Raw genomic sequence first — 72,089 nt, 5'->3', positions numbered from 1 at the left:
AGCCCAGTATGTCAACCCATTTACAGAATCAAAGTCCAGATATTGGACCCTTTAAAATACGACCATATAGACCCTCCAAAAACAAAGATCCTACCAAGACTCTCTATTAATGGGAATCAAGTTGCCATTTATTTATCTCCTCATCAATGAAACTTTCAGAAATTCAGGGAAGAAAGAGTCAAAAATTGACAACATAAGAGACCGTGGTTGGGGAGGCTGACCTACTATCTACCCAACCAAGCTCAAGACTTAGGGCTGCAAAATGAGATAGTGGAGACACTCTGAATGTGAGCCTTGGTGCAGGAATACATAGGGAGTTGAAGATGTAGGGTTGGGAACACAAACTTGCAATAATCAGTAGGTCTAGGAATTTGGGGGCATACGTTTTTGGTCTACCACAAACACATGTAGATTGTTGAAGTTCTTACTGGTGGCAAGACATGTAGAGAATTCTGCTTATCTCTTGATTATAAATCAGAATACTTACAGGTATTTCCTTCCAATAATTTAAAAAAGAAATGTTCACGTTGTTGTAAATACCACCTTAGTGTTTTAGAGATTATAGCCTGATCCAACCCCGTGGAAATTCTTAAGCATTTCCTAAATCATGAAGTGGTATAGAATTCCTTTTTAACCTCTCCATATATTTGTTAGCGATATTTTGTTGAAGAGTCTTCAGAGAGCACACTTTGTTCTCTCAAGCACTGCTGAATCCTTGACAGGAAATAAATCTCCTCATTCTCATTCTAGAGAGTAAACCTGCTTTGATTTGAAGACTTGCTGTGTCTCAGAAGCCACTGGGGAACTTGAGAACCACAAGAGCTGCTGTGAAACCAGTATGCCTAATAAAAATTAGAAAGATGAGAGGGAGCTTGCCTGATGCAGATGCAACTTTAATAATCACAAAGGATATTTGCAGGATTTTAAAAATGTTAAGAGTCAAATTATCTTCCTCTGAATTTATGTTGGCTGGGCTTAATCAGAAATTCTGGAAACAATTTAACTTATTAGGAAAGATTGCTGCAGAAAAATGTAGTAAGACTTTTATTTTTGGCTGAAAACTTTATTAAGAAGACAAAGTCGTCGTGTGTGTTTCTTTGTATATAAGATCAAAATTTTTTTATGTAACAACCTCTAGTCCAAAGGATTAAAATAAAATGTATATTATTTTGTTTACAGATATATATGCATACTGTACATAATGCTATAATATATAGTATATTATTTTAATATATAATATCTTATCTATATACCTTTGCACTTATATTATCTATATACCTATATTATGTGTTTATATTATATTTTATATATTATATACATGGTGTTGTATCCATGCATATTATATATAATATTTATCTATATGCATACTGTGATGTAATATAAATACAGTGTGCTATTTTGCATACATTGTATATAGTATAAATATATGCACATGCATTAATAATACACAGTGTACAGATGGCAATTATGTACTTTTGTTTTTATTTATAGAATCTTTAGAAGAGTTTGTTTTGTGGGGCCATGGTATTGTAGTTTTTGTCAAGTTTAGTCTAAGGGGCAGAGGAATTTGTCTTTCTTGTAAATCCAAGAATGTTTTGTTTTCAAGGTTTTTTCATCAATTTTTATTTAATCACATTTGAACATTGTAACTGTAGTCCTTCAGACTAAATTTCTCATTGTGAATGTCTTGATGCTGAGACAGCTCTCCCTTCAATTCATAAAGCCACAGTGGACATTTCCTCAGAGGTAGTCCTAAAGAAATCAAGTCATTGGTTCTCAAAGCACGAGTAGATGATTTTGTAAATTATCTAACACAGTACCTGGGAAGCTGAGACCCCTCAAAATGGGTTTCTTGAAGGAAGGAAGGAATTATTCAAATAAATGAAAGCATCCTTGATATCACAGAACACTAATGTAGCAGTTGTAGCAGCTAAGTAAGCTTGGATACAAAAGTGAAGCCTACTCACAGTTGGTTTTCAAAGCCAATCCAAAGGGTTTAGCAATGAGAGTTTAAGGTAGGGGTAAAAAATACGTTATAAAAATGTTTTCTTTGTTTTTACGTATAATAGTAGCCTGTTTTCACACTGCTATAAAGAACTACCTGAGAATTTATAAGGAATATAAATTACCTGGGTAATTTATAAGGAAAAGAGGGTTAATGGCTCATGGTCCCTCAGGCTGTTGATGAAGCATGGTTGTGGAGGCCACAGGAAACTTAGAATCACAGCAGAAGGCAAAGGGGAACCAAGCTTGTCTTCACATGTCCAGCAGGAGAGCAAGAGAGAGCACAGGGGGAGGTGCCACAAACTTTTTAACAATAAGATATTGTGAGAACTCACTCACTATCATGAGAACAGCAAGGGAGAAATCTGCCCACCTCCCACCAGGTCGCTTTCCCAACATTGGGGATTACAATTTGACATGAGATTGGGGTGGGGACACAGAGCCAAACAATACCAGATGCTTTACACAGGATGAGAGCTGGAGTTGATGTATCCACCTGGGGTGGCGAAAGGAAAAAGGTCAAATCTGAAAGGCCTGGTAAAGAATAAATCAACAAGAACTAAAAAGCTAATATAAGAGATAAAAAGAGAAGATAAATTCAAGGAGCAATAGAGAATCCTCTTGAATGAAGAGAAAGGTAATATTGGGGTCAGCCATGCTGATTGGGTTTATTAGATTAAATGACTTGGTGTAGCAGAGATATAACTTTACACAACCTAAAAGTCAAGTTGATGACTGCAATAGGAAAAGCATATTGGTTATGTTTCTACTTCCAGTTTGGTAGTCTTGAGCAAGCTAATAGGAGATTAAATATTGGCAACTAATGGGTGTGCAGTTTCTCGAGGCTGTAATTCCAGCACATTTGGAAGCTGAGGTGGAAGGATTGCTTGATCCCAGGAGTTTGAGTCCAGCCTGCCAAAAAAGTAAGTTACCATCTCTACATTTTTTAAAACATATGAGTTGGGTATGGTGGTATGTGCCTGTAGTCCCAGCTATTCTGCACACTGAGGTGAGTGAACTGCTTAAGCCTGGGAGGTAGAGGCTGCAGTGAGCTGTGATTGCACCACTTTACTCCAGCCTGGGCAACAGAGCAATACCCTGTCTCAAAAAAAAAAAAGGTTAATAATAGCACCTACCTATCTCAGAGAGTTTATATCAGCTAGTCCATGTATATCACAGGTTGTCTTGCTCATGTCAAGCACTTAACCATTACCAACGCTTGTTGCTATTAAGTTCTGTGTGGAACATGATTCAGTGACTCTGATTCACCTTAATACATCCTGTTCTTAGAAATCCAAATGAACACATACAGTTATGGCTTTGTTTTTAGGTGTCTAAAAGAATTTTAAAATTTTCAACTTAAGTATCATTGCAATGTGTATCAAGTAGAAATGAGAGCCATGCAAATGCTAATGTCAACCCTAAAATAATTTTATAGAGCATTGGCAGAATCCAGAGGTCAGCAACACATAAAGTAGGCAAAGCCTTAGGGAAATGAACAGTCTCATTTGTCTCTTGTGACAGAAAAAATTTGGTGTCTTCTTTCTTGGACATAATTTGAAATATCTGTCAACATGAGAAGTGCATTTGCCTATTGAACCAGTGATATACACTTTATTTTTTAGATAAACACATAGCTGTGCAAAGTGACATAGTCCACATTACTCAAATAAAGGTTTTCTGTCATTTCAAGAAACTGGAATCAACCTATGATAATCATTCTAGCCAATTAATACTACGAAAGTTAAAAAAAATAAACACCTCATGAAGGCGTTTGAAAAGATGATCAGAACAGATAATTTTTGGGGCAAATAAAAGTCAAGGTACAGATCTCCCAAATTTTGAGTAAAAATGATGAATACATTATGCATGTATACATTCCGATGCATATTTAAGTATATATGTATGTTTATTTTATTGGCATTTATGTAACTATCTATCATCTGTCTGTCTGTCTATCTATCTATCTATCTATTTATCTATCTATCTAATCTATCTACCTATCTATGGTAGGTAGAGAAAGAGGCAAAATAGAGAGAGAGAAAAGGTATTAATTTATTATGGTTGCCATAACAAAATACCAGATTGAGGGCTTCAACATCAGAAATATATTTCTCACAATTGTGGAGGCTGGGAAGTCCAAGATCAACGTGTTCACTGATTTCATTCCTAATGAAAGCTTGCTTCCATTCTCATCAATTGTGCCTTCAAACTCTATCCTTATGCAGAGGAAGAGAAAAACTCTGATCTGTTTAGCCTTTTATAAGGATACTGATCTCATCCATGAGGCTTCACCCTCATGAGCTGATGACCTCCCAAAGGCCGCATCTCCCACTACCATCAACTTTAGGTTTGGGTTGAATGTCTGAATTTTGTGTAACCCAAATGTTTAGACTATAGCAGCAACATACAAAAATGTATGAAATTATCTGAGGCCAGCAGGTCTGGATGTATAAAGACATGTATATAAAATGAGACTTATTAATGCCTATTCATTTATACATTAATTTTAAAGTTTTGAAACAAGAAAGTATTGCTTTCAAAAATAAATTTTAAAATTATAATATATTTTATGAGTCAGACAGGCTTAATAATTTTTAATGCTTTATAATATTAGGTTTACAAATTCTACATTAAAATTATGGAATTACTAAAAGGAAATATTTAAAATTTAGATTTACATAATTATTATAGCCAGAAATTCAGTTGGCTATAATACTTACATAAATACAGACTTTAAAAATCAGTATTAATATAGAATATTTATATAAAAGTTGTAATGATATATAATACTTATATAAATACAGACTTTAAAAAATTACTGATTGTATATAGCTTAAACTTAAATATAGATATTAATTAATATGCCTATATAAAATATTGATGTAGTTTAAATATAAATATTAATAATTTAGCAATATTTAGACATACATAGCTTTTAGTTTTCAAATTTATATTCTTATAACTGTAATATTTAAATCTGAAAAACTGTTTCAAAGAAAAAGTAATACATGCAAGGAAAAATTTACCCAGGCATTTTCTGATTATTAGGCTTTTAGTGGATGAAATTATTGTGAACTGAGGTTTTTTAAAGTTCACTGCCTAGTATATTATTGAATGAACATTTCCAAATGCAGTTCCTAAATAAGATGTACAAAGAGATTAGTAGTTAATGGCTTCATTAAAGGAAATTTTCATGATATTTTATGAGAAGACAAATTCTACAAACAGTGTTGCCAATTATTCTTGTTGATATAATCATGTTTAAAAAGCATGGGCATTTATTTTGATGCCACATTCTTTGAATTAACAGCTAAAATATATGTTATTCTAAAATAACAGAGAAATACATCTTCATTCTGTTTAGCCATCTAGAATTAGAGTGTTTTGTTTTAGTGTTGGGCAGTATTCATTTTGCAGAATTTTTTCAAGGCATGCAATTATTATTCAACACTGGATAGTACCAATTCCACCAATGATACTATAGTATAATGTTACATTAATATACAAGAGGACATATCTTTAATGTTGAGGACGTTCGCTTTGAAATGAATACAATTCCTTCTAAATATTTGAGGAAAAGCTTTTGTTTAAAGAATGTGTTTTATAGAAATAAGCCATACTTATGGGAAAATTCATCGTTAATAAATATGAAATCCCATAGATATCCTACAGAAGAAGAATTTGTGAACACTGTCCCAAAAAGTACAGAATAGTTTTGGAAATTCAGGCACCATCTTGGACTTCTTGCCAGTCACTAGGCTTCCCACATGATAGAGACTGTCTTATCATTTAATAAGATAGATTGATTTTGCATTAGTTTTCAACTTTTTTATTAATAGTATCCTGGTCAACCAGTAACATCAGTGTCTCCTGTGAGGGGTTAAAACAAACAAAGCAGCAAAACAAACCAGTAAAATAAACAAGCAAGAAAATGTATATACCAATTTAAATGTGGGCAAAGGACTTGAAGGAACTCTTCAGAAGAAGGAATAAAAATGGTCAACATATATATGCAGTGAGGCAGGACCTAGGACACATGGAGTTAAATGCTGGAATAAGCCAGACCTTGTATGCACTTCGGTCCACGTCCTAGGCTCTACACCTAGTACATGACTAAAATTGCAAGCCTACCAACAAAAGTAAAGTTTGCTGCTAAAAGTTAACAGTGTAACATGTATGTAAGACTATTGAAAAAACAGTTTGCATACACTTTGGTAAAAATATTATAAGGAGACATGAGAATGTGGATTTTTACCTAGATTAAAAGGTTAAAGAATTGTTTTGAAGGTTTAAGCAAGTTTCAGAGAGTCAATTGTAAAGGAAATTCTTTGTGTAAACATATTGGATAAAGTTAATAGGTATCATTTAGTGTTTTTTTTTTTTTTTTTTTGGTAAATTGAGCATTAAAATAAAAGTACAATAGGTTTCTCTTAAAGTACTAACCCACTCCTTAAAAAAATTATAAAAGGTTAAAAACAGCCTATACAAATCTTATGTTATGGTCAAACTTAAAATTTGGTAAATGTGTGTGTAAGGTTTTATTTAAAAATAAATTTAACATTAATAACGCACAAATAGAAGGTTATATTATGAGGTAAAATTTGGCTTATTTTACATAAAATTATATAGGAAGTGTTGTCAAATATACAATGGTGTTTGGCTTTCTTTGGGCAACATATGTAGAAATATGTTATTGATACATGTTCCAAAGTTATGGGAGTCTCTTATAATTCTGATATATCTGGTGTACATTATTGGTAATAATTAGAATTGTTATGTTAAAATTATTGCGTGCCACAAAGGTAGCTAATACCCTTGTCAATTGTTACTTTATGGCTACCTTAAAACTTTTTGTCATCCATAAACAATTGTTGTTTTCTTCTGGTCCTCTTTAGAGGGTGTTTTATAATCAGGTATAAAGCTCTACAATGTGCCCTTGAATGCAGGTTTCTAATAAAAAGCAGGAGAGAAATTAACTACATGAACTGAACTAATAGGAAACTAGAGTAATCTTTTGACATTTTGCTTAAAATATTGCTAATCCTTTGTTTAGCACTTCAAAGTCAAAAAAACTTTTCTTTTGAGCTACTGACAGCTTTTAACAATTTAGTATACTCCCATGAATAAAATTAGGCAGATACTTGTTTCTCTCTACCTGATTTTCTCCAGAATTTGTAAACAATCTGTGAGTATTCTTAAGTTATGGCAGTGTAGATATTTACACAAGTGAAAAAAATCTGTTTTCTTTTGTAACAGGACAAAATTGAAGAAACTGGTAATTTTATCAAGGCTTTAACTGGAATGGTGTGCTTTCCTTTGAGGAATCAAACTTATTTATTGACATTAATGAATGTTAAAGGGGAGTTGTCTCAAGTATAAGTCATTTTTATTTGTGTTTGTTTGTATACTTTTTGCATGTTATATTTTGCAATAAAAGTAATTTAAAGTGAAAAGAACAACTAATACATAACACCAGGTGTTGACGTTTCTATATAAAACATCACCAGATCATAAACAAGAAACACAAATATTGTAGAAGCTTTGGTGATAATCTAATCATTTAATTCTGGAGCAGAATGCAGATTTGCGAAACATAACATCTTAGTAATCTCCTAGTGTGGCTCACTCTGCTCCTTCTATTTCCAACAAACAGAAAAAAAAAAAAATTCTCACCATATGCAACCTTTCTCTCCTCCATTTTTCCCTGTTTCTCCAAATATGAGTGGTGGAATATCAAAATTCTAAACTGAAGTTCAGATGTTTTCAGTTATGATTTCTGAATGACAGTGAAAGTTACTTGCCATATGATCTTTGACATATTTCTGAAGAGCAGTAGAGATCAGCTTATTCTTCATTAAAATAAGGTAATTGAGTAAAATTATCTTTAAGAGACTTGTATGCTTTAAAGTGTTATTGTTTCAATAAAATATAGCACCATAATTGTGTTCAGAAAAACAAGACAATATTTCCTGGATATTTTACTCATAAGTGCATCTATATTTCTAAGCAATGGCCAGAAATGAGACACATGATGTCTGAGCATAAGATTTTAAAAGTAAATACTTTCTTCAAATTATCATTTCATCATAAGATTGTAGTGATTCAAATAGTTAATTCAGCATTCAGGAAAATGGAAATAAAAAAAGTACTGTGCAGCTGCATCTCCGAGATGGGATGCGTTTGATGTTGGAAAACTAGACATATGTTAACTGTGTGAAAATACCCATTGAAGAGTTTCTCAGACAGCAGCTGTTGTATTCGAGACACAGAGTGTTTTTGCATTTTAAGTGGACCTCTTCCTATTATAAAGTAATTGAAATGCAACTAATCATGACACCCACCTTGATTGGAAGACTTCAGAAGTTAATTAAAGAGGTATCTAAAAGTACCTTTTTTTTTTTTTTTTTTTGAGAAGGAGTCTTACTCCGTAGCCCAGGCTGGAGTGCAGTGGCAGGATATCGGCCCACTGCAAGTTCCGCCTCCCGGGTTCACTCCATTCTCCTGCCTCAGCCTCCGGAGTAGCGAGGAATACAGGTGCCCGCCACCACGCACGGCTAATTTTTTTTTCTGTATTTTTTCTTTTTTTTTTTTTTTTCTTTTTAGTAGAGCAGTAGAGACAGGGTTTCACAGTGTTAGCCAGCAAGGTCTTGATCTCCTGACCTCGTGATCTGCCCGCCTCAGCTTCCCAAAGTGCTGGGATTACAGGCGTGAGCCCTTGCGCCCGGCCTCTAAAAGTATTTCTTAAACATGCCAAATATGACCTTCTAGCACAGGAATTTTCCTAGGAGAATTATTCACTGACTGGCTCCCGAAGTTAAGAAAATCCATTGTGAATTCTCCATGGAAGGCCTGCTAATTAAAATGCTGATTCCACAACTTATGGAAGCTCTGTATTTTCAACTTAGAATAGTGTCTGGTGAGCCAGCCACACTTGAATAGTGCAAAATTGTTAAGTTAAACACACACACACACACACACAACACCTCTCCAGGAACCTATGATGAGCCAAGTAGAACTGCTTCATTAATTGAACTTCTTAGTCATTTAATAAATCGGAAACAAGCCCGGGAGGTGGGGCACAAATCAATGAAGAGTGGAGATAAATGAAAAGGGGGGTGGGGTGACTAGAGTCTTGCCAGAAGGCAATGCAAAATGGTGCTGATACCCACTTTAGTCATGTGTCTTGCTGGATAACGCAGGTTTCTCTTAGAATTGGAAATAATCTGAAAATTTAGCTCCTAAACACATGGCATTTTCACAGAATACTTTACAGGAAAAAACAAAACATCAAGTAAATGAAACCCAGATTCTAAAAAATAATTGATTCAATTCAGGAAACAGTGAAGGCAAGCTTTAGGATAAGAGACTGTAAAGTAAAAATCCTTTCAAGTTGTAAAAAGAGTATAATTATTATTGAGAAGTAAAAAATTGAGAATTTAGGACAATTTCTGATAGCACTCAGTAATAATTATTCTGTGAAAATAATAATTATTCTGTGAAAATCCTACGGGTTTAGGAGCTAAATTTTCAGATTGTTTTCATTTATTAACACAACCACTAATACGTGCATCATATGATTGCAGTGATTCAATCTCTAATACGTGGTAGATAATTGATAAATATTGCTACCAACAACATTAATTTTCCACTCAGGGTACCATGTTGATTAACACCCTACTCTGAAAGTTTTCACCTCTTTAATATTGTTGCCACACTTCCAAACACAGTGATCACTTAGTCAGTTTTCAGCACTTGGAAGCTTTTTGTTTAGACATGGTAGATGCACTGTCTACTCTCTTATATGGTCACAGAGCAAAATATTTCCATGTTCTTTTAGACCCGTCATTCTTATTCTGCACAGTATGCAGGTTTTTGTATGTGTCTCACTTCTTACTAGCAAAAAACTTTACACACTTTCTAATGTTTCTTTCAAAACTCAAGAAACAGGGAAGAAAATATTAGGATGAAAGATCATATGCAAAAGAAAAATCAATTCAGATTGAAAAAGCAGAATAATATTACTAAGAATTAAGAAGAATTGCCAACAACTATAATAACACATGATGCATACAAACCTTGAGCAAAGAAAACATTCTATATAAGAAATTATGAAAGAGTTGTTCTGAGCAGATTTGGTTAAAGTCAGAGTAGTTCCAGGTTTTAAATCACCATATGTACTCATCTTAAGCAAACTGTAATAAAATAGCACTGAAAGTAGAATTGCTTTAAAATGGTTGCAGAATGTTTACTTTAAACATAAACATTTCTAAATTACATCAAGAAGTCAGTAAACTACAAGAAAAGTGTTTCCTTCTCAACAATAGATAACATATTGGTTTGTACAAACTAATCAATCACTCTCTTGGTTTGTCCGGCAAGTGAACTGACCAAAACAACATACAGGGTACTTATAATCAATGCAACAGACAATTCTCAACATTCCTTGTTTAAGGATTAGTCATGAATACATTGCTAATGCAGGTTGTCTGATTATGTCAGGGGAAAACTTCCTGTTTAATACATTTGACCAAGTCCTGACAGGTGGCCTTTAAAAGTGGGACCTATTGAGTGAAGTAGGAATTTCAGGTTAGTACAGAGAGCAGACATACTTTTCCTACTGGTAGAGATGATTCAAATTTTCTTTGATTTCAGTGCTGATTATTGAGTTTCATAATTTTCAATGTCTCTGGGCAAGTGTTCAGGCAATTGTTGTGGTGGGAATGCTCTTGTCTCTTGTTTAGATTTATTCTTAGCATTCACAGTTGCACCAAGGAAAGGTACATTTTCCTTTTAATGCAAAGCCTTCTAATTAACGGAAGGTATTGCGATGGGTGCAGGGCCTGAAAACATACCCAAGTAATAGATACCTTTTTAAAGATTGTGGATTTCTTGTAAGTCAAGTTCTCACACACTTTGATCCTCATGCATATTGAACTTTAAAGAAGTCCACTATACCAGTTTGTCTACCCATCATTATAGTTGTAATAGCACACTGAATACTTGTAATATATCAGGGACTGTTATATAACTCACCTAGTTCTTACAAATGTCACATGTAGGTAATTACTGTTTTCCTTTTTTTATTTTCTGCAGATTTAGCTCAACAAAGCAATGCAAGAGGTGTATCTGTGTCAAAATCCTACCCTCTTTCCTTTACAACTGCTTTCTTGTTATGAAATTAGGGAATGACTTTAAATTTACCTTCACTCCTTGCTCCAGCTAACTCTTCTACACTCTTTCCTCCAGAGGCATAATTATGTGAAAATGAACAGACAAAAATAAACAGTAAAAACAAGTTACCAAGAGTGGATACTTTTAGAAGATAATAGAAATAAATTCTCTACCGTGAATTCTACCTTCATAAAACAACCCTGGACCCTGAGGACCACTCATGTTCATCTTTATGCACATTCCTTTCGCAAAAAAATGGTTGCATAATTAATACTGACGATATATTTTCTCCCTGTTTTATCATCCCCCATGTCCCACTTCCTTACTTTGGCACTAGACAACTTTTTTTGGTATCCATCTCTACTTAATGATTTATTCCACAGCATTTAATGTTTAGTTTGTTTGTTTTTGAGAGAGAGTCTCGCTCTGTTGCCCAGGCTGGAGGGCAGTGGCATGATCTCAGCTCACTGCAACCTCTGCTTCCCAGGATCAATTGATTCTCCTGCCTCAGCCTCCTAAGTATCTGGGACTACAGGTGCCCACCATCATGCACAGATCATTTTTGTATTTTGGTAGAGATGGGGTTTCACCATGTATCCCAGGGTGGTTCAAACTCCTGGCCTCAAGTGATCTTCCCGTCTCAGCCTCCCAAAGTCCTTGGATTACAGGCATGAGCCATCACACCTGGCCACATTTAATATTCTGACATTTATTTATTTATTTATTCATTTATTTATTTATTTTTGAGATAAAGTCTTGCTGTCACCGAGGCTGGATTGCAGTGAAATGATCTTGGCTCACTGAAAGCTCTACCTCCCAGGTTCAAGTGATTCTTCTGCCTCAGCCTCCCAAGTAGCTGTGATTACAGGGGTCTGCCGCCACACCTATTTAATTTTTGTATTTTTAGTAGAGATGTGGTTTCACCATGTTGCACAGGTTGGCCTTAAGCTTCTGACCTCAGGTGATCCACCCACCTCGGCCCTGCAAAATGCTGGTATCACAGGCATGAGCCACCACACCCAGTTACATTTAATGTTCTGACCTCTCTTTATACAGTTGTGCTGTTTCTTGGCATTTTAATATGATAAATTTGTCTTTTAAATATTTTAATTGACAAAAAAATGCATTTACTTGTGGAGTACATCACAGTTCTTTGATATGTGTGTACATTGTGAAATTATTAAATCAAGCTAATTAGCATAGCCATCTCCTCACAGAGTTATCACTGTTTTTGGTGGGGACATTTAAAATCTACTCCTAGCAATTTTTAAGAATACAATACATAATTATTAACTATAGTCATCATACTGTACAATAGATCTTCAGAAATTATTCACCCCATCTAACTTTGTGTCATTTAACCAGTAGCCTAACTTTGCATTATTTAACCATTATGCCTGATAACTTTGTTTCCTTTAACCAGTATCTTTAATAGCTTTGTGTCCTTTAACCAATATCCTTGATAACTCTGGTTTTTTTTAACCAACACTCTTGATAACTCTGCATCCTTTTGCTAATAGCCTTGATAATTTTGTTTCATTTAACCAATACCCTTGATAACTGTGTTTCCTTTATCCAATGTCTACACATCATCTCCCCTGCTCCAACTCCGAAACCACCATTCTGTTCTCTGCTTCTGTGAGTTTTATTTTTGTTTTTAGATTCCACAAACAGGTGAGATCACAGGGCATTTGTCTCTCTGTGCTTGGCTTATCTCAATAGGAATAATGTTCTAATGTTTTCCAGTTTATTCATGTTTCTTGTTCTCTTAAAGACCCTCTGCTAAACTACAAAGGGCAGCCTCAATGATTGGAGATGTGACCAAAGAAGAAATTTTCCAAGCTGTTCTACATTTTAGAACTGTGGCTGTTTGGCAGTTTGTGTGGAAATCATCTCTGTATTTCTTTCTCATGCATTAATTAGATGAAAGTCCAGGGGAAGGTTAAGCATCGTAAAACATGGCTGTGCTGCTTGGAGCTTAAATCACTCTCATTCTCCATTTTTTCTGACAAAATTATCCTTCTTTCCTATCTCTCTTATGTTCTTTTTCACTTTTTATACTTTTACATGAAGATTCTATAACAATTTTAAAGGAATTATTGTTTCAGTGCCATTTTATTGCAATTTGTTTAAGATAGGTACATATGGTGATTTAAAGTTTGGAACTACTCTGACCCTAGCTAAGTCTGGTCAGAGAAACTCTTTCATAAGGACATTCAATATTTTTGGAATTATACATTTGAAGCAATTCATAAATGACAGGTTACTTTAAGATAATAGCCTTAAAGATATTAGCCTCTTCAGATAATAGCCTTCTGGAAATTGCATGAAAAAATATAGTATATTCTTCTCTTGGGTCAAGTTCTTGCCATGTGTTCAAAAATCTTTTTGTGTTGCTTCTTACTCTAGCCAGTGAGGTTTTAAAGGAAGTGTAAACTGTGGAAATTTGAGTATCCCAAATTGCATTATTCTCTCTCTCTCTGTCTCACTCTCTCTCTCTCTGTTTTTGTAGGATGTAAAACCATATAATCATTGATTATAAAGTGTTTATACTATTTAAATTTCCAAAATAGTAAAGCTTAATAGAAGTAATGGAAAATAGATGCAGCTGGCATTTTCACATTGTAGCGGTGCATGTAGAGAAGAAACAAAACAAAAATTGAATTAAAGTCTCATTATTCTCAAGGATCTATGTTTGTTGTTGTTGTTGTTGTTGTTTTTAAACAATCCTCTTCAGTGAAGGAAGTATCTCCCTGATTGCTTTCCCATGCTAAGGGAAAATAAAATTAGTGACTGGAAATCACAAATGAACATTCACCTTTACCTACCAACATAATTAGATTTGAAAGACAGACAATGTCTTGGGGAGCAGAATTCAAAGAGATTTACACTGTAATCAAGAACACATGACCACTTGTGTGAGAATGTTAGTAGTATAGAAAGAGTCATTATTTCAAATAGAATTTCCTTGCAACTTACATGAACTTTGCTATTATTTCATCTGGAAAGAAATATTCACTTAGAAAAGAATTTTAATAAAACAAAACATTTTTATTAGAGTTCCATAATTAAGTGTGTTCCTTGAAAATTCAGTGTGTATGAGAAGCATGCAAAACATTATTCATTGTCATCAGTGAAATGGGTTTAGCTTCCAGGCCTGAATAGTTATAAACAGATTTTTCACCTACATGTACATCTAGAGAAATTTGTGAAAAGTGTGAAGTCAAGGGACAATTCTAAGTTCAGAACTGTCCTGCATCTTGTTGTAGAGATTAGCACCTCTGTCCTCTACTGCTGAGAAGATCCCACCATTCTTTTGAAAAACACAATTGACTCCACAGATTTCTGAAATGTTAAAATATTGTATGTGATATTTGTTTTTTTAGAATGAACTACCATGACCTAAGGCATCCCCCCAAAACTAAACATATGCTATTTATACATTTCTGCTCTGCCCAGTGACAACCTGTATCTCAAACTTTTTTTTTACAGAAGATATTCAACACTTTCTGATGAAATACGCTTTGTGTTAGGTGATTTTGTCCAACTGTAGGCTAATGTAAGTGTTCTGATAAGGTAAGCTAGCCTAAGTGCTTATGTTCACTGTAGTAGGTGTAACATATATGGCTGAGGAAGTATCTCGTGCAATCATGGGAAGATGGTAGTGTATTTACAGAAATTTCTTAGATAATTTTCTTGAAAATATGTTTAGTGCTATGTTAAGGGAACACAGTGTTGGAAAGAAAAAAATAGATCTGCTTATTATTTGCCTTGGTCAAGTGTTGGTATTTACATTTTGCATTTATGAATACATGCATACACATGCCATTGTCATTGCATAATAAAAACAGAATAGTTTATTAAGAGATGCTTGAAGAATGTTATTTACAAATGGCATTTAAGCCCATTCAGACAGATCAAGCCTTCCCAAGATATTAAAGTAAAAGAGGTAATTGTCATGAAAGAGGACAAAGAAATCAAAGACCAGCTTCATTCTGTAGAGCAAAATTTTAATTTTAAACAGAAGATTTTTTTGAAGTGAGAAGGTCTACTGTGTGTATATTCTACATTTAGAAAACTATTTTAATTTCCTTCCATTTTTATAAATTTGATGCAATGATTTTAGCTTAATTTTCAATGCAGACATAATGAAAGGATTAATTATGTTGTGAAATAATCTTCTGAAAATTTATTTAAAGCAAAAGTGTCCATACAATATTTATAATAACACTATGGTAAACTATTGAGAAAAACTTTGAATTAGGACATCCTTGTACAAAAATGCTGTCATTTGTTTCAGAGTTTTTCTGTTTGCCTTAATTACCAGTTCAATTTTTCTGTTATACAGGCATGGCTGTCTATTTACCTAACTACCCTGCTTTGATTGTGTTTCCATTTAGTTTTCAAAAACTTCCTTTATAATGGATGCTGAATAATGCTTTTTGTCATATTTTGCATAAAGAACATATTTAATACTGCTTGACTTTATAAGAATAGTTACATAGAGTTGTTAAATGTGTTTTCAGCACAGAACATTTTCTGTAAGTAAGAGTCAACACAAATTGTTATTTTTATTATATTTCAGAGGTCATACTGAACTGTTATTATTTAATATGTTTGATGGGTTCAATAATGGTATTGCCTGAAATGAAGCAATATCAATTGTAAAAATATTGTTTTCACTTCATAGTCATTAAGAAATTACCCAACTACAGTAGTCAGTTATATCCAATAATCTTGGGGAGAAATTAATGCATTAATTTTACCAAATGGCATTCTTACCACTTTACAAATTTTTCAAAAATTTGCTTTTCCTATTTCTTAAGCCAGGCTTTCTCAAAACATGGCCTCTGAACTAGCAATATACAGATTGCCTTCTGTCCTGACCAGGTCTGTATACCACTTTATCATCATGACAAACATACCCAATTTGACCTACCACACCAGTTAAGTTAGATAGATGCTAAAACAAGTTTGTGCATACAAATATAGGCTTTATTAATGAGACCTGAATTATATACACTGTGGAAAATTCCACCCTCTACAATGAAATTCATTAGGAAAATGATACGAAAGTGAGGTAGGGATTTGTGAATTAGCTAAATGTAATCATTCTACAGTGTAAACATATATGAACATATCATATTGTGCCCCATAAGTATATGCAATTATTGTCAATTAAAAATAAAATAAAGAAATGTTAGGAATTACTTTTATAATAGATTCTGTCTCTAATGTTACTATATTATTCTACTGTTGCAAGTAGTAAATTGGATTGATTTGACTTTTTACTTAGTCTTTTAGATATTTAAATATAGGTTATGCTGTTCTCAAAGATTATACCACCCTGGAACTACTCCCATGAATAACCAGAATTTCACGTTACAGAATTTCACCTTTTAGATAGATTTATAGACTAGCCCTATCACCTGGCATTGCTTACAGGAATCAGGGACCTTCAGGGAATGAATTGAATATAAATTCAATAGAGAATGTGGGATTGGAACTCATTATTTCAGAATTGTAATAGTTTTTCATTTTGAGAAACCCCTTCTGGTGTGGTTTGACTCTATGTCCCGACTCAAATCTTATCTTGAATTATAATCCCCATGTGTCCAGGAAGGAATCAAGTGGGAAGAGATTGGATCACAGATGTGGTTTCCCTCATCCTATTCTCATGAAAATGAGTGAGTTCTCATAACATCTGATACTTTCAAAGTGTCACTTCCCCTTTTGGTCTTTCTGTCACTCCTGTCACTATGTAAGATGTGTCTTGCTTCCACTTTGCCTTTTGCCATGATTGTAAGTTTTCCTAGGCCTCCCTAACCATGTGGAGCTTTGAGTCAATTACATCTTTTTTCTTTATAAATTATCCAGTTTTAGGTAGGGGTAGTTCTTTATAGCAGTGTGGCAATGGACTAATACAGGTTCTTTGCTGTTTCTCTCTCATAAACACACATGAATAACCCTAAGGTTTCCTGCCCTGTAGAGATGATGGTGTGAACATCACCTCCACATTGAGTCAGCATGAGAAATGTAGTTTCTCATTGTAATGGTGACCTCAGTAAAGCTGACAGTCATTAGCACTGCTGATATTTGAAAGTAAAACATAGCTCAAGAAAATCGGACACATTTGGTTAAATATATTAATTTTCCACTCTTACACCTATGCAAATGAACGATTCTTGCAGTTATTTTTCTTACAGTTTGTTTCTGTTGTTTTGATTTTGGACTCCCAGATACTGCAAACACTTTCCAAAGTTCTGAGGTACAAATTCATTGCCATATCCACTTACTAAGTGGAATGCCATTTAATCTTGGGTTTGTCTTTCTGTATCCAATGGTTGATAGAGAAACATTTCCGAAACAGATTATATCAATGGTTTGAGTCTCTAGTAATACCTAACTGGAGCTTATCCCTAAACCATGGGTGTGCTTCATGTCTATGTTTTCACTCTTATTTATTATTGCATACCTATGAGGGGATGTCCCATCACTTAAATGTCAACCAGTAAATCACAATGAACAGCCCCATGCCCTTCATGAGACACACACCTTCTATTGTTTATTGCCCACAATTGGGGAACTACAGTGGGTTGATTATAAATATTTTATGCATTCATTTTTATGTATGAAAGATCATGTGAAACATATTTGTTTGTATTTGCAGATTATCAAACATCTCCCCCAAATAACATGCTTTAGTCTGGAATGCAGTGTTTCATGAATATTTCATTACCTTAAGTTCAGAAATTTTTTTAATGAGTTAATCAATGAACTTTAGAATAAATCATCTAGTTTTTACATAAACTGATGATGAAAATAATTCCAAATAAAGTTGGGGCTCAAACCTCTATTCTATACTTGATATTCTCATGTCTATCTTCTGAATTCCAAGGATTATTTTATAAATGGGCTTCTTCCCAAACATTATTATGGAATATTTTGGAGCCTAGAAAGTTATACTCCAAAATGTGGTGTTTTGACATGCTCAAGCTAAGAAGCTTCAAGGTCTCTCTTACCCTCCCCACACCTCTCCCTGTCTCTCCCAAAGAAGCTGAAGTTTCTTTGTCTGCCTAAGGTTCAGAGCCACCAAAGATAACAGTTATTCTTTCTACACTTCTCTACTACCTCATTATTTACTGCAGAAAACAAAAGCAAGGTGTGGCCACACCTGAGGAGATCTTTTTATAATGACTATTTCCAAAGATCAATTAAATTAACTTACCCAATTAAGTTAATCTCTGTTCCCTATTCAATGTATTCAATTATTCTCCCTAACAATCATTTATTTCCACTCCACAGAATACCTTTTCTCTCTTTCTCATAACTCCTTTGATATAGTTTGGCTGTGTCTCCACCCAAATCTTATCTTGATTAGTAGCTCCCATAATTCATACATGATGTGGGAGGGATCAGTGGCAGGTAATTGAATCATGGGAGCAGTTTCCCCCATATTGTTCTTGTGGTAGTGAAAAAGTCTCACAAGATGTAATGGTTTTATAAGGGGAAACCCCTTTTAGTTGGTTCTCATTCTCTTTGCCTGCCACCATTTGAGACCTGCCTTTCACTTTCCACCATGATTGTGAGGCCTCCCCAGCCATGTGGAACTGTGAGTCCATTAAATGTTTTACCTTTATAATTACCCAGTCTCAGGTATGTCTTTATTAGAAGCATGAGGAAGGACTAATACACCGTTCTACCAGGATCCAAGTCCTAATTGTTTCAAGACTGTGTTTAAGCTTGTGGCCCTCAGTGGGGTTTGAGATCTCCGTTCTGAAGGCACCCATGTAGACACATTAAACAAATTTGTATGTCCTGTCTCCTATTAATCAACATACCTCATGCCAGTGATTTTTAGCAAACTGTTTGGGGGACAAGAGCCTATAGCCACCCCAAAAGAACATATTCACTGTTATTTCTGGTCCCACCTTTGAGACCCAGACACTGGCCTGGATTTTATTGGAGATTTAACAAATTAAAAATGTTTACATCAAAACCAAAAATATCCCAAGGAAAGATGCTCAATGTCATTACCAATCCAGGTAGAGTAACTGAAGACAGCAGAACTGCAGGTATAGTTATTTTTATTTCCTTTGAATTGTGTATCCTCTGTGACCAAGAATATTTTTGATAGAGAAAGGACTTTATGTAAAGCACACTCATATATTGAACAATTTATCCCCAAATGTTTTTGACCACATTAATCTTCCATCATTTTCCTTTAGTCAGTGCAGAAATATTAAAAGTAGATGATATTTTATAGACTCTATCAGACATTTTTCTTTCAAGCATTCCATTTTGTTACTATAATATTTTCATACAAAGATAAAATGTAATGAGATAACAACTACTGCTGTAAACAGAAGAAAATTTAAAAATTAAAAGAAACATCTCAATCCTTTGGCTAAATTCTTCACAGAGAAATGTTAGAAACCATGTTTCTCAAATAAAATTTGCTCCATCAAAAGCAGTTTCAGTAAACACAATAGATTTAAAAAGATAATTAAACTAAAAATTAGAATACACAATCATGCACTGAAATTCCTATCTAAGTCTCTTGGGGCTAGTATGACAAAATGACATAGACTGAGTGGATTATAAACACTAAAAATCTATTGCTTACAGTTCTGGAGGCTAGAAGTCCAGGGTCAGTGTGAGAAAGATTCAGTGGCTGGTGGGGACCTGCTTCCTGGTTCATAGATGGCATTTTCTTGCTCTCTCCTTATATGGTAGAAGGGGCAAGGAAGTTTTCTAACATCCATTTTACAAGAACACTCATCCCATTCATGAGGCTCCACCCTCATCATCGTATCAACTCCTAGAAACTCCCCATCCCTATTGTCATCACCTTGTAGTTGAAAATTTTAACACAGGGATTTGGAGGCAGAGAGATATTCAGTCCATATCAGTCCCACTTAATTCATGTTCCCATTGGCTTCAGTTGTTTCAATTTCTTGGGAATGAATGATGCTTGTGTGTAGTTTATAGGCACAACTTCCTTCACTTTAGTGCTTATGAATGACTTTAGCTACCTTAGTTCTGATTTTTGGGGGTGGAGAGATATAATGCGACTGGTCAGTGTTTTGCCTTTTTTATTTTTGACATTTTTAGCTTTATTGAAGTGTAAATAAAAAATAGGAATTGCATATTGTATTAGTCATGGTTCTGCAGAGGAAAATAACTAATAGGATAAATGTATATGTAAAAGGGAGTTTGTTAAGGGGTATTGACTCACATGATGAAGACTTTACAAGGTGAACTCCCACAATAGGCTGTCTGCAAGCTGAAGAGCAAGGAAGCCAGTCTCAGTCCCAAAACCTCAACAGCAGAGAAGCTGACAGTGCAACCTTTAATCTGTGGTTGAATGTGTAAGAGTCCACAAGCTGAACAATTTGGACTCCAATGCTCTAGGGCAGGAAGCACCCAGCATGAGAGAAAGATGTACGCTGGAAGACTCAGCCATTCTAGTCCTTCCATGTTCCTCTGCCTGTTTTTATCCTAGCCACGTGGGCAGCTGATGCGATGGTGCCCACCCAGGTTGAAGGTGGGTCTCCCTCTCCCAGTCCACTGACTCAAATGTTAATCTCCTTTGGGAACACTCTCACAGACACAACCAGGAACAATACTTTGTATCATTCAAAAGAGTCCAGTTGACACTCAATATTAACCATTACACATCTTCTTATAGTACACCATGCTATGTTTTGATATATGTGAACATTGTGACATGATTACCAGCATCAAGCTAATTAACGTATCTTCTACCTCACGTACTTAGTGTGCATGTATGTTTATGTGTGTGTGCACATGTGTGCATATGTGTGTGGTGAGAATGTCTATTCTCTTAGCAAACTTCAAATATGTAATATTGTGTTTAGGCAGGTTAGGTAGTTAAGAAAGTGACCATGTCCTGGAGATGTAGCAACCATGGGGATTGTACAATCAACACAATCAGTCTCAGCATTGCTATTATAATTGTGCTCATTCAAGGAAAGCTATCTTCAGTAGGGACTTTACCCTGCAGAGAGAATGTCCACTTTGATATTACCTGTCATCAAAGTAGATAGTCCTGTCTGGGAATGATGACCCTTGGCTCATTATAATAGTAAAATACACACCCCTGGGTAGAGATATAAGATGTTAATGAGACCTGCGACCCATGAACAAGCATGTACAGCTACTGTGCATTTGTGCCCAAAGGACCACCCAGAAAATGCTTACTAGCAACACCTCTCCCACATCCTTATGAATCATTATGTAAGATTCCATAAAAGGAAGGGATCCAGTTTCAGCTTTCTACATATGGGTAGCCAATTTTCCCAGCACCATTTATTAAATACGGAATCCTTTCCCCATTTCTTGTTTTTGTCAGGTTTGTCAAAGATCAGATAGTTGTAGATATGTGGCATTATTTCTGACGGCTCTGTTCTGTTCCATTGATCTATATCTCTGTTTTGGTACCAGTACCGTGCTGTTTTGGTTACTGTGGCCTTGTAGTATAGTGGGGTGGGGGGAGGGGGGAGGGATAGCATTGGGAGATATACCTAATGCTAGATGACGAGTTGGTGGGTGCAGCGCACCAGCATGGCACATGTATACATATGTAACTTACTTGCACGTTGCGCACATGTACCATAGAGTCTAAAGTATAATAATAATAATAATAAAGGAAAAAAAAAAAGATTCCATAAAAGGATAAAAGGAGCTTCTCCAGCAATAATCAATACTGTCTCATCCTTAAAAGCAGCCCACCTGAATCCTCTCTCTCTCAGGGTGTATTACCTGTCTATTCTATATTTAATTTTCAAAACATTCTTTTTAATTTCCAATAAATTCCTCTATGGTATATCTTCTTTACTATGTGTCTCTTGTTTAAATTATTTTAAACTAAGAAGACAAAAACCAAGGTCTCACAACAGACATCAACAATGTTATTAACCAGCATCGTCCTGTAGAACTGAAACTTATTCTCTTCTCTGCTTCTGTAAATTTGACGTTTTTTGATTCCTCATACAAATCAGTTAATTCACAATTTGTTACTTTTGCTCTTGTGGTCATATTTTTGAATAAATCTGTGTAGTTTATGTTTTTTAAAAAAATTAAACATAAATAATAAAATTAGAAAAATATATGGGGCAGGGTACAACGGCTCACATCTGTAATCCCAGCACTTTGGGGGGCTGGTGTAGGATGATCACTTGAGGCCAGGCATTCAAGACTAGATTGGGCAACATTGTGAAACCTCATCTATACAAAAAGCAAAAGTACCCAGGCATAGTAGTGCATAGCTGTAGTCCCCGTTACTTAAGAGACTAAGGTGATGGTATAGTTTGAGCCCAGGAGTTTGATGCTGCAGTAATCTAGGACTGTATTTCTGCACTCAAGCCTGGGTATCAGAGCAAGACCCTGTCTCAAAAAACAAAAACAAAATAAAACAAAACAAAAACTATTGCTCTTTTTACCGTGGTAAATAACCAGCTTTTTTTCTTATTCAATATTGGGGAAACTATTTGCAAGAAGTAGGTACCAGTCTACCTTTTGAATCAGCATGTTTTAGAGTCTTTGACTACTATTTTATTTATTTGGACTTTACTTAATTATTGAATACCTGCCAGTAATGACCAGAAGTATAAGTAAAAGAGTGACCACAGTAAATGAGACCATGTTCTCACTCCCCATTCTTGGGGCAGTGGATGTGTTGGACACGAAATGTGTTTACGTAGCCATCCTGATTCTTACCAATGATTCCTTTTTTTTCTGAAGAGAACACTTACATGGGTTCACAATTTTCCTTTCTAAGGCTCTGCAGCTGTCCATAATCTAAAATGAAATCTACAGCTTGGTGTAGCAAAATGTACCTTGTCACAAACGTGCCCAAGTCATAATTCCTGGTGCCTGTGGATATGTTACGTGAAAGGGCACAGAGGACTTTGCAGATATAATCTAAAAGTGTGGAGATGATCCTGGATGACCCACATTGGTCCAATGTAATCAAGGGATTTATAAGGAAAAACTAGAAGCAGAGATTGGAGTGATGCTATTGTTCACTGAAAAGAGGCCACAAGCCAAGGAATATGGGCAGCATCTAGAAACTTAGGGGCTAGGCACAGAGGATTACATCTGTAATCTCAGCATCTTGGGAGGCCAAGGTGGGAACACTGCTTGAGCTCAGGAGTTTGAGACCAGCCTGGGCAACATAATGAGACTGTGTCTCTACAAGAAATGAAAAAAATTGGTCCAGCACATCTGTAGTCCCAGGTAATTGAGTGGCTGAGCCCAGGAATTTGATGCTGCAGTGTAAGCTGTGATCATGCCATCGCACTCCAGCCCGGTGACAGAAGAATACCCTGTCTCAAAAACAAACAAACAAAAAAATAGAAAAATAGAAACTTGGAAATTTAGAGAACTAGATTCTTCCATAGAGTGTTCAGAAGGAACACAATCACCTGACACCTTGATTCAGTCCAGCAAAATCCACTTTGACTTCTGGTCTTCAGAAGTGTAGTTAATAAATTTGTATTGCTTTTAACACTAAGTCTGTGGTCATTTGTAAGAACAGTTGTAGGAAACTAATTCAATGGGACCAATTAAATAAAGGAACACATAGTGAGTGTTACGTATTTGTAGGAGGTGGTTCACCCATTCAAGCATTCACACATATGTCTACTGTTACAGAGCTGATGGTCTTATAGGGCAGTGGTGTCCAATTTGTTTGGCACTAGGGGCCAATTTTCTGAAAGACAATTTTTTCAAGGACTGAGGCAGTGGGGGAGGATGGTTTCAGAATGATTTAAGTACATTAAATGTGTTATGCACTTTATTTCTATCATTATTACATTGCAATATATAATGAAATAATTATACAACTCACCATCATCTAGAATAAATGGGAGCCCTGAGCTTGCTTTCCTGCAACTAGATAGTCCCATCTGGGAATGATGGGAGACAGTGACAGATCATCAGGCATTAGATTCTCATAAGGAGCATGCAACCTAGATCCCTTGCATATGCATTCCACAATACGTTTTGCACTCCTATGAGACTCTAATGCCGTCACTGATCTGACAGAAAGTGGAGTTCAGGTGGTAATATAAGTGATGAGTAGCAGCTGTAAATATAGATAAAGCTCCATTGCTCACCCACTGTCTAGCCCAGTTTCTAACAGCCCATGAACCGGTACTGATCTGTGGCTGGGGAGTTGGGGACCGCTATTACAGAGAGTATGTGAGTTGCCCCAAACAGTAATTCTCAGTCATCTTGTATAGCCTGGTAGTTATTGGAAAACCTCGTATGTCCAGTGGACTGACCCAAGTATTAGTTTTGGATGTTCTTCATTTTGGTGCTTTGTAGTCATTATTCTGCAAACAGGGAAGTTGGACTTCACCTTTTTTTTTTTTTTTTTTTTTTTTTGAGACAGAGTCTAGCTCTGTGGCCCAAGCTGGAGTGCAGCGGCACGATCTCGGCTCACTGCAAGCTCCGCCTCCCGGGTTCACGCCATTCTCCTGCCTCAGCCTTCCAAGCAGCGGGGACTACAGACGCCCACCAACAAGCCTGGCTTATTTTTTGTATTTTTAGTAGAGACTGGGCTTCACCATGTTAGCCAGGGTGGTCTCAATCTCCTGACCTCGTGATCCGCCTGTCTCGGCCTCCCAAAGTGCTGGGATTACAGGTGTGAGCCACCACGCCCAGCCTGGACTTCATCTTTATAGAAATTTTGGTGGATAACTGGAGAAGCACTGTCAGGAAGGCTGAGTCATTTCTTCTTAATGAGGAAGAGTCGGGAAGCAGGAAGGCTGTCTTCGAAGATGGATGATAAATATCTGCATGTTGATGATTTTGGGGTGATCTCTTTTCCTTCCCATCCTCGAGGTGCACAGCATGAATTTAATGATATGTGGCAACTGCAATTGGAAACAAATACAGTGCTTCTCTTCTGTTTTTAGGCACCACACTTCTAGAGACCCACTCATCATCTGGCTTCAAGGCTTTTTGCAAACCCATGACCAGAAACATCATATGAGCCTTTGCAATGTGCCACTTTCCATCTCCTCTTGTCTCCTGTCCTTTCTCCTGACTCTAAATACAGAGAAAGAGGGAAAATGAATAAATACACACACATATGTTGAATGCAATAAAACAGTGATGATCACAGTCTTAGCCATGTCAGGCTGTTTTAACACAAAACTATAGAGTGTGTGGATTTTAAACAACAGCATTTATTGCTCACAGTTCTGTAGGCTAGAAATCCATAATCAAGGTGTAGCAGATTCTGTGTTTGATGAGGACCTGCTCTTGGTTGTAGACATTCACTAGGTATCTTAATAATAACACTACTTACCTCCTAAAATGGCTAAAATGTTTATTTAAAATGGAATAGAAATTGCAACCAGAGCTCCCATTTACTGTTGATTGAATGCCTAATGGTATAGCAACTTTAGGAAACAATTTGACAGTCTTTCCCAAAGCTACCCATAAAAGCCAACAATTGCACTCATAGGTATATAGACAACTGCTTTGTAAACAAAAACCAACATGTGATTGTGTTTCTATGTTCTCATCCCAATGGCCAAAAACTTTAAGGAATCAGGACACACCTTCAAAAGGTGAGTGAATAACCAAGCTGAGGTACATCCATGTAATGGAACACTACTCAGCAACAGAAGAAGGTCATATGTGAAGCTGTTCAAAGAAATGGATGAGGCTGACATGCATATTGCTAAGTGAGAGAAGCCTGTCTGGTTCATAGATGGTTCCTTCTCTCTATGTCCTCACATGGTAGAAGGGGTGAGGCAGCTCTCTGGGACCTCTTTTGTAAGGCCACTAATCCCATTCATGAGGGCTTCACCCTCATGACCTCATTACCTCTCGAAGGCTCTGCTTCCTAATATCATCACCTTGGGAGGTGAGAATTGCAACATGCTAATGTTGGGAAGGCACAAACATCCAGCCTATAGCAAGTAATATGATAGAAATTACAATAAACTAGAAAAATATTCAATGAAAGGAAGTATGATTTTAGCTAAAGTAAGAACTTCTCTCTCTTAGCTCAGAGAAGTCCACTAGACATGTTTTTGCAGAATGTCTGTCATCAAGTGAGCAAACTTTTCCTGAAACTCCTCAGAGACTCAATATTCCAGGCAACAGAGACAAAAATTGAAGAACTCTGGTGAAAGCAATGTGCTTGCCATGGCACAGAATACTCACATAAATTAAGGTTGAATAAACAATTGGAAGTTAGCTTTTGTAATATGTTGGGGGCCAAATTCAACACTTAGCTTATATTCAACATGTGATAATAACATTCATATGAATATTCTACATGTGATTATATTCTACATGTGATTATAAAAGCAAGAGATGTATGAATAACCTGTTTTAGTTTATATTTTTCAAAAATACTCTGGCTTTTATGAAAGCAGTGGCTTGGATAAAGATGTTTTCTTAGCTGCATTGCTCTAAAAGAATGCCATAGGCTTGTTGCAAATAAACCACATTTATTTGCTCACAGATATGGAGGCTGGAAGTCCAAGATCAAGGTGCCAGCAGGGTACATTTATGGTGAGGGTCATGTTATTGCCTTGCAGATGACTGCTTTTTCACTATGTCCTCACATAATTTTATCTCTGTGCATGTGAAGAGACAGGGATGAGAGAGGAGAGAGAGAGAGAAACAGAGAGAGAGAGACAGAGAGAAATCTGGTGTATCTTTGATCTCTTTCTTTCCTTTTTTTTTTTTTTTAATTAGGTCACCATTCTATGGAATTGGAGCACCAAGCTTAGGATATCATTTAACCTTAATTACCTCCTTAAAGGCTCATTTTTAAATACAATCACATTGGGGGTTAGAGCTTCAATATATACATTTTTTTTGGGGGGGTGCACAATTCAGTGCCTACCGGACATAATTAGATAAAGACCAGCTCCTCTAATTGCTGTGAGAGATGTGAAATTGAGAGAGACACAGTGCATGAGTTCTAGGTGCTGAGAATCATTTTTGAGATGTAAATTAATTGCAAAGCCAACAGGATTTGCTGGTTGGCAAAAGAAAGGGGTGCAGGAAAAATAAAGATGAGAATGACTTTATGATATAGGGCATAAGTGCTAACTTCATATAAAATGAACATTAAATTTGTATGCTCAATGTAAGGTTATTTTAGACTGACTTAATTGACTTAGATTGATTAATTCCTAATGTCAATGACATAACTCAATTATCATGTTTATCATTCCTAAGCACAATGGCACTGTGTTTCTGCTTTTAAGTACCATCTTTTGCTGCACATTTCTCTAACTCCTTTTCTAAAATTCCCATTCTTAATTTTTCCCCTCCCCCATACTCAGGCAAATCAGGAATTGTGAGGCTCTAAGATTCCTGACTTCCCGTTTAGCATCTTAATGTTGTTCCATTTACAATTCAGGGTTATAGTTGAATAAAATAATCTCTGTATGTGCTTGGAATTTCAGACTTTGTTAAAAATCACTGTATACCCTAATTGCAATCACTTTGGTGATTTTTATTCTATCATGAATTGCTTTAACATGGAATTATGTCATGCTTTCTGCTCTATCAAGTTAAGATGATACAAAATTGCAAGCAATTTAGAAACAAATAGAATTAGGGAATAAGTTAAGTGGGATTTTTTGTTGTGGATGCCATACAATGTTTTTATTTAGTATTATTATTCATGTACTGATATATCCATGCATAAATTTTGTGGAAGTGATTATAGTAGCATAAGATTTTAAAGAAAAAAATAGATTTTGAAATTCATTTCAATCCCAGCCAGAGCAAAATAAACTAAACATCAAAGAGGAGAACTGTCTGGCTCATAAAGGACAGACAATTCAATGAAGGACTAATATCCTCTGTTTTTCATATGCTATGATGTTTCTGTGCTATGATGTTACTATGGAATAAACTGTCAGAATTATTAACATGTTAATTGTTAACTATTAACACATTATTTGTTATTAACATTAATTATTTTTAACATATTAACATTAACTTAATAAACATTGTCAGAATTACTGTTTTTGGGGGTATGAGGCAGGATCTCACTCTATCTTCCAGGCTGGAGCCCGTTGGCAGGAACATAGCTTACTGCAGCCTTGACCTTCTGGGCTCACGCAATGCACCCGCCTCTGCCTCACAGTAGCTGAGACCACAGGTGGCTGCCGCCATGACTTCATAATTTTAAAAAATATATTGTTTGCAGAAACAGAGTCCCACTGTTTTTCTCAGGCTGGTCTCAAACTCCTGGACTCAAACAATCATCTTGACTCAGCCTTTCAAAGTGCTGAGATTACAGGCATCACCCCTGCACCCAACCTCAATGTCAGAATTATGCTGTTGCCCACAATTGCATAATTCTTTCTTGGTTTATTCTGAGAACCAATGTCCTTCCTCCATCTATCAATATTCTTTTCATGTATCTAAATGAGAGCCTTCTCAATTCTAAATAATGGAATCTTCACATACAAGAGTATAATTTTTTTTGGTTAATACAGTATAATAAATACTGCAAACATATTAAGCTACTGGAGTGAAGTCTTATGGTTTCCATTATTTCTAGCAATTGAGTCCATTTTGGTTGCATATGTGAACACATTATTGACTTGTGGCCAAATGGAGTAGTTGTTCTTTGCCTGAATTTTCCAATGCTGTTTATCCTTTTAAGACTTAATATGAATAGCTCCCTAAAAATGTAATTTATTCAATGGAATATTTTAAATGGGATTAAATATGAATTTGGTACTCTGCCAGAATTATGGAATATTTTAGGCTTACATAGTAAAATGCTAATGAAGTAGTATTTTAAATGCTTTTCCTACTAGGTGCTGACTTATTTTAAACTTGATATTGCATGTAACCATTATAGGATGAGATGCTGTATTTTGAAATTAGCTCTGTTATTGTGGAAAATGCATATTGCTTGTAATTGAAAATTAGAGGTTCAGAGGTTCACAATGATTAATCAATTTAAAACAATAACAACCGATCTTCAGAATATTGTGACGCTTAATTGAATTATGAAAATTAATGCATCTTATATGCTAATATCTCAATTTATCAAATAATTATTGAATTTGGTACACACTGTGTTGATCTTTTATGTAATAGTCATGAAGTGATGGCAATAATTTACTAAGTGATTGAAGTCTGGGGGAGGTAGAAAAGAAAAACGAATGCTTTTCGTCACCAGAAGAGTGCCTGCACATCACAGACATGTTCATTATTCACACTGGACATCATGTCTGAGGGTAATTATTGCTATAAACATGTAAACCCAAGATAGTGTGCTAAAAATGACATTTTTATGCTTACACAGAAAGAAAATAAGACTAAGGTTAATAAACACAGGTCTTATTCATGACTCAAAGGGGAGAATTACTTTATACATGTCAGCCTCAAATTCTTTATATATGCATATACTTGGTGGTTTATGGGTTTATGGAATAAGACATGTTTTCACATGCATCATCTCATTGATTCCCATGCACATGTATGTGCACACAGGCACACACACACACAAACACACAATAGATTATTAATGTGACCTACTTTAAAAAACATAATTCAAAGCAGATATAAATATGCACACATGATGGTTACATTGGGATAACCAGTATTTTTCAAAGGAACATTTAATTCTCATCTTAGAAAATATAGATAGATGTTGAAGTACATAAAAACATAAACATGTAAGATAAAGAAAAAATATATGTATGGATACATAATCATCAATAATAAATATTTTCCAGGTAAAATATTTTACGTAGTAAGCCTAAGCCAAAATTATCTCTTAATGAATTAAATTTTGTACAAGGGACTATAATAGGAAAATAACCAAAATCTTACTATATCTGAGATACTTTCTTCTCTCTCTATCCTATTTCTTAATTTTGCTTTCAGATTAAAGGTTTAACCTGAATTTTCTCTACCCTGGTTATGCTAATGTGTGTCTATATTTTGTTTATTTTCTTTGTCATCTTTCTATTTTGTGGTATCTTTGAGAATTTGGGGGGAGACTTCTCTGCAGGTTAACAGAATTCTCAGTTTCTTTATTTGATTATGAGGATTATATTAATGAACCGATGTTATGGAATTACCTATCATCTTTTTTGATGTCAGTATATTTTAAATCTTGATACTTTATATCACTTCATTAGATGTAAAAATGGTACCTTTTTTCTACATCCTTTAACTGAAAATATCTAGAGATGTTTTATCAGCTTCATGGAAATACACAAAAAATTATATGGAGGATTAAAAAAAGAATGTCATTTTTGTCAAATTGTTTTATACATCTACATGTTTACAATTTGCCATTTCCATTGATTTACACACGTCTCCTAGTGCAAAGTAGAGTTGCTCTGATTTAAAACTGGATGAGTTTAAACTCTTTGGCACCTACTATGAGTGGACTTCAAGAGTCAGTAAGCCAGACTCTTGAAAAAATGATTACTAGTCCATGAGGAACACTTGAGAAATCTTAGCTCTCATTCTTTGTCTCCTTTCCCTCTTACTCTAACTGGTTCTCCTATCATCCTATGCAATGTACAGCAGAGTGTATTACTGCAAACCTAACTTGACCCATCATCACCAGGAATGTTCCTAAAGGAACTGGCTCTTCCCATACACTAATAATACTTCTGTCCCATTAAGCCAGACACAACCCTACTTACAACTTGCTGTGGTCACTGAAATGTGAGTGGAAACTGTACTCAGTTTCCAAGCAGATGTTCTGGGAACCACTACCCTAGTTCCACCTACTTTTCACCCTTTACTGTCCTAGAAGCATGGCCATGTCAAAGATGTGTATTCATCATTCAGCCTGGGAGGTAGCTTGTGGAAGGCAAGACACAGGACAGGAGATGACCTGTGGCCAACATGCATTCTGAGCAAGATAATAAAATTTATTTTCCTGGGATACATTGATTGCTTTCTAGTAGTTTTTAGTTATAGTGTAGTATTGAAGAGTTTGAAAATACAAGTGAGTATTCCACATCACATCCCATGCTATAGATTATGGAAACATTATGCTATTGATGGGAGTTTTAGACTTTTGTTCTGAGTTCTTATTTCCAAAAATCTCTGGGCAATTTGCCTGCATAGACATTGTATTTTCTTGTTCTAATGCTGCTAAAAACACATAACCACGATTGGGTAATTTATAAAGGAAAGAGGTTTAATGAACTCACAGTTCCACATGTCTGGGGAGGCCTCACAATAACTGCAGAGGGGCAAGGGACATGTCACATGGCAGCAGCAAGAAAGAATGAGAGCCAAGTGAAAGGGGAAAATCCCTTATAAAACCATTAGCTCTTTCGAGATTAGTTCACTACCAAGAGAACAGCATGAGAGAATCTGACCCCATGATTCAATTATCTCCCACTGGGTTCCTCCCAAAACACCTGGGAATTATGGAAGCTACTGTTCAAGATGAGATTTGGGTGGGGACACAGCCAAACCACATCAGACAACTTTGAACAACAGTCATAGTATGTTGGTTGGGTATGCAGCAGATTCTTGATTAACCTTTAATTTCAGTGTCATTTCATTATAACATTGATGAGAGGGGTTTAAAAAAAGTTAATTCCAGTTAGGGATACTGTCTGTGTGGGGTTTGCATATTCACTCCATGTCTTTGTGAATTTCCTCCATGTGTCCTGGTTTCCTCTTTTATCCCAAATACGTGCACATTAGGTTCATTAATACGTCTACATGGTTCTAGTGTGGGTTTGAGTGCATGTGTAAGTGTGCCATGTGATGCAATGGCATTCTGTCCACGTCTGGTTTCTTCCTAGTGCACTGAGCAGCTGGGAGGTTTTCCAGCCACCTGAGACCTGAACTGGAATAAGTAGTTTGGAAAATAAATAAATAAATGGATACAAACTATTGTGAAATAAAAATTTGTAAAGTCTACAGAAATAATCTCTGTGGTTCAAAGTGCTTGGTGAGCTGTCATATGTGTGATAATTTCCTTTTGAACTGCATGGTGGTGGAAGAAGCACCTGAGAATTCTCACTTGGCAAACATTTATTCCTGGATTTAGCCCACTGCCATTATGACCAGCATCACTCATTGATTCACCAAACATCGGGTAAGGAATTATCTTGCTTTATTAACCTTTCTTAAATGTGTGTAGATCTCACATGTATTTCAATGTTTACTATTAGAAGTGTATAGGGTCTTGGCCAAGTGTGGTGCCGTAATTCCCACACTTTGAGAGGCCAAGAAAAAGGGCAGATCACCTGAGTCCGGAAGTTCAAGACCAGCCTGGCCAATATGGCGAAATTCTGTCTCTACTAAAAATATAAAAATTAGCCAGGCATGGTAGTGGCTGCCTGCAATTCCAGCTACTTAGGAGGCTGAGGCAGTAGATCCACTTGAACCATGGAGGCAAAGGTTGCAGTGAGCTAAGATCACTGCACCACTGCACTCCAGCCTAGGCAACAGAACAAAAAACACTCTGTCTTAAAATAAATAAAAAAAAAAAGTATAGTATATTATTTAGAATTTCAGTGATGTTTCCGGGAGAAGAGATATGCCTTAGGAACTTAACTCTTATCCCTAAGATAAAAATTGATTTCTCTTTGTTTTTTGGGTCAGGGGGAGAGGGTCTTGCTCTCTTGCCCAGGCTGGGGTTCAATGCTATAATCACAGGTTATTGACTGCAGCCTCTACCTCCTGTGCTCAAGCGATCTGTCCACCTCAGCATTCCAATTGGCTGGGATTAGAGGCAAGCACCACCATACCATGTAGTTTTTAAGTGATTTTGTAGAGATGAGGTCTCACTTTGTTGCTCAGGTTCGTCTCAAACTCCTGGGCTTGATCTTCCAAAGTGCTGGGATTACAGGCTTGAGCAACGATGGCCGGCCAGAATTGCTTTCTTTATACATCGTTTAGCTTAAAATCTCAGTTTCCAGGAAACTGTTTAAAATTTTACGTGAAGACTTCATTGTAATCCTGGAAATGGAAAAGTAGAAGAGGAGGCCGGGCGCGGTGGCTTATGCCTGTAATCCCAGCACTTTGGGAGGCAGAGGCGGGTGGATTACGAGGTCAGGAGATTGAGACCATCCTGGTTAACACGGTGAAACCCCGTCTCTACTAAAAATACAAAAAATTAGCCTGGTCTGGTGGAGTGCACCTGTGGTCCCAGCTATTCGGCAGGCTGAGTCAGGAGAATGGCGTGAACCCGGGAGGCAGAGCTTGCAGTGAGCCGAGATGGCGCCACTGCACTCCAGCCTGGGCAACAGAGTGAGACTCTGTCTCAGAAAAAAAAAAAAAAAAGAAAAAGAGAAAAGTAGAAGAGGCAAGTGTATGCATTTTACAAATTTTCGTAGATCTGTAGAAATCTCCAAATATATTGCCAGCTGTTAAAAATACCAAAAGGATATTGAAGTTAACCTATTTCTTCCTACATTCACCACAATTAAGTGGACTTGTGTGTGTGTGTGTATGTGTGTGTGTGTGTTTCCACGCACTCCTCCTCATGCTTAGTTAAAACAAGCAGTCACTTTCAAATGTTTATTGACTACCTGGGTTGATTTTATGATGAGTTAAACCGTTTCCTATCTACTTATCTGATGCCTCCAATATAAAAATAAAAATATCAGTGATAAAGGCATTACATATCCGTTGAATTCTGATTAAAACTAGGTATCTTTAAAAGTGCCTCCTACTTTACGAAAATTGTCAGTCTCTGAAGTATGATGATTATTCACAAATTTGCACCAGGCTTTTAAGTCATCCACTTTACTTAAGCAGTTGGACTTAAATCTTGAAGAGAAATCCATGTAGAAATGAAAAAGCAGAAAAAAAAAATAGCATGCAAACACAGTTGTGGGAATGGAATATACTTTCACATCATTCCCACTAGAAGGAGACACGTGAAATGTTCCCAGGGGTATAATCACCATACACATAAAATAGAAAGAATAGAAATCATTGTCGTGGGGACATTTTCCAGGACATTCCTATGAAACATGATATCCAGGCAAACTTAAGGCAGTTACGTGGCTCTGTTATTGTTTATTAAGATTATCAAAGCAATAGAAGATCAGAGAATAAACTGTCCAATAAAATAATTGTTTTCATGAACAGCCTACCTTAATATACTAAAGAAAAATATGAAGAAGTGAATGACTACTTTTATGACCATTAAAGTAGTTTCATCTTATAGTAAAAAGGATTAATTTAATATTAAGTTGGCTATTAACAGATATGAATTTGTGCTGTTATAAATTACATATTATAAATTATTATAATAATTATTTATATATTATATAATTACTTATATATTTATTTTATATTTTAATAATTTATAATTATTTTATATTTTAATATAAATATATTTATAATAATTGTTATAATTATTATAATAATTATATATTTATAATTATTATATAATCATTATATAATGATTATTATATATTTATAATATAATTTACATTATAATATGTATTATAATAATACATATTATGTATTATTATAAATTATTATAATAATACAAATAAAACAATACAGGATATATTAATGTTTCACTAGTTACATAATATAGTATATATTAATATAGTATTAGGTGGCTACAAAAGCAATTGTGGTTTTCTGCATTACTTTTAATGATAAAAACCACATTTACCTTTACACAAACCTAATAAAAATTGCAACTTTAATTAGATGTTACAAATTATGTGATTGACATAATTTACCCTTCATTAAAATAATTAACTCTTATAAAGACATTAATTTATGTACATTTGGTTATCCCACTTGTTTTAAAACCTTTTGAATACCTTAATTTCTAATCTCACCAGTCTGTGACAAGTTGACTCCATAATGGGTTAGAGATAACCAAACACAAATACGAATATATACATAATTTGTGAGTGCCTGTTTTGAAGGTGTGAGTTGAATCATTAAATATATTTTAGCAGTACATTATTTCATTTTATTTATTTATTTTTAGACAGAGTCTTGCTTTGTTGCCCATGCTGGAGTGCAGTGGTACAATGATAGCTCACTGCCGCCTCAACCTCCTGGCCTCAAGTAATCATCCCTGCTTAGCCTCCTAAGAAGCTGGGACAACAGGTGCACACCAATATGCCTGGCCAATGTATTTTTAATTTTTGGAGAAGTGAGGTTTTGCCATATTACCAAGGCTGGTCTTGAACTCCTGGGCTGAAGTTATCCTCCCACCTCAGCCTCCTAAAATGCTGGGTTTATTATAGGCATGAGACACCATGCCCAGTCTAGCAGCAATGTGTTATTTCATGCTTTTAAACTAATCAACAAGGTATATGTTGCAAGAATTTATAAAATTCAAAGATATAATTATTGAATAATAAAACACCTTATAAAATGTAAACCTCCACTACCTATTTGTAAAATACATTCCATGATTAAGTAGTGGATATACAGTAATCAGAGTGGAACTCAGCAAGGACCCCAAAAAATAAAATAATGAAAATGGTTTGCTGTTTTGTGGTGTTATGTCTAAGGCATTTTCTTGGTGATCACAGGAGCAGTGACTTCACAATTAATGTTAAATACATAAGGCATCTTATCAGGATTGGCTACAATTTTAAATTGTAGATAATTATTGATTAAATCATGTTCATATCTCAAATTTTAAAACTACATATCTATTTAACCAAGATGTCTCTTTGATTCAGGTAGATTAAACGATGCATTGACTAAAATGATTAATCAACTGATGACTATCAAAACCAATATGTCAGCCACGACATTTATATTAAATGCTATCCAACCAAGAGTCATGTCATTTTTTGGTACATAATAGTACTTATACCATTGAAGACAATATCCCCACAATATCCTATAGCTGGAAAGAATGAAGTGACTTAGTAATGACTGACATACTGAAAAGAAACATGATAGCATTTGAGCATTTCCCAAATTGTTTAGAAACTCCAAAAATGTTAGAATAGATTAATAATAAATTTTATGAACCAAATCCTTTTTTTTCCCCTCCTTTTCACTGTTTACTATGAATGAAATTTGTCTTAGTTAAAATGTCAGTATAAAATTTTTAGGTGGAAAACATGAAGTTACAATTTTCCTTAGAACCATCAAATTTTTGCTGAATAAGTTTTAAGACTGTCTGAAAACATCATTTCTATGTATATATTATAGAGAATATATATTTATGTATTGTATATACTGATATATGGTCTATACTGATATTTTATATATAAAGTTATATATGTTATATGTAATTTTAAATATATAAATGAAACATATATAAATATATAGATGTTATATTTATGTTATATATTTATATATAACATAAAAATATATAGTTTCTATATATTAAACATATAAATCATTTATAACATATATAAACATATGTAACAATATAAATATACATAAAATATATTTATATTTTTGTGTAAAAATATATTTACATATAACAGCTTTAAATATGTATCTATATATTTTATTATATATTTTAGAATACATATACTTACTATATATGTCTTATATAGCATAAACATATAAAAGATATATTTCACTTTATATATGAGAATATAAATATATATTCTTACATATTTTACTATATATAAATATGACATTTACATTTGTATATATTTTATATATAAATATTATATTTAATATATATTTATATATTGACTATAGATATGTTTTATACAAAATATAACTTCTATAAATATATAAATACTAAAATTATATATGTATGTATATATACTAAAATATATAATCTATAAATATATATGTGTGTATATATATGTGTGTATATATATGGTAAAGCAAAATTAAAATTTAAAAGCCTCTTCAACCATCTGAATGGATTCCTCCTCTTGGCCAAGGGCATTCCAGATTTAACATAAAAAACTAGTTCAGGCCATGATGGAAGAGTGGATTGGACATGCTTCATTATACCCCTCCAGCATTAGCATCCACACAGACTTAAGTATAGTAAGAAACATTTATAATCTATTCTCTCTGAAGCTGGCTACCTGGAGGCTTCATGCATGATAAAACTTCAATCTCCACAACGCCTTATCCTAATGCAGATATTCCTTTCTACTGATAATAGCTCTTTCAATCAATTGCCAATCAGAAAATTTCTAAATCTATATATGACCTGGAGATTCTTGCTTCTAGTTATCCCAACTTCCAGATTAAACCAATGTACATATTACATGTATTGATTGATGTCTTATGTCTTCCTAAAATGTACAAAGCCAAGCTGTGTCCTGACCATTTTGGGCTCATGTCATTGAGACCTCCTGAGACTGTGTCACAGACATATCCATAACCTTAGCAAAGTAAACTTTCTAAAATGACTGAGACCTGTTTCAGATATTTTGAGTTCAAAACACATACACACACACACACACACACACATAATACCTATTAGAAGTTCATCACTAAATAGGGTATCAGAACATGATTTCCAATAAGTGCTCTCAGTTAATATTGGTGGTTCCAAAAACAAAAATCATTCAGAAAAATGGCACCTTGCTCACTACTCTTCTAACAATGGTGAGAGTCAAAGGTCTGCTGGAGCATCTGCTGGACATCTGCCCTTTTCAGGATAAATAATCTCATCGTTTTATTAATTTCTTAAGACACATACAGTAAAATCATAGCCATGTTAAGGATTAAGGGACACACACTTTATTACTCAAATTCTCTTCCTCTTAGAATATGATGCAATTCTGATATGTGGCTTAATTCAAACCATTGCTGAATAGGAATGAACTATGCACATTTCATGTGAAATCTCCATTTATTTAGTTCATATTTTATGCCCATCTCTTTAACGAACATTTAGAAATCTAAGATGATTTCTACAATAATTTTTGGACTAAGTGCTATAATTTCTAATAAAGTACTGGAAACACTTAAGGTTAGAAAGATTCTAGCACCTATGTTATTCTTCATTTCTAGAAAGTTTTAAGGCTTGTTTTGAGTACATCTTTTACAATTCTATACTGGGTTATTGTTCTGTCTTAATGATGATCCACCTCTACCAGTGTTTTGTCCTAAATTTTTGGACAGCATGAATTCTTTACTCATTTCCAAATTCCCACTCAGTCCTGTTTTGTTGATTTGTCATTGTTGTTTTATTCTGTTTGTATTACTGTCTTTGGATGCAAATTACAAATGAAAACATGGCATATTTCAGACTAGGGCAATATTAACTATACTTTTTACTCTCCCATTGAAGACTACATTATAAGCTTGCCAATAGTTATCAAATAATGTGCCTAGACATATTTTGTAAACAGTATGCACTGGTTATTGATACAATACAAAAAGAGAATGAGTAAACATCCTTCCATCAGAGGTACTTAGTAATTTATTACAAACAGCGATATAGTCTGTTGAAACTCAGGGCAGAAGGTGTGACTGTTAGAGCATTCTTAGAAATGATCAAGTGGTCAAACTTTTTGGGATGTTAAATATTGCAAGAGCATTTGGCCCTCTACAGTAAAACATTTTATCATTCAAATCTCTCCAGTGGAGATTTCTCTGTTTAAGTAGTTTTATAATATTTACATGAAAAAGACAAAGTATTTATGTCAATGATCAGTTCTGATCCTTTACTCTGGAATTGTGCATTATTTCTTTGATCTATACAAAAATATTTTCAACCTCTGTGTTATTGAGAGTAGTTATTTTGGCATTTGTTCATTTAATCTCTCACATAGCAACTATGCAGAATCTCTGGCCTATTCTTGGTAGTAATGCATTTGATTTTCTGAGTATAGAGGATTAAAGGCATTCATTTGTATCTCACATGCAAGGGAGCCCTTATCAGCTCCTCTTTGCAAACGGCAAAAAGGACAATCTTATGTTAAATGTGTGGGTCCTTCAGTTTAAATAGAAATCACAATAAAAGCTGTTGATTCCCTCTGCAAATAGTGAAATCTCAATGTGGATTAATATTTCTTCATGGAAATTGTGGCTTTTCTATTGGATTTACGAGTGGTGACAATTCATTATAGTAGATATAAGTTTTTAAATATATTTTTAGAAAAAAATACTTTGTTTTTTAAAATAACGCGTTTCTAGATTGATTTACAAAGTTCTGTGTATGGATTTAGGAAGCAAATTATAAACATTAGATAGTTCAATATATATGAAACCATTAAATGCATTATCCTGTTTAAGTATATATTCAATTGTTTCCAAAATACTAGAAAACTTACACTGAACCTGACAGTTCAATATGTTTCCTTCACCTTGTATTCATAGCTCAATCCATGATGAATCCATGTTAAATAGATTTTAAAAATAAAGTAGTTATTTTCAGGAAATAAAGATATAGTCAAGATCTCTGTCTTTGACCTAATTCATGACTAAGGTTGCTTATAGATTCTGGGGCAAAATGCTCAGATCCTAAAAAAATAGCAAGAGTTTTAATAAAGAATATAGTAAATAAGGTCTGCACCTACTGGTCATATGAAGTAAAGAGAAATAAAGTTATTTAATAGTAAGCTCTAGCTTAAAGAAAGGAAATCAGCTTCAGAGTGTCAGCTTCCCACTGATTTAGAATTAATAAAATGTACAAAAATCTTAAAGATATAATTAATATTTTTTCAAAGTTGTGTTTGGGGAATGTAATTTTTAAATACAATGTCCTAAATAAAAAGTATCCACAGTGGTATGCAAATGTAAGAAAATAGGCATGACAGTAAACTAAATTTTTCTAGAAGATTAAATGCAGGGATTACCATAAAAGATAAGAAAAATATATACATGTTATGAACAAGACAACAGACTGAACACAACAAAGGCAGAGACAACTAAACCCAAAATGACCTATAAACTATAAATATTCCTTAGAAAGGAGAAGAAACAGTTGGAAATGAACATAGCCAAAGATGTATAAGAAGAACACATTCCTGACCCTAAAAAGTCACTGGCTTTTCAAAAAAAAAAAGAAAAAAAAAAAGATTGAGTACAGACACCTGTCTCTCTCTCTCTCCCGCCACCCCCGCTTCCATACACTTAGACTAACAAATTCTAACAGAGAAACTTTAAAGAAGTTAATTAAAGTCTATGTGTTACAGACACATACACACAGAAATCAGTGTTAGGAAGGGCAATACTGGAAGCTAAGAATCTCTGGAATCATCTTTTAAAATAGTTGAAGAACAAAAATTAACAGCCAACACTATTAAAACCAATTAAGCAGAGAAAAATGAACACTTTTATACTGCTGGTAGTGGAGTAAATTAGTTCAACACATCTCCACCAACAGTGTAAAAGTGTTCATTTTTGGAACACTTTTGTGGAAGACAGTTTGGCGACTCCTCAGCTGCATAGAAGCAGAAATATCATTTGACCCAGCAATCCCATTACTGAGTATATACAAAAGGAATACAAATCATTCCTGTTATAAAGATACGTATACATGTATGTTCATTGAAGCACTGTTTACAATAGCAAATACATGGAATCAACCCAAATGCTCATCAATGATAGACTGGATAAATAAAATGAGACAAATATACACTGTGGAATACTACGCAGCCATTAAAAGGAATTAGATTATGTCCTTTGCAGGGACATTGATGGATATGAAGTCCATTATCCTCAGCCAACTAATGCAGCCATCAAAAACCAGACACCACATATTCTCACTTATAAGTGGGAGCTAAGTCATCAGAAAACATGGACACATGGGAGGGAGCAAAACACACTGGGGCCTATCACAGAGTGAGGGGGCAGGAGGAAGGTTAGCATAGGAAGAATAGCTAATTGATGCTGGGCTTAATACCTCAGCAAAGGTTGTTCTGTGCAGCAAGTCACCATGGCACATGTTTACCTATGTAACAAACCTGCACGTCTTGGACATGTGCCCCAGAACTTACAATAGAAGTTGATTAAAAAAACAATTAAGCTATTATTCATGGAAGTAGTTAAACATATCTGTACTTGTTAGATTCAAAATCATTGCACAATTACACAAAAAGTGGAAGAAATTTTCTGTTGCGCTCAGATATTTATTCTCTCACTCTCTTAGAAGAAGACCCAAAATGTTGTCTTTTACTGGGCTGGCCAGATGAGCTCTGCTTAATTCTACCCAGTGGGAGGTAAACTCACTTTCTTCTCCTCCTTGGAATGAGACTGTGGTGTGGTGAATATTTAGAACCATATGGAAAGGAGAAATTCCCTAGATCAAACAAATAGATACTTTTATATTCAACCACATGAGTCCAACCCAGGGAACCCTTCTCTGTTGTCAACTGGTGTCTCATATGGGGATAATAAGATTCTATTTTAAATATTTCTCCATTATTATTTTGTATTTCAGTCACAGCAGAAGAGCTTGGGACCTAAACAATACTAAAGTTATACCTTACTAAGAAAATTACTCAAGTTTCTGAAAGAAAACAGAGATTTCCAGACAACAGAAGACCAAGAAGTGTTGAAACTGTGCTGAGATTGCCATAGCAAAATAAAATGATGCATTATGTGAGCCCCCAAAATCTGAGACAGGTCTCAGTTAATTTTGAAAATTTATTTTTCCAAGGTTCAGGACATGTGCCAGTGACACAGCCTCAGGAGGTCCTCATGACATGTACCCAAGGTGGTCAGAGCAGTTTGGTTGTATACATTTTAGGTAGACATGAGACATTGATCAACCTATGTAAGATGAACACTGGTTCCATCTGGAATGGTAGGGCAACTTGAAGTGGGGAGGGGGATTCCAGGTAATGGGTAGATAAGAGAAAAATGTTTGCATTCTTTTAAGTTTGTGATTAGCCTCTCCAATGGAGGCAATCAGATGTGCATTTTTCTCAGTGAGTAGAGGGGTGACTTTTAATAGAATGGGAGGCAGCTTGGCCCTAAGCAGTTGCCACCTTTACTTTTCCCTTTAGCTTAGTGATTTTAGGGAAAGAAAATATTTTCCTTTCACAATTATATAAAATAAATTTAATTCTTCACAGTTCTAGGGCCTGGGAAGTCCATGATGAAGGTCCAAGAAGGTTCCTTTCACAATTATGAACAATTTTTCCTTTCACAAGTTTCTGTTTCTGAGGGGGTTTCCTTTTTTGCATACAGACATCTAGCTTCTCAACGTGGCCTCACATGGTTGGAAGAAAACAAGGGGCATCCCTCTCTTTCTCCTCTTCTATGGTAACTAGTACTACAGAATTGGGACCCCATGGATATCACCTTATTTAACCTGAATTTTCTCTGAAAATTCCTAAATCCAAATATAGTCACATAGGGAGTTGGGGCTTCAACATATGAAGTGTGTGTGTGTGTGTGTGTGTGTGTGTGTGTGTGCTTGTAAGAGTTATAATTCAGAACATAACTTTTCACTCCTGCCTATTCAAAATTGATGTCCGTATACAACACAAAATACACTCATTCCAACTACTCAGCCATAAGATAGAATGAAATAATGTCTTTCTAACAACTTGCCTATAACTGGAGGCCTCTATTCTAAGTGAAATAGCTTAGGAGTTGAAAACCAGATACTGCACGTTCTCACTTAAAAGTGGAAGTTAAGGTATGAAGATGCAGAGGCAAACACAGTGGACACTGGAGACTCAGACAGGGGAGGCTAGGAGGAGGGTGAGGAATGAAACCTACCCACCAAGTACATTGTACACTATTCTGGTGACAGGTTAGCTAAAATCCCTGACTTTATCACTATATGATTCAGCCACATAATCAAAAGCCACTTGCAGCTCTAAAGCTATTGAAATTAAAACACACCTGCCTTTTTTTTTTTTTTTTTGCTTTCCATTTACTTGGTAGATATTCCTCCATCCCTTTATTTTGAGACTACGTGTGTCTTTGCATGTGGGATGGGTCTCCTGAATACAGCACACTGATAGATCATGATTCTTTATCCAATTTGTCAGTCTGTGTCTTTTAACTGGGGCATTTAGCCCATTTACATTTAAGGTTAATATTGTTATGTGTGAATTTGATCCTGTCACTATCATGCTAATTGGTTATTTTGCTCATTAGTTGCTGCAGTTTCTTCATAGTGTTGATGGTCTTTACAATTTTGTATGTTTTTGCAGTGGCTGGTACCAGTTCTTCCATTCTATATTTAATGCTTCCTTCATGAACTCTTGTAAGTTAGGCCTGGTGCTGACAAAATCTCTCAGCATTTGCTTGTCTGTAAAGAATTTTATTTCTCCTTTGCTTAAGCCTCTTACTTTGTCTGGATATGAAATTCTGGGTTGAAAATTCTTTTCTGTAAGAATGTTGAATATCGGTCCCCACTCTCTTCTGGCTTGTAGGGTTTCTGCAGATAGAAGTTCTGTTAGTCTGATGGGCTTCCCTTTGTGGGTAACACGACATTTCTCTCTGGCTGCCCTTAACATTATTTTCTTCATTTCAACCTTGGCGAATCTGACGATTATGTGTCTTGGGGTTGCTATTCTCAAGGAATATCTTTGTGGTGTTCTCTGTATTTCCTGAATTTGAATGTTGGACTGTCTTGCTAGGCTGGGGAAATTCTTCTGGCTAATATACCAGAGTGTTTTCCAACTTGGTTCCATTCTCCTTGTCACATTCAGGTACATCAATCAAACATAGGTTTGGTCTTTTCACATAGTCCCATACTTCTTGGAGGCCTTGTTCATTCCTTTTTATTCTTTTTCCTCTAACATTGTCTTCATCCTTTATTTCATTAATTTGATCTTCAGTCTCTTATATCTTTTCTTCCCCTTGATTGATTCCACTATTTATACTTGTGTATGCTTCATGAAGTTCTCCTGCTGTGTTTTCAGCTCCATCTGGTCATTTATGTTCTTCTCTAAACTGGCTATTCCATCTACTCTTTTTTCAAGATTCTTAGCTTCCTTGCATTGGGTTAGAACATGCTCCTCTAGGTCAGAAGAGTTTGCTGTTCCCCATCTTCTGAAGCCTACTTCTGTCAGTTTGTTAAACTCATTATCCATCCCATTTTGTGACCTTGCTGGTGAGGAGTTATGATCATTTGGAAGAGAAGAAGCATTCTGGTTTTTGGAATTTTCAGCCTTTATGTGCTGTTTATTCCTCATTTTCGTGGATTTACCTATCATTGGTCTTTGATGCTGGTGAAATTCGGATGGGGTTTTGGGTGTACATCCTTTTTGTTGGTGTTGATCCTATTTGTTTCTGTTAGTTTTCCTTTTAATAGGCCCCTGTGCTGCAGGTCTGCTGGAGTTTACTGGAGGTCCACTCCAGACACTTTTTGCCCGGGTATCACCAGTGGAGGCTGCAGAACAGCAAAGATTGCTGCCTGTTCCTTCCTCTGGAAGTTTTGTCCCAGATGAACACTTGCCAGATGCCAGCCAGAGCTCTCTTGTATGAGGTGTCTGTCAACCCCTGCTGGGATGTGTCTGTCAGTCAGGAGACATGAGGGTCAGGAACCATGTATAGCTAGAACAATCCTAAGCAAAAAGAAAAAAAACTAGAGTCTTTACATTACCTGACTTCAAACTATAATACAAGGATACAGTAACCAAAATAGCATGATACCAGTACCAAAGCAGATATATAGACCAATGGAACAGAACAGAGGCCTCAGAAATAATGCCATATGTCTACAACCATCTGATCTTTGACAAATCTGACAAAAACAATTAATGGGGAAAAGATTCTCTACTGAATAAATGGTGTTGGGAAAACTGGCTAGCCATATGAAGAAAACTAAAACTGGACCCCCTTCTTTACAGCTTTTACAAAAATTAAATCAAGATGGATTAATGAGTTAAACATAAGACCTAAAACCATAAAAACTCTAGAAGAAAACCTAGGCAATACCATTCAGTATATAGACATGAGCAAATGACTAAAACACCAAAAGCAATGGCAACAAAAGCCAAAATTGAAAAATGGGATCTAATTAAACTAAAGAGCTTCTGCACAGCAAAAGAAGCAATCATCAGGGTGAATGAGCCAACTATGAAATGAGAGAAAATTTTTGCAATCTGTCCATCTGACAAAAGGCTAATATCCTAAATCTAAAAGGAACTTAAACAAATTTACAAGAAAAAACAAACAAATATATCAAACAATGGATGAAGTATATGAACAGACACTTTTGAGTCTTCTTAAAAGTCTTCTCAAAAGAGACATTTATGCGGCCAACAAACATATGAAAAAAAAAAGCTCATCATCACTAATCTTTAGAGAAATGCAAATCAAAACCACAATGAGATACCATCTTACTCCAGTTAGAATGGCATTCATTAAAACGTCAGGAAACAGCATGTGCTGGAGAGAATGTGGAGGAATAGGGAACACTTTTACACTGTTGGTGGCAGTGTAAATTAGTTTTACCAGTTTGGAAGAAAGTGTGGCGATTCATCAAGAACCTAGAAAAAGAAATATCATTTGACCCAGCAATTCCATTACTGGGAATATACTCAAAGGATTATAAATCGTTCTGCTATAAAGATGCATGCACACATATGTTTATTGGAGCACTATTCACAATAGCAAAGACTTGGAACCAAACCAAATGCCCATCAATAATAGACTGGATAAAGAAAATGTAGCACATATACAACATAGAATACTATGCAGCCATGAAAAGAATGAGCTAGTGTCCTTTGCAGGGACATAGATAAAGCTGGAAACCATCATTCTTAACAAACTAACACAGGAACAGAAAACCAAACATTGCATGTTCTCACTCATAATTGGGAGTTGAACAATGAGAACACATGGACACAGGGCAGGGATCATCAAACACAGGGGCCTGTCGGGGATGGGGGTCTAGGAGAGGGATAGCATTAGAGAAATAGCTAATGTAGATGTTCGGTTGATGGGTGCAGCAAACTACCATGGCATCTGTATACCTATGTAACAAACCTGCATGTTTTGCACATATATCCTAGAACTTAAAGTATAATTTTAAAAAATTGAACAAAAGAAATTAAAACACACACACACATATGAAAACAAACACATACAGAAAGAGAGAGAAAGAGAGAGAAAAGGAGAGAGAGAAAAGCAAAACAGGATGAAAGTGACATGCACACGAATGTCCCCCACTCTTTGGTCTCATTCAAATCTTATCTCCTTCTTTACCAATTAATAAAAGGTATCAGCTGTCTCATTCTCAGGACCTACATTCAGGGGATATTGCTTCTAGCCAGGTGTTATTTATGTCAAAATATGTAAGAAAAAATATTTTTTAGGACTCATGATACTGGGATTGAGTCCTTGGATGACAATCAGGGTAAATAGGTATGAGACGACAGGAACCAGGAAAGAAGATATTGAAAGAAGAGATGAGTAGAGGAGATTGGAACTTTCTTATTAAGAAATTTATGAAAATTGTATTGTATGTAATATTGGCAGAGCAGGGGCATTGCCATCTTGGACAAGCAGCATTATTTTAAAGTTCCCCTTTATCAAAAACTGCCTAAGTCCAACTCAAAGGGCATCAGCCTAATGGCTAACATCAGCATGATCACAAACCACAAATGACATCTCTGATCAGAAACATTGGAAATCTGAGTTAAACCCCTCCTCAACCAGAGACATGACAGACCCAAAATAATCTCCCCTCCAACAAGAGACATTCCAATCCCACAATAAATTTCTCCTCCACACAAAAACATTCCAAGCCTGCGATAAGCTCTCTTGCCATAAACCCTTAAATACTCTTAGTCTGATCAAAATTGGCCAGAAGTCCCTCTTATTTTTATTCTCCAAAATAAACCTACCTTTTACTGTTGAGCCACTTTTCATGTTTCCCTCTTCTTTCTTTAACTCTTACAAATATGTACAATAAAAATCCAGTTTATTATTAATGATCTAAAAATGCATTCATTCCATCCCAATCATTGAAACAGTTGAGCCAAATATCTGATATATGTTAATACTAAAAGGATGAGAAACATATGTAATATATGAGTTCATAAATGACAATTTGTGGAAGGTGATTCTGGAAAGATATCTCTAATGCAACTCAATTCATCTAAACTCAAGGATCCAGCAACTGGACCCTCCTGAACTTGATGTCTGAGGCTGCCGGAAAGTTGTGTAAGAGTGAAGTTTGGATGTAGTTGGAATGGCAGCAAGGGAATTTACATGGAGCACTCTCCTTCATGGATACAATAAGGATCAGAAATGCAATTTTAGGAAATCTCAGGGTGAGGACCAGAAAGTGGCAGACAATGGTTTCATGGGGATTTCCTCCAGAGATGCTGCAATGATGTAAAGTGAGTGAGCCTGATTTCTTTAATGCACAGACTTCCCCTGCTGACTTCCATAGGCTGCCCATGGTGATCTCTGCTGATTAATGGCTGATGGTTGTTGAGACCATTTTGTCTGTACTTCCAAGGAGGCACAGCAATTTAGAATACTCTAATAACAAGGTTTAAGATCCAGTCAGTCCACAAATAAATGAGTCCTTCAAATTAGAAGACCTGGGAATCAGAACACATAAATGCCATTCCCATAAAACTGAACTGCTGGAGGAAACAGATGGCAAGTTGTAGAAACAATAAAATGATATTAGTAACAGTAACGTTCATATTAATAATAGCAATGACATATAATTAACAACTATAGCATTTAAGGAAGTTCAGCTCAAAAGCTATTTTATGAGCTAAATAAGAATATTCTGTGTCAGGTGCAGTGACTTACTCCTGTAATCCTAGCACTATGAAAGGCTGAGGTGGGAGGATCCTTCGAGCCCAGGAATTTGAGACCAGCCTGAACAACATAGTGAAAACCTTACTCTACAAAATAAAAAATGAAAAAAATTGCCAGATGTGGTAGTAGATATCTGTGGTCCCAGATACTTTGGAGGCTGAGGTGGGATGATTGTTTGAGCCCAGGAGACTGAGGCTTCAATGAGCTGAGATGACACCACTGCACTACAGCCTGCGCAACAGAGGAAGACCCTGTATCCAAAAAGAAATTCTAATTAAAAAAAGCACCCAACTAATTAACAGGAATTTCATTGTCGATACCTAATTTAAAGGTCTGCAAAATCAAATGTGCACATATCTCAATAGGAAAAGTGTAAAACCATGTAGAACAATAAATCAAAATGGAAAAGGTTATTAACTATGAATGTATTATGTTATTGCCAAAATAAAGTTATTAAAAGCAAGAAATATACTATAAGGAAAATTAAAATCCTAGTTGGGCTTTAATGTCCTAAAATGACTCCATGGAAATTTAGGAGTTGGCAGAGAAATAACTTAATAATTATATAATACATATTTTATGAGTAGAAAAGAGAGTAGGAACTAAATAGTTTTAGACACATTTGAAATATAACTGAGAAGCAGCTGAAATTGTATTTGAAAATACTATTACAAAAAATACATACTTGCACAGGGAGGTAGTGCTATTGTTAAAAGACGGAAAAAATGAATGAAATAATTTCAAATCCTACCTAAGAAAAAAGAAAAGTTAAAAAAATGGGAACACTTATAAATCATCAAGAGAGAATATAGAATTAAGTAATTGAGTCACACCTGAAAAAATTGGAAGAGGATTTTAGATTATATAATGGCCAAGACTTTGAAAAATTTAAAATTACAATTAAGGAATTAATAAAGGCAATTAACACATGGAGAAAGTATAACCTATAACATCTATAAAAATTTGTCTGTTGCAGGGCATGGTGGGTCACGGCTGTAATCCCAGCAGTTTGGGAGGCCTAGGCGGGTGGATCACGATGTCAAGAGATCGAGTCCATCCTGGCCAACATGGTGAAACCCAAGAGGCAGAGGTTGCAGTGAACCGAGATCATGAGCCACTGCACTCCAACCTGGCGACAGAGTGAGACTCCATCCCCTAGACAAAAAAAAAAAAAAAATGGTCTGGACAGGCTCAGTTGTTCACACCTGTAATTTCAGCACTTTGGGAGACCAAGGTGAGAAGGTAACTTGAGCCCAGGAGTTTAAGATAATGCTGGGCAAGATGGCAAAACCCCATGTCTACAAAAGATACAAAAATTATCCAGGTGTGGTGGTGTGTACCTGTAGTCTCAGCTATTTGGGAAGCTGAGGTAAGAGGATCGCTTAAGCCAGGGTAGTTGAGGCTGCAATGGGCTTTGATGGTGCCACTGCACTCCAAGCTGCTTGACACGCTGAGATCCTGTCTCAAAATAAAAAAAAAGTGTCCAAAAGTTTACCAGTAGGATTCACATTAAGAAATAATGCCTTTCCCAGAATTGAAAAACCAGGTCCCAGAAAAAAATTAATTCCCAGCATATTAAATAAAATAGATGCACATTAATACAACATGATGAAATTTTGAGACAAAGATAAATTCATAAAAAAACGACAATAAAGGATCATACAGCTAAATGGCTTTACACTTCCAAAGAGCAACACAGAAATTCTTGAAGTCTTCCCATTTCTGATTGCAATAACTGCTAAGCTAGAAACACTTACCTACCTTAAACAATTTTAAATAAATAGGCTGATTAGAGCAATCTTTTCTCAAGAATCTGGTGAATATGCCATTATATTACAACAATAATTACAATATTACAATGATTAAAATATTATAAATCTCATGTCAATAACTTCTGTATCACAAAATGAAGAATCTGTGCTCAAAGATTTAATGCTGAACACATTTCCTGTAAGTGTTAATGTTATTAGGAGAAAATAAAGCTAAATTTATAAACATATGCAAATAATATATTTATATGCAAATGATATGCTTACATATTTGTTGAGAGGTTAGTTCCTTTTTTGTGATCACATCTTTCAAAAAGGATAGCTAAATTACTAGTTTTTATATTTATGAAGAAATAAGATGATGTTGTACATTACTACTTTATATTCTACAAAATGTGATTAGAGTTCATTTAATTGTGGAAGCTGTTGTAGTAATATATGATATTATCTCCAGTGTACTAAAATTTATAAAGAAGATCTGAGAAATTAAGAAATTGTAATGTTCTCTCTTAAGAATAATCTTTTTTAACATTAGGTATATCTCCTAATATGTAACAAACTTGCACGTTGTACACATGTACCCTAAAACTTAAATTACAATAAAAAAATCTTTTTATGCATATGTACAAAATAATTGAAAGAATGTGTTTATTATCCAGTCCATATTACAGCTCCAGTTTATAAATTTATGTAATAACTTTGTATCTCTGTGAAAAAATAGAAACCAACATTCTTTGCAAGTTAATCCTCAATTGAAATATAGATCCAGAATTAGTAGAAACTAAAACAAATCAACAAGAACAGCTAAAACCATGGAACTCCATTAAGGAGTAGGCAAAAAACAGAAATAGCTATTTTTCAAGGAAGATATGCAAATGCTTATATAAACATGAAAAATTGCTCAAATAATTAGAGAAATGCAAGTTAAAATTACAATGAGATACCATCATACACCAGTTAAAATGACTATTATTAAAAAAAAAGTAACAGATATTGGTGAGTATAAAAAAAAGAATGCTTATACATAGTTGGTAGGAATATAAATTAGTACAATGTCTATGGAAAACACTGTAGAGATTCTTCAGAAAACTGAAAGTGTAACTACCATTTGATCTAGCCATCCTACTACTGGGTATCCACCCAGAAGAAAATAAATCATTATATGAAAAACATACCTGCACTCACGTGTTTATTACAGCAATATTCACAATAGAGAAGATCTGGAAGCAAATGAAGTGTCTATCAATAGATGATTTCATGAGCAAAATGTGGTGTATGTACACAATAGAATATTATTAAGCCACAAAAAAGAATCAAGTCATGTGTTTTTTGGTTATTTGTTTGTTTGTTTTTTGCAGCAACATGCATGGAACTGGGGGCTATTATCTCAAGTAAAACAACTCAGAAACAGAAAGACAAAAACCACGTGTACTAACTTACAAGTTGGAGATAAATAATGTCTACACATTGAAGCATAAGGCAGAACAGGAATCCTTTACCCCAAGGCCATTGACTGGTACACGAGAGGGATCTGGGTTGTGCACTCTTTATGAGAACCTAATGTCTGATGATCTTAGGTGGAGCAGTTTCATCCTGAAACCATCTACACTCCACCCACAGATCCATGGAAAAATTGTCTTCCACAAAATTAGTACCTGGTGCCAAAAATTTGAGGAATCACTGATTTAGAACAATGGACATTGGAGATTTGAAAGGGTGGGAAGGTGGGAGGTTGTGATGAATGAGAATTTACTTCATGGGGACAATTTACCTTAGTCAGGTGGTGGATACACTAAAAGCTCAGTCTTTACCACCACTCAAAACATCCGTATAACAAATTGCACTTGTACCCCTTAAATTTACACAAATTAGAAAAAAATACATAAAAGAAAAAAAGCAAAAAGAAGCCCCAAAATACAGATGACATATTTTTTCTGCTTATAAGAAAGCCAGGAATAGTTTCTCCAATATAATAAAGGTAAAGTATCAAAAGGCTATGTAAAGCCTACTTGTCAATCAGTATTATCTGGATACTATTAAAAGCAGCAATTAACAATAAACAATTATCAGAGTTTACTTAGTATCCCGGTTTCTGTATTTCTTCATATTTTTTGCAACTTGTTTTTTGTTTCCTTGTCTTCATTATAGACATATGCTTTAGCATTTACTGAAATTTACTAATGCTGTTCTTATTTTTCCAATATGTAATATTCAAATTCTGAAATATGCAGGGAAGGTGAAAGAACTTTAAACACCCTTATAACATCTGTACAGATGTATCTTATATCTTAATTGGTTTGCCATATAGCTATCTATTGACTTATACTTTTCTTTATTCAAGCTAGTTGTTTCTTTTTTAAAAAAATATTTAAAAATAAGTGGCAGATAACATTACTTCCCACCACCCAATACTTTAGTATGCATATTATTGATACTTGTTTATGGTTCTTTTTGTTTTATTTTAGGTAAAATTTGCAACCCCAAGTAAAATGCATAATCCTGAGTATACCTACACAAAGTCTTGACAAATGCATATACCTGTATAACAAACCTCTATGAAGGTGAAGAACTCACTCAGCTCTCTCCTTTAGTTCTCAGACAATTCTCATTCCCACCCAGTTAGGGAACAACATTCTTTTTCACCATTGGTTTCTTTTTCTTTTACTCTAATTTTATGTAAATAAAAATATACAGTTTGTATTATTGTGGGTTCTCTCTACCAACATCATTTTGTAAAGATTCTTCAATGTTATTGTTTATATCAGTAGTCCTTTTTTTATTATGTAATTATTGGTAGTCCGTATTAAATATGCCACACTTTCTCTTTCCTTCTCTTACAATGTCTGGAGTATTTGTACTATTGGGGTTTTATGAATCAACCTGCTATGGAAGTTCTTGTACAAATTTGGATACATTTTAATTTTTCTTGGTTAAATATTTAGGAATAGATCTTCTAGGTCTTATTGTGTGCATGTGTAGATTTATAAGAAACTGACAATTGTTGTCATTAAAATATGAAGATTATATTGTAACTTTATGTATTTATGTAACACTGTTATTCTATTATTATGCATACAGTGTCCTGTCAAGTTAAATGCTGTGCAATTTCTTATTAGATTTTTAATATTCATAATCCTTTCATTTTTTTGCTAGGAAATTCATTGTGACAGGCTGCTGGTAGCTTCACACTTGGATATATTTTAATTAACTTTCTATTGGCTTATACTCTTCCAGCCAGTTTTATTTCATATGACATAATATTATATATAAGCCATTTAATGCTTTTTACATCAGGGGACATATCAAGTTCATTTTGTTATTGGGAAAAGGATATTAAGTGTTATAATTCAATACAGACTGCCTTACTTCAACCTTGTTATGTTATGCCACTCATGAAGTTGTATAAGTTTTGACAACCTTACAACATAGTTGTACTTGAAAGTATTCTTCCCAGAAAACTACTTAATTTATTAGCTAATGTTAGAGATGAAGCTTCTTTGAGGCATAAATTTAATATATTTTCAGCTAGATAACCAGAACTGTCATGAAGTGTGTGTGTGTGTTTGTGTGTGTGTGTGTTGTCCAGGTTTGTGTGTGTAAGTTCGAGAGAGGCTGAGAGAGGAAGGGAAGGATTAATTCTATGTAAGTAGGTGGTAACAGCTTTTGAATTTAGGAAATTCTCTTTTAAAAATTTTTAATTTTTAATTTATTTGGGTCCATAGTAGCTGTATGTATTTATGGGGCATATCAGATTTTTTTATATAGACACACAATATGTAATAATCATATCAGGGTGAATGGAGCATTCAACAATTTAAGCAATTATGTTTTTTTTACAATGAAATTATACTTTTTTAGTTATTTTAAAGTCTATAAATTATTTTTACTGTGGTCAGCCTGTTGTGCTGTGATCTGATTCATGTAAGTATTTTATTTATTGATTAACCATCCCCAACTTCCTCTCCACCCACCACTATTCTTCCTAGCCTCTGGTAACCATCCTTCAACTCTCTATTTCCATGAGTTCAATTGTTTTAATCTTTAGCTTCCACAAATTAGTGAGAACATGTGATGTTTATCTTTCTATACCTGATTTATTTCACTGAACTTAATGATCTCCACTTCCATCCATGTTGTTGAAAATTACAGAGTCTCATTTAGGAAGTTTGTCTTACATGTCATATATTTCCAGAGTTGCACAGTGCCTAATTTAGTGAGTATTTCTGAAAATCATATGATAACATGGCATAATTACCCCTTCAAATCAATCATCTTGAAAGATCATATGAGTACAATATCATCATCAGTCATCCCCACATAAGAAGAACTGAGAAACTGTGTGGTCCAAAGTTTGATCACTCATTTCTCTCTCCTTCTATTTCTATCCTTTTTATCCTCCTACTCATGTTCTCCCCTTCTTTTTCTTCTCCTCCTCACCGTACTGCTTCTTTTCTTTTTCAACTATGAATAAAATATTCAGCAGGTGGTCCTCAAACTTTTCCTGTAACATCCAGTACACCTGAAGATTTGCCCCTTTCTCTATTTATTTTGCACCAGTTACTTAAGGAATTGTTAGGTATTTAGAAATAATATATTCCAGACAAAAGGGAGTCCAGTTGAGGGTAATGGGGTGGACAAACAACTGTATGTCCTTGATGAGATAAAATTATGAGTAGTTGGCTTCAATGGGCTGACCTTACCCTTGGGGCAATCACTCATATCATATGGACAAAAAAGATGAGAGTTCTCCACAGGTCCTCTAGCCTTTGTCCTCAGAATGAGAGTTACACCATCAGCTTCCCTGGTTCTGAGATTTTCAAAATTGATCTGAGCCATGCTACTGGGCTCTGGAATTCTCTACTTGGACATCATTTGTTGTGGGAGTTCTCATCATCCATAATTGCATGAGCCAATCCCCTTATAAGTTGCCTCTCATACATCTATATCTATGCCTCTCAATATCCATCTTTATCTATATCTGTAATCAATCTATCTTTTTTTTTTTTTTGGAGACAGGTTCTTGCTATTTCACAGAAACTGGAGTTCAGTGGTGTGATCTTGGCTCACTGCATCCTTGACCTCCCAGGACCAAGACATTCTTTCACCTCAGCCTCCCCAGTAGCTGGGACTCCAGCCAATTGGGTGATATTTGCACACACTGAGAGACATATGGTTTATGATTGGTAAATATTTGGCATTTACCATTGATTTGGTAAATATTTCTGATTTCATTCACCTAAATTAAGGTGGTCTTTTCAGGTGGACTTTAGCTTAGTCCTTTGTGAATACACATGTGCCAGATGTGGAATGATGGGGATGTTAGAAACCTTCTATAAGCTGCCATGGCATTACCACCTAGATAAGCTGATGTGGTTCACAATTTTTTAGTCCCTTTTATATTTCTTGACAAGCACTCGCTGAAGCCTATTTTATCTGTTGTGTTTCACCATGATGAAATAAAACAGATTACTGCTGTTCAGGCAGAATGGATCCTTTATAAGACCAACAGGTTGTAAAACAATTTAAAAATATGATGTAATTTAAATGTCAGGGGAGATAAATATAGTAGAATAATATAGAGTAGATAAGGGGCTTTCAGTTCTTATCCATGGGTCAAAGGTCATTAACAACCAGAAAATAAAAGATGTTCATTCTTTTAAATAAAAACTTAGAATGAGATATATTTTAAGTAAAGATATAAACATTATGGAAACAACAAACTTGCTAAATTATGCTAAAAAATAACATGATAATATAAAAATCACAATAGAAAAACCATCTTATCATCACCATTTTACCAGTGCATGTCTGTTTGTTGATATGTATCTAATTTAGCCATAGTTTAAATGTAGGTACACTTTTGATTTAGACAGAGTTTCCATCAGCAGCATACATATTTAAATTACAGTCATGCACCACATAACAATATTTTGATAACAGGGTACATAAATGATGTGGGCCCAGGGCATTATAACAAAGCTGAAAAATTCCTATAGTCTAGTGACATTCAGTCATTGCAACATCATAGAGCAACACATTACTTTTTCTGTGTTCGTATTTTTTTTTTTTAGATACACAAATACTTATCACTGAGCTGCAATTGTCTACAGTATTCAGAGGAGTATCAGGCTGTACAAGTGAGTAACCGGGTAGAAAATACACCATACCATACAGCCTAAATATGTGATCAGCTATGCTATTCAGGTTTGTATAAGCATAGTCTATTACATTTGCACAACAATCAAATCGTCTGAAGACACATTGTTAGGCAATTGTCTGAATGCCTATCTGCATTCTGTCCTTTAGTGATTGATTTCATTTTTAACCCCTATCTGGCTGAATTAGTTAACACTGAACTTCTTTTGTAAATTCATTCAACAGATATTCTTGATCACTGTCAATTTCCCTTTATTCAAAATGTTAGGGAGAGAGTTATGAATTCCCAATCTTTTTGGCCAACAGCCTACTGGGAGGAGAGGTACATTAAAGAGGCAAATAAATCCATAATCACGATGAGAAATTTGAGAGGAAAAATTACTCCTTATAGAGCCATTGGACTGGAGATGTTGACTCAGAATTGAAGAAAGAGAAGGAACCCGCTCTGAGAAAACCTGGAGGGAGAACATTCCCGGCAAAGAAAACATGCTATTTCCTGATATCTAGGGGAGACCAAAAGGATTTGGGCCTCCTCTGGTAACACACTATGGGCATGATGCCCAGAGAAGACACATGGGGCCACAGAGCAGCCACTGCCTATTGCAAAAGTAGGTCAGTTGCAGCCTAGTGTTGAAGGACCATCTCTTCAAAGAGAAACTTCCTTATGCACACGTGCTGTTGCAAGGAGGTTGCAGGTGACACCTGCCCATCCATGAATTGGTCAATTCGAGTGAAGTGGAAAAAGAGCTCATTCTTCAATATCAAAACAAGACACTAGTTAATTGGGAAATGCAATATTCACCTCCAAACTTTGCAGATATTCATATTTCTGTGGGTAGAAAGGAAAAAATGAAAGATAATTTGGAGTTTATCATGTTTGGTAGGTTATCTTTAGAAATATATTGCTTTTTATTAGTGATTATTGTACATTCATGAATGTTTATTGAAGAAATATTTAGACATAAAGTAATAATCTACAAATAGTTTTCATTTTGGTACACTATCTTCTACTATTCACTAGGGCATTTAGGGTTTTTAAAAATTATTCTTCCCGATAAACTAAGGATTCAGTACAATGATGTTTAAGGGATGAAAATTAGGATATTTCCATTGATTTGTTTATTTTCATGTACATAAGAATATTTTTATTACCATAGTTTGAAAATAAGATATAAAATATTAAGTACTAAATCAGTCTAAAAGACAATTAAGGACTATTTTTCTTCTTTGATAAAAGTAAGTACAACTGGACAGTGTTTCAGAAAACTTATAGCAAAACATTGCGCACTAATTATCACTATAATAAATCATTTCATTGAATTTCCTTTAATCAAGAATCAATATTGATCTTTGGTAGCTTTATATTAGTAGTATGATCTATTATACCAGATAGTTTCAAACAACCTTCCTGGAGAAAAAAAAAAAAAAACACTTATTTTATTTGTTAATGCATCAGACTAAGTTTATGTACTGAACTGTGATAATTAATTTTAAGTGTCAACTTGACTGGATTGAGGGTTACCCAGATACCTGGTTAAGCATTATTTCTGAGTGTACCTGTGAGAGTGTTTCCAGAAAAGACTGCCATTTAAATCAGGAGACTGAGTAAAGAATTCTACTCTCAGTGTGTGGGAATATCACTCAATTAGCTAAGGGCCCAGCTAGAAAAACAAAAAAGGCCAAGAAAAATACAGACACACACACACGCACACAAACACACACACACACACACTCACACTGTCTTCCTCCTAAAGCTGGAGGTGGGACACACTTCTCCTGCCCTTAGACAATAGAACTCTAGGTTCTCTCGCTTTTGAACTCCAGGACTATACCAGTTACCTCACAGGTCCTCAGGCCTTTAGCCTCAGAATGAGAGTTACACCTTCAGCTTCCCTCATTATGAGATTTTCAGAATTGAACTGAGCCATGCTCCTGGGCTCCCTGGTTCTCTGACTTGACATAGCTTGTGGAGGGACTTCTCATACTCCATAACTGCATGAGCCAATGCCCCTTTAAGATTCCTCTTATACATCTATATCTATGCCTATAAATATCTAACTTTATCTCTATCTGTAATCAATATATCTTTTCCTTTTGGAGACAGGGTCTTGCTATATAGCCCAAACTGGAGTTTGTGGTGTGATCTTGGCTCACTGCAGCCTCAACCTCCCAGTTTCAGGCCATCCTTTCACCTCAGCCTCACCTCAGACTACAACAAACCTGTAGTCCCAGGTATGTTGGTGCATACCTGGGTCTATAGGTAGGCACCAACACACCTGGCTAGTTTTTGCATTTTTTCTAGAGATGGGGTTTTGCTATATGGTCCAGGCTGTTTTTGAACTATGGGCTCGAGGGATTCTCTACTTCCTATACTGGCAGAGCCATTAAAAACACTGGACATATTGAGGATTCAAAAAAGCTATGGACTGCTCCTGAAAAAATGAAAAAATTGTAAGCTGCGTAATAGGGGGATTGGAATCTGGTGTTTGTTTGTTTTTCTTTCTTCTCTTCTTTTTCTGAAGCATTTGTTTGCAATGTCTTCTGTAAGTACATCATTAAAATGTTTTAAAATACGTACAGGTATCTTTTGTGATAAAGCTTGAGTAGTCAAACCATCACATACAAATACATTGCATTTACATTTGAGGTTTTGCAAATCTTAAAGGAATTTGTGGACCAGCAATTTGGGATCATTTTGGAAAATTTATCATAACAACTCTGGATAAATGAGTTGAAACCTGTAGAGATGCAGTTTGTCTGCTTGACAAGTGGAAAGAATACATATAAATAATTCCTACAGTTTTACTAGCAATTTGGTGATTTGTATGTTTTTTACTTCTGTATCCTAGATGAGAGAATTCAAATAATCATGCCTAATGGTGAGGAGGAAAATTATCAACAGTGGTTACTTTTCATTTTCTCTGTAAAGTTTTGTTGTTGTTTGTTTGTTTTTATTTGTTTTGAGACTGTCTCACTCTGTCACCCAGGGTGGAGTGCAGTGGCACGATCCCAGCTCTGTATAGCCTCCACTTCCCGGGTTCAAGTGGTTCTCCTGCCTCAGCCTCCTGAGTAGTTGGGACTACAGGCACCCACCCCCATGCCCACCTAACTTTTTTATTTTCTTATTTTTCAGTAGAGACAAGGTTTCGCAATGTTGGGCAGGCTGGTTTCAAGCTCTCGAACTCAAATGATCCACCCACCTCAGCCTCCCAAACTGCTGAGATTACAGGCATGAGCCACCATGCCTAGTCTTCTCTGTAAAGTTTTAAAGCAAAACATGAGAATGATGGAAAAAATTTTTAAAAACAGTGTAAGTTGTAGGATTCTACAATACACATAATCAGAATCTATATCACTGAGTTTTATGTGGTAACTAAATAAGCAAAATATATGTTCAGGGCATGTATTTCTTATATTAAAAGCAGTGTGAATACTATGCAGCCATAACAGAAGAACAAGATCATGTCCTTTGCAGGAACACGGATGAAGCCTGTAGGCCTTTATCCTTAGCAAATTAATGCAGGAATAGAAAACCAAATACCACATGTTCTCACTTACAAGTGGGAGCTAAATGATGAGAACACATGGACATATGAGGAGAACAACACACACACTGTGGACTACTGGAAGGTGGGAGGAGGGGGAGGATCAGGAAAAATAACTAATGGGTGCTAGGCTTACTACCTGCATGATGAAAGATGCACATTTACCCACATAACAGTCCTGCACATGCGCCCCTGAACTTAAAAGTTTAAAAAATCAGTATGATAAACATTGTAAATGGGAACATATATATTTCCTATTTCCAAAATTCTGTTTCATGAAAAATGATGTTAAATATTGTATGATATTGAGATTAATTTGCCAATCATGATAAAGCAATGTTTTAAAGTTTTTACTTAAAAGTCTCCATTTATAACCCATTCCTTGGAGTTTAGAAGATCATTTACACCAAAAAACTCACCTCTGCACCTGTCTTAATCTTGCTGAGATAGAGCTAAACTTGAGAAATAGAAAGTGTCAAAATATGTCTTTCTCTATTGTGCAATTTCAATAGGTTGGTTACAGAATTGAAAGTAAATTGGAAATTAGCATATGGAAAGTTTATTAAAGCATTTGATGATCAACAATAGAAGTTTAAAATTGGCAGTCTGGGAGCAGATAGTGAATGATTGGAAGGCAGGAGGATGGACCTTTTATACTGGTTAGAAGAAGTGCCAAGACCAGCTTGGTTGGGGAGACCCTAACCCAGCGGCGCTAGAAGAATTAAAGAGACACACATGGAAATATCGTGTGTGGAGTGGGAAATCAGGGGTCTCACAGCCTTCAGAGCTGAGAGCCTCGAACAGAGATTTATCTACATATTTATTGACATCAAGCCAGTGATAAGAATTTTTTTCTATAGATTATAGATTTAATGAAAAGTATTCCTTATGGGAAATAAAGGGTGGGCTGAAATAAAGGGATGGATTTGGGCCTGTTGCAGTGGCTCACGCCTGTAATCCAAGCACTTTGGGAGGTAGAGGTGTGTGGATCATGTGGTCAGGAGTTTGAGACCAGCCTGACCAATGTGGTGAAACCCTGTCTCTACTAAAAATACAAAAATTAGCTGGGCATGGTGGCATGCACTTGTAATCCCAGCTACTCAGGAGGCTGAGACAGGAGAATTGCTTGAATCCAGGAGGTGGAGATTGCAATGGGCTGAGATTGTGCCATGGCACTCCAGCCTGGGCAGCACAGCAAGATTCTGTCTCAAAAAAAAAAAAAAAAATAGGGATGGGTTTGGCTAGTTATCTGCAGCAGGAGCATGTCTTTAAGGCACAGATCACTCATGCTATTGTTTGTGGTTTAAGAATGCCTTTACGTGATTTTCCGCCCTGGGTGGCCAGGTGTTCCTTGCCCTCATTCTGGTAAACACACAACCTTCCAGCATGGACATTGAAGCCATCATGAATATGTCACAGTGCTGCAGAGATTTTGTTTATGGCCAGTTTTGGGGCTAGTTTATGGCCAGATTTTGGGGGCCTATTCCCAACAATAAGTTTGTGTTCAATTCTGTTATTTCAGTAGTAAATTCTCAAAGCAGGTATGATCTGGGAAAAGACATGGGAACAGGCAAGCAAAATGGAGAAAATATTACTACCAACATTATAAAAATATGTGAAGTCTACTGTCGAGCTTTATTTACTAAAAGTTATTTAAAAAGAAAAAAATAAAATTTATATTCTACATTTTCTTTCTTTTTTTAGCTTTTAAGTTCACAGGTGTATGTGCAAGTTTGTTACATAGGTAAAAGTGTGTCATGAGGGTATGTTGTACAGGTTGTTTCATCATCTAGGTATTAAGGCTAGTATTAAGTTATTTTTCCTGATTCTCTCCATCCTACCATTCTCTACCCTCCAATAGACCCCAGTGTGTGTCGTTCCTTCCCATGTGTCCATATGTTCTCATTATTTAGCTCTCACTTATAAGTGAGAATGTGCAGTATTTGGTTTTCTGTTCCTATGATAGTTTTCTAAGGATAATACCCTCCAGCTCCATTCATGTTTCTGCAAAGAATGTGATCTCATTCTTTTTTATAGCTGCATAGTATTCCATTGTGTATATATATGGTACATTTTCACCAGTGGTATGTCTGACACAAGCTGTTTGATAAAAATTTCATCAATTGTTTGGCATTACTTTGCCTCCATTTTCATGGAAGCAGTGTTTACCTAAAATACACATATTAAAGTCCTAGTGCTCAGTACCTCAGAAAGTGACTGTGTTTAGATTGTTTGTTTGGCATTACTTTGCCTCCATTTTCATGTAAGCAGCATTTACCCCAAAACACACATATTGAAATCCTAAAGCCCAGTACCTCAGACAGTGACTGTATTTGGAGATAGGGCCTTTAAAGTGTCAATTAAAGCAAAATGAGGTCATTAGGGTGGGCCCTCATCCAACAGGACTGGCATCCTTATAAGAAGAGATTAGGACACAGACACAGAGAGAGACAACCACATGAGGACACAGGGAGAAGACAGAGTCTACAAGCCAAGGAGAGAGGGCTTAGGAGGGAGTAGCCCTGTGACACCTTGATCTCAGACTTTCAGCCTCCAGGACTGAGGGAGAATAAATGTTGTTTAGGTCACACATTCTGTGGGACTTTGTTATGGCAGCCCTAGCAAATACATATAGCTAGATTCTAAGTTCCATTACTATTTTATTTCCAAAATTTAGCAAGTATTGATCTCCACTGGTCACCATTGATGGTGGTCTGTGAAATCATTTGATTTGAAAGATCTGCATGAAGGTGCATATTGAAAAAAGAGCACTAGGATGTACTCCAACTACATCCACTAGGTCTCTGGAAAAATTATATTCTGTAGTGACCCCCTAGTGGTATCAACTGAAGCATTTGGTTTACCAAAACTTTATTTATTTTAACTCAATAAGTTATGTTAGCAATTATCACTAAAGTAGACAGATGATCTGTGTGATTGTTGTGTGTGTGTGTGTGTGTGTGTAATTAGCTGCCATTTTTTTACTTTTTCGAGGCAGATCTGTGGTATTTCAATGACCTAGAGTTTACCTTTGTCTACATCCAAACCATGAAGAAGGTGTGATTGAACAATTGTCAAGTCAGAGACATTAGGTCATTGTTGTTTCTATTGTTACTTTATTTCATACACACAACTAGGACTGTAAAATGCTAAATAAATTTTCAGTGTTCAAATTACTTGAAGACCAGATTTCAGCAATCATTTCTACAAAGGATTTCTACAAATAGTGAAGAGTTACAATGAATGGAAAAATAACAGAGGTTCTAAATAATACACTAAAAAAGGTAAATAAGTCCTTATTTGCATATATATATTTTTATGCACATTGAAACCTTCCAAATCAGTGCATAATATGACTTGAAAAAAAGTCATGTCTCAAGTCAATATACACATCATGTCAAAATACATAGCTTCATAAAAAGGTTAAGAAAACAATCTCTTGGAGTCACTTCCAAGATGGCCTAATAGGAGGAGCTCTGGTCTGCAGCTCCCAGCAAGATTGACGCAGAAGATGGGTGATTTCTGCATTTCCAACTGAGGTAGCTGGTTTATCTCATTGGGACTGGTTGGACAGTGGATGCAGCCCATGGAGGGCAAGCCAAAGCTGGGCGGGCGTTGCCTCACCTAGGAGGTGCAAGGGTTTGGAGGATTTCCCTTTCCTAGCCAAAGGAAGCTGTGACAGACTGTACCTGGAGGAATGGTACACTCCCTCTCCAAATATTGCACTTTTCCCATGGTCTTAGCAACCAGAAGACCAGGAGATTCCCTCCCATACCTGGCTTGGTTGGTCCCACACCCATGGATCCTTGCTCACTGATACCACAGCAGTCTGAGATTGACCTGTGACACTGTAGCCTGGCGGGGGAAGGGGCATCCACCATTGCTGAGGCTTGAGTAGGTAAACAAAGTGGCCAGGAAACTTGAACTGGGCAGAGCCCACTGCAGTTCAGCAAGGCCTACCACCCCTCCAGACTCCGTCTCTGTGGGCAGAGCATAGCTGAACAAAAGGCAGCACATAACTTCTGCAGACTGAAACGTCCCTGTCTGACAACTCTGAAGAGAGCAGTGGTTCTCCCAGCACAGTGTTCAAGCTCTGAGAAAGGACAAACTGCCTCCTCAAGTGGGTCCCTGACCCCCATGTAGCCTGACTGAGAGACAATCCCAGTAGTACTGACAGACACCTCATACAGATGGGTGCCCCTTTGGAACAAAACTTCCAGAGGAAGGATCAGACAGCAATATTTGCTGCTCTGCAGCCTCTGCTGGTGATACCCAGGAAAACAGTGGACCTCCAGCAAACACCAACAGGCCTGCAGCTGAGGCCCCTGACTGTTAGAAGGAAAACTAACAGAAAGAAATAGCATTAACATCAACAAAAAGGACATCCACACCAAAATCCCATCTGTAGGTCACCAATATCACAGTCCAAATGTAGACAAAACCACAAAGAAGGGGAGAAAACACAGCAGAAAAGCTGAAAATTCCAAAAACCAGAGCACCTCTTCTCCTTCAAAGGATCACAGCTCCTCGCCAGCAGTGGAACAAAACTGGGCAGAGAATGAATTTGACGAGTTGACAGAAATAGGCTGCAGAAGATCAGTAGTAATAACAAACTTCTCCAAGCTAAAGGAGCATGTTCTAACCTATTTCAAGGAAGGTAAAAACTTAGAAAACAGGTTAGATGAATGGCTAACTACAATAAAGTGTAGAGAAGACCTTAAATGACCTGATGGAGCTGAAAACTATGACACAAGAACTTTGTGATGCATGCACAAGCTTCAATAGCTGATTCAATTAAGTGGGAGAAAAGATGTCAGTGATTGAAGACAAATTCAGTGACTAAAGAACAAATTAATGAAACAAAGTGAGAAGACAAGATTAAGAAAAAAGAGTGAAAAGAAATGAACAAAGCCTCCAAGAAATATGAGACTATGTGAAAAGACCAAATCTAAGTTTGATTGGTGTACCTGAAAGTGACAGGAAGAGGCCAGGTGCAGGGTCTCACATCTGTAATCCCAGCACTTTGGGAGGCCAAGGTGGGCAGATCATGAGGTCAGGAGATTGAGACCATCCTGGCTAACACGGTGAAACACCATCTCTACTAAAAATACAAAAACAAAATTAGCCAGGCATGCTGATGGGCAACTGTAGTCCCAGTTACTCGGGAGGGTGAGGCAGAAGAATGGTGTGAACCCAGGAGGTGGAACTTGCAGTGAGCCGAGATCACACCACTGCACTCCAGCCTGGGAGATGGAGAGAGACTCCATCTCAAAAAAAAAAAAAAAAAAAGGAAAGAACAGGAACAATGGAAACAAGTTAGAAAACACTCTTCAGGATATTATCCAGGAGAACTTCCCTAACCTAGCAAGGCACACCAACATTAAAATTCAAGAAATACAAAGAACACCACAAAGATACGCTTCAAGAAGAGCAACCCCAAGACACATAATTGTCAGTTTCGCCAAGGTTGAAATGAAGAAAAATATGTTAAGGGCAGCCGGAGAGAAAGGTCAGGTTACCCACAAAGGAAAGCCCATCAGACTAACAGCAGATCTCTCCAGAAACTCTACAAGCCAGAAGAGAGTGGGGGCCAATATTTAACATTCTTAAAGAAAAGAATTTTCAACCCAGAATTTCATATCCAGCCAAACTAAGCTTCATAAAGTGAAGGAGAAATAAAATCCTTTACAGAGAAGTGAATACTCAGAGATTTTTTTCACCACCAGGCCTTCCTTACAAGGGCTCCTGAAGGAAGCACTAAACATGGAAAGGAATGACGAGTATGAGACACTGCAAAAACATGCCAAATTGTAAAGACCGTCGATGCTATGAAGAAACTGCATCAATTAACCGGCAAAATAACCAGCTAACATCATAATGACAGGATCAAATTCATGCATAACAATATTAACCTTAAGTGTAAATGGGCTAAATTCCCAATTAAAAGACACAGACTGGCAAATTGGATAGAGTCAAGACCCATCAGTGTGCTGTATTCAGGAGACCCATCTCACATAAAAAGACACACATAGGCTCCAAATAAAGGGATGGAGGAATATTTACTAAGCAAATGGAGAGCCAAACTTTGAAATCTCCAAGAAGAAAGAAGTTGAAGAAAGGAGGACTATTTGAAGTTGAGAAGAACCTTAGAGTTGGTTTAGAGTATAGAGCCTCATCTCATGTGCAGAGACGCACATAGGCTCAAAATAAAGGGATGGAAGAAGATCTACCAAGCAAAGGGAAAACAAAAAAAAAAGCAGGGATTGCAATTCTAGTCTCTGATGAATCAGACTTTAAACCAACAAAGATCAAAAGAGACAAAGAAGGCCATTACACAATGGTGAAGGGATCAATTAAACAAGAAGAGGTGACTATCTGAAATACATATGCTCCCAATACAGGAGCACTCAGAATCATAAAGCAAGTTCTGACAGACCTATAAAGAGACATAGACTCACATACAATAATAATGGAAGACTTTAACACCCCACTGACAATATTAGACATATCAATGAGACAGAGGATTAACAAGGATATCCAGGACTTGAACTCAGCAGTGCACCAAGCAGACCTAATAGACCTCTACAAAAGTCTCCACCCCCAATCAACAGAATATACATTTTTCTCAGCACCACATCACACTTTTTCTAAAGTTGACCACAAAATTGGAAGGAAAACACTCCTCAGCAAATATAATAGAACAGAGATCACAACAAACTGTCTCTCAGACCGCAATGCAATCAAATTAGAACTCAGGATTAACAAACTCACTCAAAACTGCACAACTACATGGAAACTGAGCAACCTGCTCCTGAATATGTTTTTTGAAACCAATGAGAACGAAGACACAATGTACCAGAATCTCTGGGACACACTTAAATCAGTGTGTAGAGGGAAATTTATAGCACTAAATGCCCACTAGAGAAAGCAGGAAAGATCTACAATTGACACCCTAATATCACAACTAAGAGAATTAGAGAAGCAAGAGCAAACAAATTCAAAAGCTAGCAGAAGGGAAGAAATAACTAAGATCAGAGCAGAACTGAAGGAGTTAGAAACACAAAAAACCTTCAAAAAATCAATGAATCCAAGAGCTGTTTTTTTGAAAGATCAACAAAATAGACAGACTATTAGCAAGACTAATAAACAAGAAAAGGGAGAAGAATCATGTAGATGGTATAAAAACTGATAAAGGGGATATCAACTCCAATTCCACAGAAATACAAATTACCATCAAAGAATACTGCAAACACCTCTACACAAATTAACTAGAAAATCTAAAAGAAATGGAAAAATCCCTGGACACATATACCCTCCCATGTCTAAACCAGGAAGAAGTTGAGTCTCTTAATAAAGCAATAACAGGCTATGAAATTGAGTCAATAATTAATAGCCTACCAACCAAAAAAAGCCCAGGATCAGATGGATTCACAGCCAAATTCTACTAGAGGTACAAAGAGAAGCTGGTACCACTCCTTTTGATACTATTACAATCAACAGAGAAAGAGGTAATCCTCCTTAACTCATTTTATGAGGCCAGCATCATCCTGATACCACAGCCTGGAAGAGACATAACAAAAAAAAAGAGAATTTTAGACCAATATCCCTGATGAACATCAATGTGAAAATCCTCAATATAATACTGGCAAACTGAATCCAGTAGCACATCAAAAAGCTTATCTGCCACAATCAAGTCGGCCTCATCCCTGGGATGCAAGGCTGGTTCAACATAAAGTAAATTAATAAACATAATTCATCACATAAACAGAACCAACAACAAAAACCATATGATTATCTCAACAGAGGCAGAAAAGGCCTTCAACAAAATTCAAGACTTCATGCTGCAAACTCTCAATAAACTAGGTATTGATGGAACACATCTCAAAATAATGAGAGCTATTTATGACAAACCCACAGCCAATATCATACTGAATGGGCAAAAACTGGAAGCATTCCCTTTGAAAACTGGCATGAGACAGGGATGCCCTCTCTCACTACCCCTATTCAACATAGTGTTGGAAGTTCTGGCCAGGGCAATCAAGGGAGAGAAACAAATAAAGGGTATTCAGTTTGGAAAAGAGGAAGTCAAATTGTTCCTGTTTGCAGATGACATGATTGTATATTTAGAAAACCCAGTCATCTCAGCCTCAAATCTCCTTAAGCTGATAAGCAACTTCAGCAAAGTCTCAGGATACAAAATCAATGTGCAAAAATCAGAAGCATCACTATACACCAATAATAGACAAACAGAGAGCCAAATCATGAGTAAACTCCCATTCACAATTGCTCCAAAAAGAATAAAATACCTAGGAATCCAACTTACAAGGGATGTGAAGGACTTCTTCAAGGAGAAATACAAACCACTGCTCAAAGAAATAAAAGAAGACACAAACAAATGGAAGAACGTTCCATGTTCATGAATGGGAAGAATCAATATCATGGAAATGGCCATAATACCCAAGGTAATTTATAGATTCAATGCCATCCCCATCAAACTACCAATGATTTTCTTCACAGAATCAGGAAACCTACTTTAAAGTTCATATGGAACCAAGAAAGAGACTGCATAGCCTAGACAATCCTAAGCAAAAAGAACAAAGATAGAGGCATCAATACATGGCTTCAAACTGTCCTGCAAGGCTACAGTAACCAAAACAGCATGGTACTGGTATCAAAACAGATGTATAGACCAAAGGAACAGAACAGAGGCCTCAGAAATAACACCACACATCTACAACCATCTGATCTTTGACAAACTTCACAAAAATGAGAAATGGGGAAAGGATTCCCTATTTAATAAATGGTGCTTGTAAAAAAAGGTAGCCATATGTAGAAAGCTGAAACTGGATCCCTCCCTTACACATTATACAAAAATTAATTCAAGATGTGTTGAAGAAAGACTTAAATGTTAGATCTAAAACCATAAAAACCCTAATGGAAAACCAAGGCAATACCATTCAGCACATAGGTATGGGCAAAGATTTCATGACTAAAACACCAAAGGCAATGGCAACAAAAGCCAAAGTAGACAAATGGAATCTAATTGAACTAAAGCGCTTCTGCACAGCAAAAGAAACTATCATCAGAGTGAACAGGCAACCTACAGAATGGAAGAAAATTTTTGCAATCTACCTATCTGACAAAGGGCTAAAATCCAGAATCTACAAAGAACTTAAACAAATTTACAAGAAAAAATCAAACAACCCCCTCAAAAAGTGGACAAAGCATATGAACAGACACTTCTCAAAATAAGACATTTACGTAGCCAACAGACACATAAAAAAATGCTCATCTTCACTGGTCATCAGAGAAATGCAAATCAAAACCACAATGAGATAAAATCTCACACCAGTTACAATGGCGATCATTAAAATGTCAGGAAACAACAAATGCTGGAGAGGATGTGGAGAAATACGAACACTTTTACACTGTTGGTGGGAGTGTAAATTAGTTCAACCATTGTGGAAGACTGTGGCAATTCCTCAAGGATCTAGATTTGACCCAGTGATCCCATTACTGAGTATGTACCCAAAGGATTATAAATCATTCTATTATGAAGATACATGCAAACATATGTTTATTGTGGCAAAAGTCACAGTAGCAAAGACTTGGAACCAACCCAAATGGGATTGGATTAAGAAACTATGACACATATACACCATGGAATACTATGTAGCCATGTCTTTCATGGATGAAGCTGGAAACAATCATTCTCAGCAAACTATCACAAAGACAGAAAACCAAACACCACATGTTCTCACTCATAGGTGGGAGCTGAACAATGAGAACACATGGACATGACACAGGGTGGGGAACATCACACACTGAGACCTGTTAGAAGGTAGGGGGCTGAGGGTAGGATAGCATTTGGAGAAATACCTTATATAAATGTTGAGTTGATGTGTGCAGCAAACCAACATGTCACATGTATACCTAGGTAACAAACCTGCACATTGTGCACATGTACCCTAGAACTTAAAGTACAATAAATTAAAAAAAGAAATTGTTTTTGTATATATATATTTTATATTTTATATATACACATATAATGGAATACTACTCAACCATAAAAAGGAATGAAATAATGGCATTTGCGGTGACCTTGATGGAATTAGAGCCAATTATTCTAAGTGAAATAACTCAGGAATGGCAAACCAAACATTGTATGTTCTCACTTATAAGAGAGAGCTAAGCTACGGGGACAAAAAGGCATAAGAAAAATACAATGTACTTTGGGGACTTGGGGGGAAATGGTGGGAAAGTTGTGGGGGATAAAAGACTACACACTGCTTACCATGTATGTTTCTCAGGTAATGGGTGCACCAAGATTTTAGAAATCACCACTAAAGAACTTCTTCATGTAACCAATCACCACCTGTTTCCCCAAAACCTATGGAGATAAAAAAAAAAAACACAATGATTTCTCAGGGAGAATGACTAAGGATGTTCAGAAATGACTTCCTTTGCCCTATAGAATCACAATTGCAGTATCAAAAACTCATACACCTTTCACTTTGTCCCTTTCAAATAATAACTTGAAAACCTTATTTAGAAAGGATGTAATGAACAGACAGGTTGTATTTTAGCATATTTACTTTTTTTTTCTACTGGTCTCTCTTCATCTTATGACAAAATTGCATCCCCCCCAAGTCGACTATAAAAGCTTCTATTCTATTGTAAGCCAAAAATGTGGAAAAAACAATGTGAGTGTAAATAGAGAAATGCCAAGGAAAGTAAGCATTAGTCTGTGTCTATATACTTAACAACCTGGTCTAGTTATCTTGTGGCATAAGCTAATAGTTAGTGTATGGCCATGTTTATTAATCTCTAGAGATTAACTTTTTAACAAGAAGTATGATCCAGCCCTTGTTTTTGTAATCCAAGTGTGGTTTGCAGCTCAGCAGAGGAATAAACCCAGGGATGTGTTAGAAATTAAATGTATGTGAAATGTAAAACCACCACACTCTTAGAAGCAGAGAAGAAAATGGCAATTTCAGAGGCTGGGATAAGGGAAATGAAAGCTTTGGTCAAAGGATACAAAATCTCAATTAGAAGTAATGTATCCCCTTTTTTTGAGTTCTGATAATATTACAAAGTGTGGTGAATATAGGTAATGTGGAGTATTGTACCCTTCAAAATTAACAAATGAGTAAACTATAAATGTTCTAACCACAAAAATGTTAAGATATACTAACTAGTTTAATTTAATTATTCTGCGTTGAACAACACTTTGTATCTTATTTATTTATGTAATTATAAATTATGAATTTACAGTAAAATAAAATAAAAATGAAGCAAAACACATGAACCCAAACTGGACCTTCTGCATCAGAAGATTTTGCAGAAATTCATGTTTTAAAAAGCTTTCCATAATGTTCTTGCCCACACTAACATTTGAGAATCAGTGTTCTAGTAAGGTACTCTAAAATGTAAACAGTATATGATGAATTTTTTTTTTAATCAAGAGTGATTATCTTTATTACTTCTTATACAAACTATTGCAATAGTTTTTCTCAATTGTTCTCTTAGTTAACAGTTTTGCCCTGTTTTAACTCTGATTTATCTTGCAGACTACAGCTCAAGCAATTTTCCTAAATACTTTGATTGTTACACTTTCCTGTCCAGAAACCATCACATACTACACCATGATTTATTAAATAATATCGAAATTATCTGACCTCCAAGGCCTAACTCAGTCTTTTCACAGGCCCTCCTGCCATTATTTCTCTATAGCTGTTTATTTAGTCTCCCTCACATTCATTTTTTTAATCAGTATATTTTTTTTCTCTTTTCTTCTTCTTCTTCTTCTTCTTCTTCTTCTTCTTCTTCTTCTTCTTCTTCTTCTTCTTCTTATTGTTATTATACTTTAGGCACTATGGTACATGTGCGCAACGTGCAGGTAAGCTACATACGTATACATGTGCCATGCTGGTGCGCTGCACCCACCAACTTGTCATCTAGAATTAGGTATCTCTCCCAATGCTATCCCTCCCCCCTCCCCTGACCCCACAACAGTCCCCGAAGTGTGATGTTCCCCTTCCTGTGTCCATGTGTTCTCATTGTTCAATTCCCACCTATGAGTGAGAATATGCGGTGTTTGGTTTTTTGTTCTTGTGATAGTTTACTGAGAATGATGATTTCCAATTTCATCCATGTCCCTGCAAAGGACATGAACTCATTATTTTTTATGGCTGCATAGTATGCCATGGTGTAGATGTGCCACATTTTCTTAATCCAGTCTATCATTGTTGGACATTTGGGTTGGTTCCAAGTATTTGTTATTATGAATAATGCTGCAATAAACATACGTGTGCATGTGTCTTTATAGCAGCACGGTTTATAGTCCTTTGGGTATATACCCAGTAATGGGATGGCTGGGTCAAATGGAATTTCTAGTTCTAGATCCCTGAGGAATCACCACACTGACTTCCACAAGGGTTGAACTAGTTTACAGTCCCACCAACAGTGTAAAAGTGTTCCTATTTCTCCACATCCTCTCCAGCACCTGTTGTTTCCTGACTTTTTAATGATTGCCATTCTAACTGGTGTGAGATAGTATCTCATTGTGGTTTTGATTTGCATTTCTCTGATGGCCAGTGATGGTGAGCATTTTTTCATGTGTTTTTTGGCTGCATAAATGTCTTCTTTTGAGAAGTGTCTGTTCATCTCCTTCCCCCACTTTTTGATGGGGTTGTTTGTTTTTTTCTTGTAAATTTGTTGGAGTTCATTGTAGATTCTGGATATTAGCCCTTTGTCAGATGAGTAGGTTGCAAAAATTTTCTCCCATTTTGTAGGTTGCCTGTTCACTCTGATG

The sequence above is a fragment of the Pongo pygmaeus genome, chromosome Y, assembly GCF_028885625.2.
Source record: "Pongo pygmaeus isolate AG05252 chromosome Y, NHGRI_mPonPyg2-v2.0_pri, whole genome shotgun sequence".
Lineage (NCBI taxonomy): Eukaryota > Metazoa > Chordata > Mammalia > Primates > Hominidae > Pongo > Pongo pygmaeus.
The sequence above is the reverse complement of the archived record's forward strand: the minus strand, read 5'-3'. Positions refer to the sequence as shown.